The 72,089-nt window shown below is 42.3% G+C and overlaps 1 protein-coding gene across 5 annotated transcripts; it reads right to left on the bottom strand.

Annotated features, from left to right (window-relative positions):
* Nucleotides 1–17,828: 17,828 nt before the first annotated feature.
* On the bottom strand, nucleotides 17,829–57,100 carry fgfr2 (fibroblast growth factor receptor 2). 5 transcript variants are annotated; one of them, XM_010739284.3, is made up of 18 exons: nucleotides 56,401–57,100; nucleotides 53,933–54,188; nucleotides 46,335–46,592; nucleotides 45,902–45,976; nucleotides 41,328–41,497; nucleotides 39,263–39,386; nucleotides 34,654–34,844; nucleotides 34,228–34,366; nucleotides 31,512–31,711; nucleotides 30,608–30,747; nucleotides 28,360–28,481; nucleotides 27,403–27,513; nucleotides 26,640–26,830; nucleotides 25,813–25,935; nucleotides 24,579–24,649; nucleotides 21,765–21,902; nucleotides 21,030–21,135; nucleotides 17,829–19,542 (listed from the first exon to the last, which is right to left on the bottom strand). In XM_010739284.3, exons 2-18 carry the CDS (start codon nucleotides 54,111–54,113, stop codon nucleotides 19,378–19,380), a joined length of 2,505 nt encoding a protein of 834 aa, XP_010737586.1. In that variant the 5' UTR covers nucleotides 54,114–54,188; nucleotides 56,401–57,100; the 3' UTR covers nucleotides 17,829–19,377. The 5 variants fall into 5 exon arrangements, with proteins under 5 accessions (XP_010737586.1, XP_010737577.1, XP_010737569.1 ...); XM_010739275.3 differs by lacking the exon at nucleotides 34,228–34,366 and adding an exon at nucleotides 33,366–33,510 and having other exon boundaries at nucleotides 31,518–31,711; nucleotides 56,401–57,099; XM_010739267.3 differs by lacking the exon at nucleotides 34,228–34,366 and adding an exon at nucleotides 33,366–33,510 and having other exon boundaries at nucleotides 56,401–57,098.
* Nucleotides 57,101–72,089: the final 14,989 nt, after the last annotated feature.

The following is a 72,089-nucleotide window of genomic DNA, read 5'->3' as shown; positions in this document are numbered from 1 at the left end:
AGGAGTATGAGTGATAATCCACACTCATAAACGACACTGTTATCAATTAGTGCTGCTGATTTGGACATCTTGACAACACGGGCGGCCATAAATCACACAAGTCTCATATGTGTGAGAGAGTGCGTGTGTTTTGTGGGATCAGTAAAAGTTTTGTTTGCCAGCATCAGCCTTCATGTGGATAGACTCTCTTCTTGGTATACCAGAGTTCCCGGGGCAGAACTGCTATTTGTCAAATGAGAGACTTCCACTGTGGGTTAACTGGAAACATCAGGACTCTGGTCAGAGCTACAAGAGGCACGGGGGAGGCTGCTTTCTGGGAGACAAAACAAAAACATGTCCTGAGAATGAAAGGGCATTCATTGAAGCTGAACGGGAGGAATACACGCAGGTTTTACAGGGACGTCTAAAGCCGGTGAAATCGTGAAGTGAATAAAGCTTTCGCCCCAATCAGGTCGTTGTTGGTTTGACTTAACTCAATCCAGCCATCACCCCTTTATCAAGATTAAAGATCACGTTTCCGTGTTCACGGGCAGCTTGACCTCTTCATCTTCATCTACCCAACAACGTCTTCCTCTTCTCACTCCTCCCATATGGCTAACAGCCTAGTTTCTGTGATTTTGTTCGCACACGACGGCACAAAATTTCAAGTTCACTTGAAAACACAAGCTGGGACACTCTGAAACATGTTATTGTGCTTTTGTGTGTCACTGAGCGCAGACATGTTTGCCTTAGGCCTGAAAGGACATAATACAAAGGAATGCAAAGTGAGGCCACACCATGACACACACTACTGTCTTCTGGCCAGCCCAAGGCTGTGTGAACACCCTGCCAAGAACTTGCAATGAAACTAGTGACAGAGCTCTTGGCTGATCCATACAAAACAGGAACTTGGCAGGACTCTTTTTAAAACCACAAATTGATTCTCACAAAACAATATTTTAATGCAATCCAACACTCTATTCAATATCTGATTAATGATTGTAGATGCAGCCTTTATATCCTTTATATATCTATATTTACATATCTTTTATTATATGTTTGAGTGTACCTGTACAAGTTACAATAAAACATCTTGAATTTTGTTAAACTGCATAACCAAACTGCTTTTATGTTGTGCTATTGCATTCTCATAGTGATAAATCATCTGATACATCTGAAATGACATATTTAGAAATTTATCACAGAAGCAATAACTCTAACTAGTGTAAAAAATTAAATGCTGTGAATTTTTAATTAAAATGTTTCTGTGGATGTTGACACATTTAAAAAAAATCTTCTTCTATCCTCGTCGCAGATGATAATTCTTAAAGACTTTGGTAATTCCCTGTGTTGCCTCTCCACCATGAGGTTTTCATTTGTGTTTTTTAGTCAAAGGTTTCAATAGATTGGATGGATTGCCATAAGATTTTATACAAGACATCCATGTCCCTCCACTCAGGATGAAATGTTGTGGCTTAGGTTTTTATCAAGTACCAAACATCAGGTAAAAAGTTTTTGTCCAACACTTTGGTTTGTGCAAAACTGACATTCCCATCAGCCTTAGCTGTATTTCTTTGTTTAGTGCTAATAAACAAATATTAGAATTCTAAAATCTTGTTAGCATTGTCATTGGGAGCATGCTGATGCCTTAATCTCAAAGCATTACTGTATCTAAGTACAGCATCGGACCTGCTAGCGTCATGTTTTTCCACGTAATCCACTGTAACCTCTGTAAATCTAGTTCAAGTTCTTGTCATCCACTCAGACAAATATTATTAGATTGGACAATACAGAGGCAGACAGGAAACAAGGAAAGAGAGAGGGGTATGACATGCAACACAGGTCCCCGGCTTGCAGTTATGTGGTATGTGGTACTTAACCATATTGCTATAAGGACGCCCCCAGGAGCAACAAAACCTTTAAGAGCCACCATTCAAGCCAACAGGTGGTGAGTATTTGATAGTGAAAATACATTTTCAGTAGAGTATTTCTTTCACTATGAACCAAAAATGTTAAATTAATTTTATTGCACATTCTTAACTTGCCGTGCAGTCACTCATAACTGAGCTGACAACACGTTCACGTCTTTGATCCATGCCATTTTAATGTGACTTTACATCACTGAGTTTTATTGTTCAACCGCATCCAGCTCAGCAGATGTTTAGTACAACTCTTGTCTTCTCTTTCTGTAGCTACATATCAATATGCCACAGAGAGAGCCAGCTCTGAACAGGTGTTCCTGCTCATGCTTGTGAGATCATGGTTTGAGAGGGAAAGACGTTACAGCGTTAAGAAGGGAAGATGGTGTCTTTCTTCCACACTCCTCCTTCTCATCCTTCATTCTTCACTTTCTCCATCTGGAGTTCTTTTTGTAACCCATCTTCTATCCATTACCACATCATTCATCAATAAAAAAACACCAAACAGTGTCTGTCTTTTTCCTTGTAATGCAAACCTAGCAATACTGCTGCCCTGACATCCTCGTTGCACATACACAGAAACATACACATTGATTTGATCACTGCCACCAAATCCATCAGCCAAGTTATTTTCCTCTTAATCACAGAGCCTTTATTGCCTCTGCCACCCTCCTCACCCCTGACTAACCTGCCCACTCACCTTGCTCCCCGTTCTGAAAAGGTCTGATTGTCCCTTAATTTTCAGGTGCCTATGGGTGACTCTAGGACTGCATTGTTTACCCTCAGTTCCTGAGATGGGATCCATCCAGCCACCCAGTTAGGTGCTTATCTGATGCAATGGACCATTGATCACCTTTTACCCTTTCAATGAATCAACTCTCTGTTAGTTGAGTGGACAATCATCCACTTGGTAACCTAAAACTAACCTAATATATTGCTGCTTCAGGTTCACTGGACCTCCGCTTGTTGGTGTGCTCCTGTTTCAGACAGCATCCGTATGTAATGCAACGTGGATCAGGCTCAATGGTGGATAAAATAGGATGTTGCATTCCATTTGAATTGCGTTGATGCATGTCCGGAGTTCAGAAGTGTAGCAGTATATACTGCATGGCATCACTATGGGTGACATCACCTGAAAATAAACAGACAGAGATTAAACAATGAGAATGTCTCCTAGATAAACATTTCATAAACTATTCTGTTTAAGAAATCCCCCCAACTCTTCTGATGCATCTGTCCTGAGAAGCCATCATAAATCTGATGAACGACTTTTCATCTGAGCTGTAAATATTTATCAGCTGCACAAATCCAAATTCCATTAAGGAAGTAAACATAAATATATTTCTTTCTTAAGCAGGCATATATTAAATTAAACAATGTAATGCTGACAGAGCGTTCAGCTAAGTGCCACCATATGGTCAATGGTGGCTCTGAGAGCTGCATTGTTAGTTGTGTGCGCAGCCTGTTTCTGACAACAGCTTGGCTCTCGTCACCCCTTCATCTCCAAACACGCTGCATGTGGTGCTCCCACCAACGCGACCCGGCTAAACTCCAAACAGAGGAACGGTTTGTAATTTGTCATGACTGTGTCAGAAATGAACTGATGTGTTTGGGGTTGTGGAAAACATCCATTGAAGGGGGGTCATGGTGAAGGAATTGGTTTGTTGTGGGTGTCAGTCATACAACAAATGGCTAAAAACTCACTGACATGACGTTCATATCCCTTTGTAACTAAGTTTATGTTAACACTAGCAACCACAGGCCTGAGGGTGCTGAGGAGGGGAGGATGATGGACTTTTTTCTTTGCATTTGGCAAGCAAATCATTTCTCTTAATGATGTACAACATTATCATATAAATAAATGTCAGCTTTGCAACTCTATGATCAATTTATGTAACACAGCTGGTTCGAACTATACCCTTTTTATGAAGTTTTTAATGTCATCTGGTGAGTAGGACGTGATTTGTTTCTTTCTGCAGCAATAACAAGAAATGAAGAACAAAAATGTCCAAGGAAGAAGTTGTCACATTGTTTAATCGTGGGAAAGATCTACACTTAAATATTTATTATTAGGGTTTTTGCTGCTCATTCACATGGACACAGATGGCAGCAAGTTACCACACAGTGTACTGGTCTGACCATTGGGATTATTGTTCATTGTCTTGCCTGATGCAACTTTTACATGTGGACAGAAGAAGGTAGGGATTTAACCACAGCTGCTCTGGCCTCTTCATGTGCAATGCAAAACTCTCCCAAAATTATCATGTAGCAACAAATACACTAAAAGGGAATTGTGCATCTTGGCAAGTTATAGCACCAATTCTTGCATGAAGTGAAATTGATCCCCAACAGATATTCAGCAGCTGTCCGATCACCCTGTATGTATAAATATACTTTGGTTAGCTCTGCAGATGAAGCAGGGGGATGTGGTGTGGGCCACATCCCCCTGTTTGCGTTGGGGAGCTCATTAGCCACCACTCGGTCCATTACTGGTTCCGGACCTCGTGGCACCAAACTGTCTGCTTCTAAGAGGGTGAGGGGGGGTGCTAAATGTTGGTCCCCTGTGCTCCCCTGTGCCTGAGCAGATAGCATCACGCCAAGAGCAGCAGCAGTTAGACCCTGAAACCTAACCACCAGCACCCCCTTACCCCCCAACTTAATTAGGCCATTATTTTACTGTATGCTGCAGTGTGGAGATATCAGCCGTGTGGAGAGAGAGAGGTGGGGTGAGCAGGGATTTAAAAGTGGTTCCAAAAGTCCCATTAAAGGATTTCAGCAGCTTTCCTGGGCTCATATTGTCATTCATTCACCCACAAATGTTGTGTTTCAGTGCAGGTCAGCATTCTTCAGTATGATCAGCGGTTTTAGATCAATAACTGTTAGAAAGTAGCACCCCAAGAATTGCAGCTCTTAAATTGAAAATATGGTTTTGCCATCAGCTTGGAGAAAGTGCTTTAATGGCTTCCCCCTCAGCAGAACACTAAGGTGAGCCTTACACCGCTTCAAGAATGTGAAAATGGGTAAATAGATTACCATCATGTCCTTCATACTGTTTTCACTGGAGTTCATCCAGTTGGCTTATAACTGAAAGAAACAGTGTGTTCAGTGTGTAAGCATTACCTCGTCAACGTTTGGGCAGCAGGGTGATAAATGTTTGCACACACATATACTTTTCACACTTTCACACATCGGTCAACATTATTTATGTGTTATATCTATTCACACTCAGCTGAACATACACACGGTTTTGTGTACACATTGACAGACCTGACATTTCGTCATATCTTGTCAGTTTACTCAGCAATTTCTTTCTTTAACTGTTCATCAATCTGGCAAAACAAAGAACCCAAAACTGCACACCTAAACTAGGAATGTGTGTGAATGTGTCAGACCAGTAAAAGAAAAGGCTATTCGGCAGTATAATCCTTTCAGACATAGCTAAAAAACCACACTCGAGCACACCAGTCCCAATTTTGGTCAAAATGGTGTATTTTAATGCAGGCAGGCATAATTAACAAGGCAGTAAATTATACCATAGTAAATAGGCTAGGCTGTTGTTGGACAACCTCTACGGTTAATGGCTTTTATACTCTGTGCATTCTTTCATGGAAGGAATGTAACAGGGTGCAAATACAGCGCCAAGAATTACACAGACTCAATTTCCCAATACTGCTTTCTCTCACCACACTGTACTGTACAGTTTCCTCTCTTTTCCTCTCATCACACATCTGAGTCAATCAGTCTTTGTCCCCAACTTTGTGGTTCATGATTGAGACTCGTACGGGCATGCATGCTTGTGTGTGTGTGTGTGTGTGTGTGTGTGTGTGTGTGTGTGTGTCTGTATGCAAACAGTGCGTGCATATTTTACTATTTGTGCTGTTTAAACACAACATGCAGGTCTCTTTTATTGCTAACACATATTTCACAACTTTTCCTGCCCTGGAGCTAGAGGAAGACCAAACATCCTCCATCGTAAATTTTCTCCTGGAGCACAACCTGGAGAGTATGCCACACAGGAAACCATACTCACACATGCACACACATGCAAAAACACACTCATGGTGGGATGGAAAAGGAATGGAGAGCAATATATATATAAATGAACATTTTCATTTCAACAGAAAATATTTACCATTTTAACACCTACTCAAATGAAAGGATTCCAATTACGAAATGGTTGTTTAAAAGTTATTTAAAACAAACTCAATTGATTTCCTGAGCTTATGTTTTTCCAAAACAGATAAAGCATTTTAGCCCAATGCTCCTCATATGAATAAACATCATATCAATCAGAGTGGATGGCATGGTGTTTGTGACTGCCCCTCTTCACTTCATCGGGCTAATGGGAAATCAAATCTGGGGAATGTCTTTAGCTCATTGCTCATCTTCAGGACGCCTGCCCAATTAAATGGATTCAATTTATCAGTCATGATTCATCCCCAACACAAATTCATATTTATTTCAACTGTGATTGATGAGGATCATTATGATGATTAAATTTAGTCTAAATGTGTTCGTATGACAGCCGTCTTAGTCTTCACAAAAGGGTCTCTGTCTCTCCCTCTGTGGCTCTACTGTAAATTACTTTATGTGTCTATATGTGTGGACGAAGACAAAAAAAAAAGGGAGTTATTCGTTTGTATTGTAAGTGTAGTGTGCACATGCGTGCAAGTATCAGTGTTATGTGCGTGTGCCATGAAAGAAATTGACTCCTTTGCTGCATTTTCTGTGGCCTAGCTCATTTTGTGGTTTTGGTTTTGGACCCAAAGCAGTGACCAACGACTGGACACTCTTGGGAATTTGTGGTAAGCTCTTTTGTTCCACATACAAGTTTTCTGAGCGTTCTCACACCAAGCCATTGGTGAGAGGCCAAGTCAGTGTGTGTTTTTGTTGTCCAGTGTTTATTTGGTTTCTGAGTGTGTATGTAGATATTCATAATTGAAATGCAAATGGTAGGGGAAAAAATTACATTTCCTTCCAAAGTTGAGAAACACATTATTTGCTTTTAGGCAGTTTAAGCAGTGGAGTCATTGCTCTGTTCATTATGTTCATTTTAGCTTGTTTATTTGTCCTGGAAAAAGACATAAAAACTGCTCAGACTGACGCCTGAGACGAGAGACATAGAGACAAAAGAAAATCTGAGGGCGCAAAAACACATATAGAGCAATACATAAACTATACTTACAACACATATTCCCTCATTACTGTTGCCTTAAAAAAAACTTTTAAGGATCTTGCAAAAGCAGCCTTGTTTCCATCTTGCCTGCAATTTTGAGATTATCCATTAGTTTTTTGAAAGTCTGGGTAATGTTCTCCTAAGTAAGTCCTCTCAAGTAAAGTCTAAACATAAAATCTGCAAAAAAAAAAATTAAAAATGCAGAAGGACTTTCATCTTGCAACTAAAACTTACATTAAACAACGCATGCCATGTATGCATGCAGATGTATGGACACAAATACAGTTCAATTCTGAGTTATTTGAGTAAGTGCGTGATTGTTTTTATTGTTGCATTCCTTTTATAGGGTCATCTCCCAACGGGTGTATATAAACTGAAGAAGTGCTGTTGCAAGAAAGTATAAATCCCCCAGCTGAGCACTAATTGCATGATTTAAAGCATAGTTGTTGAACACCTCAGAGAGGCCCCACATTAGCTTTGTGTGGACATTATACAGGCAGAACCTGCACAGGGAACAGAGGATACAAAGTGAGGGGAGAAGGGGCGTCCTGATATGATTCCTCGGTGCTAATGGGTAACACCTACTTGATTAGATTAACATACAACCAGAGCCCCTCCTTTCCTTTTCCTCTGTGTCCTGTGGATTTCCTATTAAGTCTCTTGTGCCAATTTCTTTGAACAGTTATATTATATTGCAAGTCATATAAATGACTGCAGTAGCACATGATGTCCTGTGTTACGTGACCCTGCAGAGCAAGTGCAAACCAACATAGAGGCACAGGTGAATTCTCTCTCATATGGTGTAAAACTGATAAGAGTGTTGCCCTCCCTCTGATCTGCCTCAAGGTATAGTCATTCATTTTTTGAAGGTCAGTTTTATTGGGATATTGATTAAAGAGTCATAAGGAATTAAAAATAGTCACAGTGTTTGAGTTTGATTTATATTCTCAATTATTTAAAGGGGCAGAGTCACTTTGAAATTGTATTTATTATGAAATTTAATATCAGTTAAATGCAAATTATTAAATGTATAATATGTCTTTTTGCCCTTTATGCTCCAGTAGTTCTATCTTACATTTTTTGGTAAACTGCCACTGTAGTTCTCTGACTTAGAGAGGAAAAAAGGGAAGAAAAAAAAATCATGACTAGGAGAGGAAGTCAGATTAAATAGTTTCCCAGTTTGCAGGCTAAGGCTTTCTGGAGATGCTCTCTTGTCACTCGCACTAAGTGCTGGTCCTGCTGGAGTTCTAAAGCTCCAACAATCCACCTCACCACACTCATAGCCATGAGGCCTGGGAAGACCATAAAGCCCTTTTACAAGGTGACATGACATAAAAACGCAGGGAGAACAGAGAAAGAAGGGGGTAATATCCAGGAAAAAAAGACGAAAAACCTTTCTCATTTGCTCTCTTTCATTCTCTATTGTTTGCACTAGTGCTTTTTCATTGTATGTATGTGCGTTTGAGAATGACTATGTGTGTTCATGTGTGTTTTTCCCTGAATGTTTGAAGCTGTGTTGGCTGGCTTCAATGGGTGGGCTGGTGAGCCGTTCCTTGTCTGCCATCACCCATGTCCACTTACACACACTCTGGGCCTCAGTGGGAATGAAGAGGGGATTATGGCTCTGACTGATCCTGGAGGGGCACGCACTTAACACTACTGTAAACAACAAGGCCATTTGAGTGGTTCACACCAAGCTGAACTTTAGAGGTGAAGGCTTGGGGGCACAATCTGTCCATATAGAGGCTTGTGTTGGTCTTACTATGATTAGGGATATAATATAAAAATAGTGTTGAAGAGGCTTTTGGAGTGGAGGCTTGAGGTTTTTTTTTTTTTTTTTTTCAAAAATAAAAAAAGACATAAATAAAGAAAAAACAACTCGGAACTTAACTTTCTGTATTTTAAATATTGTACTCACCAAGGTAATTACTGGGATCTGAAAAAACAATCACTTTGCTATCAGGTGTGATGCAGCAAGAAACATTATTGGTCAAAAAATTTGATGGATTATGAACAAGACAATCCTTCTACTTTATTTGGAGGTAAAACCAAAGGTGAGTACTGCCGAAATGTTGGTGAAATACCTCAAAAGCACCACAAAACTATGGAAAGCATAATATGCGAAAGTTGAACTCTGAAGTTGTTCAAAAAAACTGTCTTTGAAGTAATAGTGACTTATAAGTGATGTTGTGTGATGTTGCCATGTTCCTAGTTCTCAGAAATTAACTTGTTGTTACAGTGTATATCATTCACATTTATAGTAATTATGGCCATAACTAGAAAAAAACGAAAAAGTGTAATTGTCTTTTAATAGGGGTTTGTGTGAGCCTCCAAGTGATGAGAAATATAATTTTTAGGTCTTTATGATGGCTCCAGCTGTGATTGCTGGGAGGCATGTGACTCAACTCTAAAGCCTTAGAGAAGAGATGATGATTTTTTTAAAATATTGATCAATCATTGGGCTACATTGTCCTGGCCTATCAATGTGATTTGCTAGTTTTTTGTTTTGCATCAAACTCTCTGAAGTGGTCTCTGCAGAACTTGGACTTTTGCTCTTTTGTTTGTTTTCCCTTTCGATTATGGAGGCCTTAAGGATTCAACATAATGGCTTCGCTTGGAGAAATAGGATAAAACAGGGCCTATTCCAGGAGAAAAGAGAGCTCTCTAAGAGAGAGATGGGGCTTAGTGATGTTCTTGCGTGACAGAGGTTCATATAAAAAGATTTTGGTCCATAATTTGCTTGGGTTGGGCCAGCTCCAAAAAGGCTGAGGAATTTTATTCTGTTGCAGGAGTTGGGGGATGGGGAAGTACAGAAACCTGCTCCACTAAACACCCGACAAAATATGGTTCACATTTTTCTCCCTCATACTAAATGTACCATGAATTATCTCGCTTTCCAGTTGAAAGGGAAAACTTTGATTTCATCTCATGTGTAGCAGCGTGGCTGAGAAGCAGAATTAAGCTTTGTAGTACATGCACTCTACAGACCAGACCTGAGTTTATATGAGTCTGACTGCCAGGCCCCTCACTCCACACTTCTCACTCTTTCTTCAGACCTACTTCCTCTGCACTATATAGGTCTGAACCCGAAAGGTAAACAAACTTCATGAAAGAATGAGTGAGTCAGGAGTCTGCCTGTCTCTGCTTCTTTACTTAATGTAATTGTGTTTGCAGCACCACATAGTATGCTGATCATTACCTCTTGCCTGTGCCGATGACAGCCAGGGCACAGACTTTCATAAACATAATAAATCACTTTTGATGATAGTGACTCATCTCACACCATTTGTTCTTTTTTTCTTTCTTTTCATCAATTGTCAGGGCATTCTGCAAAGGCTGCCAAATGCAACCTGAGCAGGTTTCGGTGTAATTCAAACATCATAATCATCATTATAATTATGCAATACAATCGTCAACAAGCCGGGTCACATTCACGGATTTGTTTTAGGGGTTCTACTCGGTGAGGTTTCTGAAATAATTTTATCCTGCACTCGTTTGCTCAGTGTGAGGCCACTCTGTAACTCTCTCATGGGAATGATCTTCAGAGTTAAAGCTCCAGAGCCAAAGAATTTCAGTGAAGCACCAATGGTTTATTTTTGCAGCCCTCTGTGGTGTGTGTCAGCCTAGCCTAACCAGCTCAGCCCAACCTGGCTCTGTGCAGCTCATGGAGCAGTTCAGGAAGGGCCCGTCACTCCAGATGGTAGTTCAGTGCCTGCCAGCTAGAGGGTCTGAAGGCCTGGCTGCTGGCCTAGAACCACAACCTCTGACAGGCTAAAGCCTCGGGCCCTTCGAAACCAGCACAAAGCACCTTTTCAGGGGCCCTCTCTCCTTTGCCCCCCTCCTCCCTCTCACTGCTCAGCCAGGGGCCAGCCACCTCATGGAGCCCGGGAGGGAGTGTATTCAAGGCAGAAATGGGCTGAGGTTCAATATACAGATTCATATGTTCCCAGCTTGGGCAGATGGAGAAGACCAGACAGACTTTAATCAGTTTATAATGTATTCATAATATAAATAAGTTTAGTGTGCAGATGAGGTAGAAGCGCAGCAGCAGTACATTATTGATCATATTGATCCATGACACAGTGAGTGAGTGAGTGAGTGAGTGAGTGAGTGAGTGAGTGAGTGAGTGAGTGAGTGAGTGAGTGAGTGAGTGAGTGAGTGAGTGAGTGAGTGAGACAGCTTTAACTCACCCAAAAACCCAAAACTCTTTTCTGGAAAATGAGAGAATTGGACAAATGTCAGGCCCAAGAGGAGATGGATGCTAACCTGTGAGTGAACCCAAAACTCATAGTGTGTCTGAGTTTAAGCCTGCAGCACACCTTGAACTGTTTGCCCCTTTCTGTGCATGTATGAACTACCTAAACCGCAAAACACTTTGCCCACACCCATCATTGTCTCTGAATGAAAAAAGTGAACAATCTATAATGTTGCAACACTTCACTATTGGCAGGTGGCGGCAAACCTGAAAAAAGAAAGAGAGTCACATGGGCAAGAACCTGTAGAACCAAAGGGCTTTGAGGTAAGTGATTAAGTCAGGAGCTATAATTATCCTGTCTTGCCTGGGCAGGACAGAGCAGGCTCTTGTTGTTTCTGAGCAGACAGGCAGGTATAGAGGCATGTCAGTCACTGCACACTTTTATTTAATGACCTCCTTACTGTAGAGAATGAAAAAGAGAGAGAGAAGTTTCCCTTATACCTGCCCCCAAACTTTCAACAGCACACAATCACTCTAGCCATTAAAGTCAGAGAGGGGTAAGGGGGGGGAAATGTCACTGACCAGGGAAAAAAAAGAGTGAGGAGGAGAAAAGCAGGGAGACGCAAACACAGGCAGAGAAAGAACCAACAAAACACTGAAAGTATATTTGAAATTGACAAATTGAGTAAAGGGGGGGGGTGAAGGGAAATGAGCTGTGTTGGCATTCAGAGAAACAGTGGACTACTTGTTAGCTGGAAACAGTGATGCAGGTGAAAAGGGGAGGAGGGTCTTGTGGTGATTTATTTCCCATGTGATTTATATCCCCTGTCTGTCACCATGGCATTGTCATGGTGATCATCCGTCATTTAGATTGTGAAAACAGTCCACCTGACAAAGGTAGGCGCCAACATTTGCAGCTGAACTCTGGTGGGAAATTTTATTCAGTACGCATAAGACCTAGAAATGTAGGGAGAACATCGCTTCATGGTATGTAACCAGGAAACTATTCATCTTTTTCAGAATGACTAGAAGTTACATATTAAAATTTTAATGCCTCCTAAGGAAGCAATTTTGGCTCTGAATCATGCATTCGACAATTCTCTCTTCTGCTCTCACTTTTGGAGACCAAAACAATCCTAACCTCCCTTTTCAATCAATCCTAACCTCCCTTCTTCCACTTCCTGCTCTTCCTCCCCCTCCTCTTCTTCCTGTTCCCCTTCCCCCAGCGCCAGCGTGTGTTTGTGTGTGTGGACTCATGGGAGCTATAGCTCTGACAAACTGCCCTCCTGCACAGTTTCAATTAAACATCATTTATGGGCACTGCTTTTTTTTTGTTTTGTTTTTTTATTGGCCTGGGCCTGTGTTTACTCATGACAGTAACAGTGCTGGAGTGGTTAACTGTCCTGCGTGTACATTGCCATATATCTTCATCCAGTCTGTCTCCTGACACAGAGGCCAGAGGAGGCAATAGTCTCTTTACTGTCAACGATGCACTAACAGCCACCTTTCTGTCCTCCTGTCAGTGATATACTGCACTTACAGTTCAGCTGAACTTGCATGAGGCAAAAAAACTACAGTTTGGCACTAAACATGATTTAGTTGTTTGCAATTATCTACAGTTTTTCAGACACATTTAATAAATGATTCCCAAGTACAGTAATTAAAAATGTCAGAGAAGCGTGAGAGAAAAATAGATGGGGAAATAAATTCTATTGTGAAATAAAGCCCACTGTATATGAATATAAATGGTGACATGGAATAAACTACTACTTTTAAGGCATAAAGAAATGAACTTATTTTAGAACCACAAACATTAATGGAATTTAATGGGCACAATTTTACATTTTACAATCAATTGACCAGTTTTCAGCTTGTGAAAACACTTCTATGGTATCTTCTGTAGCTCTGAAGGAGCTCTCTAAAAGACTTAGAAATTTAGTGACATCAAGTGGGTATCTGTCTTGTGGACACCCAGCCATTTTTTTTATGGAAAGTCTTTTTTACAAATTGTGGAAGATTTAACAGGGCCTAAGCACTATTAAGCTGCATCATGGGAAAAGTGGAAACCTGTGTTCTGGAGGTTTAACTCATATTAGAGGTCAGGATATCTTGACCTTTACTGCATTCATTTTTACCACTCTCTCACTTCATGAAAGTGCAAAACTTAATGTGCTCTTTTAAGCCCAGTTACTTATAAAACACAACTTTGCCTTAGTCACACGTTCGGTCATAAGCCCAAATAAATCCTTGCTTAGATGAGGCACAATTTGTTTGTGCAGAGAATAAAAAAGCTTGCCATTGGAAAACCCATGTTTGACACTTTGGCAGGACATCATTAGCATGCGTCAGGGTTTATGGCTTTTGATGTCACCAATGACATCATCACTGCAAGACAAGACATAGGGGAATAGAGCTGACCGATGGGGTGAGTGTTGTGATTGGCATCGCTGGGCAGGGAACATTATGACTAAGCTCACTTATAGAACACACCCAGAACTGTAAAACATGCCAGTGTAAGAAACTTCACCAGCTTACAGTGAAATTGAATTTTGCAATGTGAAATTCTGTGTATAGATCAAGATTAGGAGTATTTCCTAGTGTGTGCAACGTTTAACTTAAATCTAACTAAACACTATTAAATGAGGCACATTATTCCCCTGTCTCCTGCTTAGTCGACAAACAAAAGCAGTCTAAACTCTGCTCAAAGATGTTAGTTCTTGAGTTCTGGCAATTCTACCCCGTTATCCTCCTCCAAACAATTTAGTTTCAGCTCTTCTTTTTTCCACTGATTACACTCCAAGAGCTGTTACCTCAGACCTTTAGACATAGCAAAGTCAGCATATAAACTAAGTGGAAGTGGATTCTGTGAATTGCAATTGCTCAGACACAATTGCGCCATTAGTGAATGTTTAGAAGATCCCACAGGGAAACAAACCACACACATCCTCGCTTGCACATGCACCACAGTCTAACACACAAACACACACTCGACTTGTTTATCCTTCCATGCAGAACCAGACACGGTGCCTTGCAAGCCCTTAATCAAACACAAGTAGACCCCTCCCTCTCATGAGCACTGACCTAGCGATGAACCACTCATTATCTACTCTTCGATTCAAATGGTAGGTTGAGGAGCACAGCCTTGACAGATACTCCGACCCCAATGGTAAATAGCATAAAGATTTTAGTGAAATATCTGCTCTAAATGCAGGAAATAAAATAATAAGATTAACATGGGGGCTTGGTAGCCTACCAGACAGATGTCTTTAACCCGGAATTAGATTTTGGTTCCCTAAAAGTCTCATTTATTAGGCAAAGCTGGAGATGGGTCATGGGAGAGACTTGTGTTCAGGATTAAGCCGTGGTTATAGCGGTCACTTGGCAGCTTTGTTAAACTTTAAGTCGCCCTCGTACTACGCCCACCAGCCACCCACCCTCTGACCCTTCCTCCTCTCCCGGGGTTGGTGGGGTCTTATCTCCAGTGAATGTGGGCTCCTCTGGCTTCGCACAAAGCCTCATGTTGACATTCCAGAGGACCGAGCCTTGTGCAAACACACCAGGCCCCACCAGATGGCTAGACGAGGGAGGACAGGGCTAAGATGAAGGACACAGAGGAGGACTAGGAAGGACAGGAAGAAACAGCACGATCAGAATGAAACTTTTACTAAAATGTCATGCTGCCCTAGTAGTTCGTCAGTCTGTCACGCCAAATGGCTTCAGGTTTGATCCTTTGACAAATCAGCAAAAAGCTGACATTAGCAGCTATTCAGTATACACTACTGACCAAGAAGTGTTTTTCTCGTGTCCTCCAGCTATTGCCTGGTCTACCTAAAGTCATTTAAAGCTAATATTTGAGGGTCACTAGGTTAATCTTGAGGGCATTAGGAAACCATGGAGCAAAAGCCCTCAAAATGAAAAACTCATTTAGAGCTTTGGCTGAGCGTGGTGGGTCATGTTTATCAGTGGAGGTTTAGAAAGTATCCTTGCTCCGTGACTCCTAGGGGCTTTTGTGTATGGAAAAAGACACCACAATGCATTCACACTGCAGTAAATGACAGAAAAGTTTATTTATTTATTTTTTTGGCCAGTGAACGTTATGCAAAACTATGTGAGGACATTAATGGATACGAAACTGTGCAGCATTTGTGGATTGCACAACACAGTGTCATCATCTTTACAGGGCGATTTAAATGTTCATGATGTAAAAGCCTGCTGTAAAACACATTTTATTATTGATGTAATAATATGCTGTGTTGTACTGTGTCAAAAGCACCAAAAAAAATTTGGTTGTCTGTTTTAAATCAGTTGTTAGCTCTCTTCATATCTAACGACTGAGGTCATAGGTACCCATCTATTTATTTACCCATTACATCATTATCAGTATGTAAACAGAACAGATAATATGCCTCTTGAAAGAGCTAGCTTTTAGTTAGGCTCCATTGTGACACATTACTGACAACAGATAAAGTGTATTTGTGTCATACAAATGTACTGGCAGCTCAGAGGGCATCTTGTCATGATGGAACAAACTAATCCTCTATTTGGTCTCCCTGGAGTTTAACCCCTCCCTGCTCCCTGCCTGTCTGTGTGTGTGCCATCAGCCTAAGGCACTATAGACAGCCGTTCTGATAAAAGTGTGCAATAGCCAGTGTGGATATCCGGCTGCCTTTCTCTCCACTCCCCCCTTTAATGAGTGTGTATGGTACTGTGGTTTATCCTGCCACTCTTTCTTTCCAATCCCCCTCCAATCCTCCAGGGCTGAAGCTGCTTTCTTCACCCCTATACTATGGAAAAAGAGGAATGTTTTCTGGCTGACTTTTCCCTCCAATCCCCTTTCAAGTTCCGGAGACATGAGGGGACACGTCTAATAGAGGATGATTTAGAACTGGTGTGTGTATGTTTATTCAGAACATGTTCAAACCTGATAATAGAGGGAATCCAGATTTATGTTAAAGAACTCACCTTGTTATCTTTGCAACAAGGTGAGTAACCCTGCCAAGGGCCAGTACTGCTGCTCTCTTTTTGCAAATTGATTGCATAGACATTCATGGTGCCCAGAGCATGAACCATGCTTTACTAATTCTTTGACTTTTTATTTAGTGCCACCAGCAGGTTTTATTGCTTACCTATCCAGTTAAACAACTTCTACTAGACTGCCACAAACATTTTTCACAGACATTCATGGTTCCCAGATGATGTATGTGACTGATTTTGGTGACCTGACTTTGTCCCTCTACATTTGTTAGACTGAGATATCTTGTTAGTTATTGAACAGTTTGCCATGAAATTTAATATAGAAACATTGCTGTCCCACAAGACGAACTGTAATAACTTTGGTGATACCTTAACCTCTCATCCATAAGGTCAAAATTTTAATTTGTGTTTTATTTATGACCAAATACTTTTAAGATAATGGCATTCCCATCAAACTCTGTGCATGTGCTAATTAACAATGTTAACATGCTAACACATAAGGCCAAGATGGTGATCATTGTAACCTTTACTTATGAAATGTCAGCATGTTTGTCATTGTCACTGACGGCATGTGTGCAGGTGTTGCATGTGGCATTTAGCTTAACCTCCTAAGGCCCAAGCTGTTTTTTGTTGGTAGCATAGCAGTAGACTTGTTAATTATATGCCTTTTATTACATGAACCAGGGAATGTTTATAAATAATAAATACTAATGTGAATTAGGAATGAATTCAGTACAAGTGTTGCTCGTGGAGCTCTCCCAGTGGCATGACTTCTTAGCTGGCTCCATCACTGCGGCACTAATGTTGTGAGAACATTCTTACTACGTGGTTGATAAGAAGCCATCATTAATAAACACGACCACATTCATGGCTGCCAGTATCAATCACATTCGCTACTAGATCAGCTTTGATTAACTTACATCAAATCAGATAAATCAACTACTCACTCTGTTGAATTAAATCTGTTCTGATAAGAGAAAAGGGAAAATCAATCAACTAATCAGAGCACCTATTAGTCTGCCAGGAGGCTAACAAAGACTCTTTGTCTGATCAAATTCAGACAGATCGAGACACAGAGCCACACTGTCATGACAATGATAAGTTCCTTTTTCATTAACAAAATTGCTTTGACTGCTGGCATAAATTCTGTGTCTAACTGGATCACATTTACTGTGTTTGCGCTGACTTTTGCATGAAACCATGACTTATCAGTGCAACTAAAGCAGAAAATACATCATTCTTATCAGAATAAACTAGTCTGAAATACAGTACAGAAAAAAGTCTTCTACACACCTAATTAATGACAGATATGAGGGAAAATCTATTTTCTTGCATAGTAAGTAAAGGGACCAAAGCACACATGCAAAATACGTATTCCTAAAAAGCACTGAGCACTTAGTAAAGACAGCTAAACCATCTCCACCCAGATCAAATTTAGAGCTAAGAGGAATGTGAAATTTAATGATAACACATTCTTCCAACTTGGAAAAATAAAGCAAATTCAGGCAGTTATATCTACAATTCACTGCAAAAATGTAGAACCTCATATTACCTAGCACGACAAAATCAGATTAAGACAAGAGCATATTTTTCCATCATTTATTTTCGCAAATGTGACATGAACACTTGCAAAAGAACATCTTAAAGTTGGTCCAGTAGAAAAAGACAAAAAACACTTGAATGATTTAATACTTTGTTTTTCAGCTTTCAATTCTGTCAAGTAAATTTGGAGTCTATATTTAGTCTAAATGAGGGAGCTGGTTGCTAGTAGGTATTTCCAAAATCTTTTTCTTTCAATCATATATAAATATCCAGAAATAAATCTCGTTTCCTAAAGCAAAGCTAAGAAAGAGTAAAATGACTGGATAGAAATGGCATCAACATCTACATAAGAAAGGGATTAGCTGACTATAAAATGTACAGTTTTTAAAATTTAACTTAATATTCACATTCATATATAAAACTTACAAAACCTGGATCTTTCAAACCCACTAAAATAGCCTTTTTCTGTTACTGCTGAAAGATCATTTTAAATTACCATAAATTTAATGGATTATTTATGTATTATCAGCATCATTAATGTCATCATTTCTGCCATATTGTTTTTGTTCTTTTTTTCCAGACTTTTTTTGATTCATCTAAAAAAAAAAACATAAGTCAATAAATTAACATGCTACCTCAGTCCCTGAAAGCCAATACTCAACTGTGTTACTGAGTGAGAGTAAGACAGGTGTTTGTGTACATTAAAGTGTGTATCCATGTCTGTATGTGTGAGTTTGTGTGTGAAGAGAAATATAGGACACATAACCTGTTAGCATACCTGCCTCAAACTCAAAGGGTAGGGTGGGTTGGGGTTATTTCGGAGTCCATACAAAAAATAATTCATTGTAAATATATAATATATATTTATACATATTTGAATATATTTACAAATATACCCAGCACTATACATTATACTGTGTATTTTTTTTTCTCCAGAATAATTGGGAAGGTTTATCAAGAGAACTGAAAAAGAAATGCATCAATATTACAAAATAAACGGGAGAGTAATTTCTATATGTGCTCTCCTTCTATTCCTCTGTTTTGTTAGTTGAAGCTGTATCTCTCAGTCCTTTTCCTATTTGTCATCCTCTTCTAGTCCCTTGTTTTTTAAGTTCACATCGGTCCATACATTCCTCCAGAAGCAAATAACAGTCTTGGAATGCCAGCCACTGGAATGGGATCACCAAACAAGTAACGTTGTCGATTGTAAAAAAAAAAAAAAAATGAAAACATGAGAACCAAAATTAAACATCTGTGTGTTTATATGATGGGAGAGGAGCAGGAGGAGGGTCCCCAGGGAACGTCAGTTTATTCAGTCAGTAAAAAAAAACAGCCCTGTCCTCTCCTGTAAGACGTCATGTAAGAATGTAGTGTATATAGTGTGTGCGCATGGCAGTATGAGTGTGTGACAGCAGCGCTGCCACCAGCCCAGTCCCATCTGGGTCCATTAGTTCACTGGGAGCCAGAGGGGTGATGGGGGGGCAGGAGGTTGGGAGGATTTCAGAGAGGGCGTCTGTGCTACGTGTGTTTTGGGGATGTTGAGGGGTAAGATGAGGGTAGGTCAAGATGGAGTAGAGAAGTTGGGTGGGGGCTCATGTTTTGACATTTCCATTGATGTGCTGGTACTTGGGGAGGCAGGGCTCGTCCGGTAAAGGGTCGTGGGAAAACACAGAGTCGTCACCGGAGGAGCAGGAGCTGCGAGTGTCGGGGAAGCTGGGGGAATACTGTTCTGCTGGGGCGCACAGGTCCAGATACTCCTGTAGACACAAACAAAAGAAAGAGAGGGTTGGGTGAGATAATTTACACTCAGACACAAGCTCATGTGTTACAAAAGGAAAAGACACTTCAAATTGCAGAGAGGCAAAAGACCTAGAGCAAACAGGACAGCATACTGTACATATGGTGCTGAAATATAGTCAACAAGAACAGGGACTTTCCAGAGGAGGGTGAGGGAGTATCACCTTTATTATGATATTGATCTAAAGCATTCCAAATCACCCTGGAAAGATTTATGACACAGAGAGAAAAAATAATCTTAAACTGGATACTGTATGAAAATATTTGCAGGAATAATAGGTCATAAATTGAATGTTGGATTGCAGGCTGATCCAGCAGAGCTTGATAGCAGGGTTGTGGTTTTGGTCCTCTACAAAATATTTTAATGTGTTTAAGGAAAAGACGAGACATTTAGACCAGAGAGAACAGGGGTAGAGATGTGGCACTACAGCCTTTACAACATCTCTTATCATCACTCTCAAGTTCAGCCCTAACAAATCTAACATCTGACACTGAAAACACCCAACATAAACAAAATTATATGGCTGGAAAAAATAAAGAAGTTGGCAAAACACAAAGCACATCCCCTCCCCAATCAAAATGAAGATGAAGGAAGATGAAAACCCAAAGAAACCCTTCTCATTAATTTTTAACTCAGTCCAGTGTTGTGAAGTTCTTTTGGTCTTTTCATGTCAGCCGAGGAATCTTTTTTTCCCCTCCTGCTTGTCTTTCATGGCTGTTATTGGGACTAGTTGTGAGAAGGAAGAGTTCTTGGGGTTTTCTCGAAAATGAGTGCTGGCTTCCATTTTCCCAGCTCAACACGAGAAGGCTCACATTACTAAAGACCTCCACATCTGCCAGCGGTTTGGGGCAGAGAGAAAGGGGGAGGGAAAAAAAAGGCAAGAAAAAGGCGCTTTATTACATTTCAAAAGTTCAAACTCAAAGTTGGGCTTTTTTGGCATAAATTCATGAAGTTCCAGCTACAGAGCAGACGAGTCTTGACAGCTTTCCATCGACGGCCTCTTTTCAGGTCGGCCCGCGGATATCACATAAGACAGGAAGGGGAATGGAAAGAAATGCAGGCTATTATAGGGAGCGAGGCATGGATGTGATGATTGGGCAACTTCACTGGGCCGTAGCGGCCATGTTGGGCCTGGATCAAATCATTCGGCCATTTTTTTGGTCACTATTTAGTCCTTGTGTCAGCAACGTGGCTGCTAATGCTCCTAAAGCTTTCAGCAACATTCTGCTGAACTCTGGCAAGAGTGTGATTTAGTTTGGATTGAGAAACATGTTACTGTGTGTAGGAATGTATCATATTCTTTTTTATTGTTCTGAAATGCTGGACCGCTATCTGCCAGGAAATTATAGGGTTAGTGTAGCACGAATTCTGACCACCCTGAATCCAGGAACTTTATACAATAACAACGTGTGAAGATGTGTGAAGAATGAAAGGGCTGCAACTCACCTCGTTGGTGCTGAGGGTGAGGATGCGATCCAGATCCTCTACTAGCTGCTTAAAGGTGGGTCTCTGGGATGAGATGGCATGCCAGCAGTCTTTCATCATCATGTACCTGGCAGGAAGAAAATCAAAATCACTTTACTCAAGAGAAGAGTGAATTAATGGAGACAGAACAGAAACATTTAGGGAATTGTTGTTGGCTTTATTTAGTCTGTTCAAGATGTGCCACTCCTCATTAACATTCTAATCAGGTTTCACAATTAACCAGCTGCTGGCTGTGCGTGATGCATCTGGATTCAGGTGTTTGCCTATCAAAATATAAATCGAAACAGCAGGTGTTCTCTGACACCATCTCATTTTGATCTCAATAGATTTTGGTCTACAAATCAGTAACAAAGACGATGGCCTGATTCTGATCGCTAACATGCCCAGTGTTTTGGAGTTTTTGTAAGTGTGTCATGCACTGCCATTGTGTTTGTCTCTACTTTGTTCTCAATCAACCCTCTCAGTGTGGGCACTGTGACAGAGCTGTGCCATTGTCCGCTGACTGCAGAGTGCTCATTGTGAATGAGGACACTGATAGCAACCAGTCACAGCTGCGCAGAGGCCCGACAGAGTGGACACAGAGCCCTGGAGTCATGGATCTAATGGAGACTGGGATGGCTTACTGTAGGACCCAGTGTTTATTTGGGTGACAGTGTGGTTTTGGAGAGAAAAAAAGCTAAACTAAAACTCTCTTACAGCTCGTTGGTGCAGTTGCCAGGCTTGTCCATGCGATGTCCCTCTTTGAGCAACTTGAAGAGCTCCTCAACAGGAATGCCAGGGTAGGGTGAGCCCCCTAGGGTGAAGATCTCCCACATCAGCACCCCAAATGACCAGCTGATAAGACAGGAAAACATAGATATATAATACATACAATCTAAATATAATCAAGAATGACAATGAAACAGCAGTATTCATCTATAAATAGTATTCAAGTGCTCAGACCCAATGAGTGTCACTTTCCTTTAACCTATAGATAATTTACATTTAGTCACTTAGCCAAAGTTTGGAAACAACTTCAGCAGTATGATTGCAGCGGCGTCAATGCCCTCTTTCTGCCGTCCGGTGGCTTGTGGTGCGAACCCGCTCCCAGTGCCACTCTGGCCCTGATCTCAATGATGGCTTTTGTGCCCGGCTGGCTTGTCACAAAGGCTGGCATTGTCCAGTCACACCACACCAAAACAAACAGCCGACCACCCACAGTAGACAAAAGGAGGAGGGAGAGGTCCAGAGACAGCTAGTGACTATTAACTATTAACTACTTCCGTATCCTAGTGTCCAGTCATTAAGTATCAGTGATTCAGTGCCACTGATTTCCATCATGCATGTTTATATTAGAGCCTGTGTCTCAAATAAATCATTCTTGCGCTGACAGCATGCTTAATCCATGTCCACACAAAGGCTGTATTATTACATGCAGACACGCTGACAAACACTAATGTGCATGTATGCATTCAGGCAGCCACAGGCCATGTTAGTGGTCCAATCAGGCGAGTAGGCATGGTCAGGCAGGTTGGGGCGTTTATCAGTTCCTCCATCTGTTTACACAACCAGCCCTGGGTTTGTTCTCTCCTCTATCGCTGTGTTGCATCTCTCCACTTGTTGACATACTCATCTCTCCTTTCTGTGCTACTTTGTAACCGTTGCTCAGTGCTTGTCATCATGTTGCTCTGCACAGGTCCATGTCCACCTGCAACCAACCCTGACCCTCCAAATGAACATACAGACAAACATGCTCCGGGCTCACTTTAGCTGACCTGCCAACTTACAAGAGACAGCCAACTCGATGCAAAAACAAGTCAACCAATCAATTAAAAAATGAATCTGTGTTAAAAAACGTTTATATTCTGCAGTTGTATTCATACCTCATTACATTCATATCTCAAAGCAGTTCAAAGCGGCTGTACGTTTTCTGTTGCTGAAGTTTATATCGACCAAAGGCAACATGAATATGAATGTGGAGTAAAGCCGCTCAATACATGAACATGCATCAGTGGATCTGATCAAAATATTAAGAGTCAAGGCTCTGAAATGTGGCACAGGAGCTAGAGCTAAAGAAATACATGTGTTTTTCTTTGATGATGTAGCTGAGTTAGACCTCCCACAATGCCTCCACCCAGCCTGGCCATGATACTGTGTCTCTGGGCTTTAGCTACAACCCTTTACCCATACCTAAGCCAGCCAAGGCCGAGTCCCCTGAGCCCATTTGTCAAAACAGTGAGAGGCGAGTTTCATTGGAATTCATGTATTCATTTAATCTGATGTCATGTATGGATTGCCTACACTTCTGATGATGTTTGAGTGTGAGTCCACCACCCTCCACCTTCAACTTCCTTTTCCCTCCATACTCTATGTGAAAAAGCCAATTACTAAAAGTGAGTGATGAAACGTAATTAGCAGTGAGCTGACAGAAGGGACTGCAGTAGCCACTTCATGCCTGTACCCTCCCCCTCATTCAGCCCCCTGCACTTCCCCAAGTTATTGACTGGTGTTACACTATGGAACATAAGCATGAAGGATGATGTGTACAAACACATATTATACATGTGCACACACACGTACACACACTAACATGGATAGTTTCAGATAGATAGATTCTCTATCCAAGTACTTAACTGGATGAGCATTATGTTTAGTGTGCTACTGGTGTATGACTCATAGACACACACAAAAAACTCCTTTCCCGGGGGTCAGCATGCAGAGCATTTATCTAATTGCCACATACACTTTCTGCCGCCAGTGTCTGGAGCAGAAACTTCAAACAACGCTGTCAGAACGCATGAGACTCAAACACCAAAAAGAGAGGGACGCTCTTCCTTTGTTCTGTTTTTAGAATAAGTACTCTGGAACTTAAAAAAAGAAAGAGACAGACGGGTCAGCAATTCACATACCAGATGAATGAAAATGAGGTGGGGCAAAAGAAGGAGGGGGGTCAGGCAGGGCTGGATTATATTGATCATAGATCTGCTCTAAAACGATGAGCCACATGTTCAAAGTGTTGCCGAACGAAGAGAGTGAAGAGGGGGTTAGAGAAGGAGGGTGAGGGAGGATGAGGCCCGCACTAAAGGGCCGCAGCATTGTTGCGTTCAGACATGTGTGGAGGCCCAAAAGGAGGGGAGACTTCCGAGCCGAGCCAGAGGGGTGAGTCGGTGGGGGAGGAGGTGCTGGTGGGCTCCCGGCTCCTTCCAGGGCCCTTTGAAGCCGGTCAGATTAGTAACACGGCATTGGCTACAAGTCTAGCGTGAAATCCTCACTTTTACCACAGATCGGCCAGTGCTGGACCCCTATAGGCGGCCTGCCCCCCACCTCACCACAACACTCACCAGCAAGGCACCAAAACACCTCACACACACCCCATCCTTCTGAAAAACAACTCTCTGATTCTCCAAATGAAATCTTAAAAATAGCAGTGAACGGTCTGAGAGATTTATATGCACCACTGATGTGTGTAAATGGATTTTCTGGTATGTATTTGTGGTTGTAGGACAAAGAAACAGTTGGTTATATACTTACACGTCACTCTGGTGTGTGTAGACCCGGTCAAACAGTGCCTCTGGAGCCATCCATTTTACCGGGAGACGACCCTGTGGACAAACACAGGTGAGAGGTCAAACAAAATCTACATACAACCCCCCAATGGATTTCTTCATTTCTGGCCCAAGAAGCATGTTTGTATTCATTCACTGCTGGGGGTATCTGATTACTTGTGGAAGGACGATATGTAAAAGACGCTTGGGGAATAAGGCACAAGAGCAACTGTCTGGGAGGAGGATTTCCCAGAGGAACATTTACATTGTTAAAGCAATAGAGCTGATAAACAAGGTCACAGATAAAGGAGAAAGTTTATCTCTATGTTCCATTAAAACACTGGCTCAGAAGCTAAGCACAGCTGACAAGGCGACCCTGGTCAATATCTGTGTGTAGTAAAGGAATGGCAAAGATAATCTCATCAGACACTGAATTACTAAATGGGGCAATAACACCTAAGAGATTTTTCAGCTTCTGTAAAAACTAATGGGCAATTAGCTAATATATTTAACATACATACCAGTATTGTAAGTTTTGTTCGTTACACCTACAAAACATTTTCACGGGGTAATGAGATTTGTAAATTGTTCTTTTCCTACAAGATTGAGGAAAAAATAGAAATAAAACAAATGCAGCACTACAATGACGGCTCTTATCTAGATTAGTTTAACATTAATAATGATCATTGTCACTGCCATCATTGTCCTAATCATCATTACCAACATCATCACACATTGTTGTTGTTGTTGTTGTTGTTGTTGTTGTCAGCTAGTTCTCAGCATGATTGTGCATGCAATGAAAAGCCAACCATGCATACTAAATGAGGATGTGCCGGCAATGCTGCTCTGCGGTGGGAAGAAAAGACACCACTGGGGCACTATGGAGATGTCAATTATGTTTAAGCCGCTCCTCTCTCCCTCTCACTCTATCTCTCTTTCTGGCTAATTGTATAAGTGTCTATGGAACTAAAGGAAAAGGAGACTGAGGGATAAACAAGGCAGAGTCTCCAGAAGCACTACATTCACAGGCTGCCTGGGAACCTGCAGCTTCTGCCAAGACACCAGCCGAGGGAAAGAGTGCAATAGAAAGATGAGGGAAGGCAGGGAATTAGAGAAAAGTGAGAGATGGGTGGACTAATCTAACACCGCGGCTCTCAAAAACATTCCACTCCCTCAAAGAGCACATGCTTCAATGTGCGATGCGCAGGCTGAGGACTCACATTGGTCGTCTTTTTATAGTAGTCGATGTTATGGACGTCCCTGGCCAGGCCAAAGTCAGCGATCTTCATGACGTTGCTCTCTGTGACCAGGACATTCCTGGCTGCCAGGTCTCTGTGTATACACTGGGATGGACAGAGTGAGAAAAGAGAGGGGAGGGAAAGGAGAGGAGGACAGAGTGGAACAAGTGAGGGGAAGAAAAGAATGAGAGTTAGCTCATTGCATAAATAAATCAACTCTGAAACAGGTGTATACTTAATTTGGAATGGTGTTAAAATGCTTGTGGTGGATGTAATCATCCAGAAATCTCCTGCACAGAGGTACCACTTGACTGCATGACATGACGCCACGATGAATGCACTGACATGAACATGTCTGGATAAGTAAAGATTCCTCACATACTTCACCACATATATGGTCGGAGTTGTTTCTGGGCATCAGCACGCATGTGCAAGCATGTATATGTAGGTGTGTGCGTGCGAGACAGTACTCTCTGTCACATTCCAACAGTGAGAGCGAGCGTGAGGCTGGTTTTGGCCAACCCCTTTGGCTGTACCCCTATTGTGAAAACCTCACTATTCTTCGACACAGAGGGGCTTTTGTTGTGGAAAGGGAGACAATGCAGGGATTGGACAGGGGGTCAGAAAAGTGTTTTTAGGAGACAATATTCCCACAGTGAGACACAAGCAAGCCTCCTACGTAAAACCTTCCCGGATACAGCACATCAAATGTTCTGTGTACTGGCACAAAGATCTGTCTAGGCAGCGAGCAGGCAGGGACTGATGTGAGAACAGGACATTTTGTGTATTTGTGCGTGTCCTCCTCTTACCTTCTGTGATGCTAGGTACTCCATGCCCCGTGCCACCTGATAAGTGCAGGAGACCAGATCTTTGAAAGTAAGCTGTTCGTCTGAGACACGGGCGATATCATAGGAGTACTCCATGCCAGGCGGCCGGCGGGCTCGAAGGTACTCCCTAAGGTTGCCTTTGGAGGCATACTCCACTATCACATAGAGGGGGCCTGCAGCGGAGAAAAGACCCACATTAGCTTTTGAACATCTTAATGATCATCATAATAAATGATTCCCTTTGAAAGAAAGTGACACTGAACAAAACAGAGGGAATTTTTAATGGAATACAGTACGTAAAAAAGGGGTATCTATCGTTTGAATGCAAAAACTTTAAATTCCATGCTTTCTTCAAGAGAAATTCTATTTGAAAACATGAGGAAGTCTGTATGGAAAACACTTTCCAAATGGCCAGACTGTCCACTGCTGCATCAAAGCATTTGTGGAAAAACGATTCATAAAGAGTGTTCAGCTTTAACTACTGTTCACACCCAATTAATATCCAACCTCTTAATAAAGCAACCTCTTGAAGGGTAGAACACTTTGTCCTACACTCCCTGTCTGAAGAGGTTTGATGACACTTTTAATGAAATTGTTTGAAGTGTGCAGCAACTTTTAGTGCAGCATTACAGGACAGATCAAGCTGCCTCAAAGCTGGATGCAACACTAAAGATTTTTTTCTACGTTAATCACTGATTCCCTTTTTAAGGTGCTACTTTATGATGTTATGTCTCGTCCTACTCACCATCTTGTGTGCAGGCCCCCAAAAGATTAATGATGTTCTTATGTTTGCCGATCATCTTCATCATTTCCATCTCTGACACCAGGTCAGACAGGTCTTTCTCAGTGGCGTCATCTAAGAACAGAAGATGTGGATTAATGGTTGCTAGGAAAAACTCTAGGAAAACAAACACACCCTAGTCCTGTCTTACCTTTAACCCTTAACTCAGGACTAAGTAGCTGCCCTGTGAGACAACACCTTGTTTGGAAGGTGCCTCTGATTAAGTGCGGCTGACAGACAATGTGAGCTAAAATTACGGCAGTGAGGGAAGATCCTCACACAGACTACAGAGGCATCCTTTCAGTGCCGAGGGGAGGGAGGAGGAATTAAAGACGTTCAATCTGGATTCATTATCTGTTGCACAGGCTCCTTTTTCATGAGACCGATTGAGCCAGTGGAGCTATCCAGACAGTTAGAATAGCATTGCCTGCATTCCTCCGAACCATTACCTTACCTGGATTCATTCTAAAGAGTAGATTTCCATTGTTAAGGTTGGACCACTAGCCTGCTGCTGTACCTGATCAAACCCCGCACCCCGAACCAACCCTCTGCCCCCTCCTGCTGCTTTCATTAATCATAGCAATGCTGCTAGTGTGAGTTGCGTCTTTGTGTGGGTGCTGACTGAGCTCCAGCCAGCTGCTGCTCTGGGGTCAGGTATGTGACTGCCCTGAACCCTTACCTACCCAACCCACCTCCCCCTAGCCGTCACTCAGCAACCACCAATAACGAATAATAATGACTGCCCCAGGCTCCGCCTTGTACCTTTGCTGAACCCTCACTGGAGTATAAATCACCTATAAAATGTACCCACTAGACATGAAACTGTGTACATCTTATCCCAGTGGTCTGATTTTCAGCACAAGTCAAACGTTTACCATTACAACTTCACTGTGATTGTGCAGCAGCAGGAGACTCACTCACCTTTCAGCATCTTAACAGCGACTGTTACAGCCTCCTTGGGTTTGTCCTTATCGATTCCCAGGGCCTCTGCCATTACAACTTGGCCGAAGCAACCTTCACCTAGGGGCTTGCCCAGGGTCAACCTGCAGCCACCAGACAGCAAACATAGTGGGGAGAAACAAGAAAACAGTCAGGAAGCTGTTAAGCTGCTGAAACACAAACTAAAGCTCATCGACTTGATCTGACTGTGACATCGATTCACTCCTCGTGCAGGAATAAAGAAAGAGTGTGTGTGTGAGAGAGAGAGAGGGAATGAGACCAGGTATCGAGCCAGTTTCTCAACCTCACCCTGTGTTTTTTTTTTACTCTCTCTGTTTCAATCAGATTGTGTCTGTGTGAGTGCTTTATTGGCGCTGTGACTGTAGCCCATGCCAGGGCAGTAGGTAGCAAGGCAGACATGGCAACGATAATCACCTGATAAAGCCAGGGAGAGGCACTCATTTCTAAACTGTTTACCCTGCCTTGGCATGTTCCAATATACACTCTTTACAAGTCATTACACAGGGCTTAGCTTAGCTCTGACACATTAGCCCGTGACAGATGGAATGCTGGCTTTGTGTTGCCATACAGGTGGGCCTGACTACAATACCAGATGGAAATTTAAGTACTATTTTATTGTAAGCCATGTCACAATAGCTGGTGTGTTAAAGTTTCTGTCTAAACTTTACTGCACTGATTGATATAGTGAAGAACCTATACACACACACACATACTCTTTTAAACAATCCATCAGTGGCACAGCAGCTATCTGACCCCTGAACTAGCAGTGTAACTTGGTGCTTTTTCACTTGATTGACAGGTGTAGGCCCCACCCCTAAGGCCCAGCGTCCTGACTATGTAAACACTGACACTACAAGCCGCAAAGCCTATGGCCTGAGGCCGGCGCCCTGCTGTAGTAACACAATCCCCTTTCTGTCCACACACTCGCCACGCTCAATGGCAACCATTCTGTCCATCCAGCCACACATAATCAATGTTATTTTTCCTCCATGCAAACCGCAAACGTTAGCATTCCTCAACGTTCTGCAATCCCAACATGATCCCTCGGGCGCTGGGATGACAGGCGAAGAATAAAGACCCAAACAGAGAGACACAGAGAGATTTATTCATCCTAGACAAAACATCCCATTTGGCGGATCCATCAATTAAAATCAAAACGTTTCACCAAAATGCTTTTCTGCATGCACACAAGAGAGTTTTGCATTACATCAGAAATGTTTTTTTCATTGATGAGTGATGTTAAATTTATGATCCAAGCTCTTTTTACAACCATTTTAACAAAAGACAGGCCATGTTTATGGTTTGGGATTTTCCCTTTTCTTTCAAAACCAGAGGCCTCAAGTGAGTATTAAACTATTGTAACCTTTGCTGTCCTATTAAATCCACCCGTAAGCTTATCACTGGCCGCTGCAACTGTGACTAACTGAAACCTCAGCGGTGCTAATTCCTTTGGTATGAAACTGGGCATGAACACTCCTAGGCCAAACATGCAGATGAAAGCTGCGAGTTCTAACCAGTAATTAGCACAGCTTCATTCCTCACCATCAGTATGTAACTATGTGTGTGAGAGAGTGTGACGTAGCAGCAGTTGTCATGATGAGGCATGGGGCCAAGTTCAGGTCGTTTTACTACAGCACAATGGATGAATCAGTAGCCTTTATCTCAGCCACCACAACCATTATTCTCCAGTTAGTCATTATTGCCTGCTGACTGTGAGTGTTAACTCTTCAACTAGCGCAATACTTATCTGATCATTTATGAGCTGAGATACAATCAGAGAGATGCTCATTTTGTAGTAATCTTAGTGTAGTGTAATGCTTCCTGTTAGCTAAAGATAGTTGCACTGGCATTGAGGACAAGAGCGAAGGGTGTAGCACTGAAAGTTGTTATACAGACTGTCAAACAGGTACTGTGTGCAGGCCTTGAATACTAAGAGTGTTATTATGAACAGTTCTTTGTAATGAAAGTGGCACTGCATAGCAGATCAACATTTCAAAGGGTTTTTTTTATCTGTTATGCAGGAGTTGAATCAGATTTACATAATTGTGTATTTTGCATTTTGCAGTAGACTAACAATTAAAACCAGGTCATGATTTCTATTTTCACTGCAGAATGTCAAATTCCACTAAAACCAGCACTAAACCTGCTATCTAGTTGTTTCTAATACATATAGTTTTGTATAAATACATAAGAAACAGACAGCCCTCACCTGTCTCGGGCAAATTCCCATCGTGGATCTTCAGGAAGGTCATACTCAGGGATTGGCTCATCGTGCGCAGAGCTTCGCCGTGTTGTAATGCGTACCAGTGGCGTGCTGGAATTCATGGAAGAGCTTGAATCCGCAGACACCTACAAGAGTAAAGAAATGGCTGATCACCGGAGTCTGGGTTCATAGGTCAAATAAAGCTCCAAGGCATCACTAGAGGAGTTAAAGTAAATGTGTGGATTGACTGTGGTGCTTTTGTTGAAATTACCAAGAATGTTGGTACGTATGACACATTAACATGAATATTATCCTTAATTTCCATGGTGAATGCTTCAACAGTAGTCTGTCTTAAGGCTAGACATTACATTTCAGTGATCATTAAGAAGTAAGCAACAACAGTAATTTTGACGGATGTGTGTAAATCATTCTGCCTTGCCATTGTCCCCAGGGCTCATCTGTCCTCTCTCCACCCTAACCTTACCTTGACACAGGAATCAGGCTCTCCGCAGAATGTAATCCAACACTTTTTTGTACCTTTTGGAGCGTACCTTTTGGTTTTCCCTTGAGGGAAAAGCATGGCAGGAAAAAACAATCTGGCTGCAGTTTCAGGCAGCAGTGCTAACTTGCTCAAATGCATGCCTTCTAAATGAGGCTGGATGAAGATTGTTTAAAATAACATAAACGTATATACTAAGGTGTTCTTTTTGTATGCAAAACCCAAGTTATAAGTAATAATGATGTATCAACCATGCAACTTTTAACTTTTTAGCATGAGCCTTGTTTAAATTTATTTATGTAAATTATCTAGAGTTTGTGGTCTGTCTTTTTATTTCTTCAGCATGTCTGAAGTGTGTGTTTTCTCTCCTCTAGAGGTGTTAGATGCCATTAGAACTCTTTATCTACTTTCTGTTACCTGGCGGCGCAGAGGGATCTGCTTGCTCAGTTTGTGGACTGCTGGTTGCCCCCCAAAGTCAGGTTTCTTTGCAGTGTTCCTCATGCGGCACACCACCACGATGCCCACCATGCATGCGATGAGGAAGACGCCTGCACAGTATATTGCAATCTCCACATAGTCTGGGGAAAGGGGCCCTGGGGATTTCTCGAGGGCTGGGGAAAATAAAGGGTGAGCATTGAGACAGAGGAAGCCACTTGCTGATCACTCTCTCACACTCACAAACACAGACATATGGGTGATACACACAGGCACTCTCTCCATCTGAATAGATGCACATGGATATCAGACAGGTAAACACAGGGACAGATGTTCTGGATATGACTCATGTGTAAATGTTATCATCATAAACAGAAAGTATTTTGTAGCATCTTCCTCTCTCTCTACTTCCCAGAGTACCAACTATTTTTTTTTCTAATCTAAGGCCTGTAGGAGGCTTAACAGTCTCAAAAGATTTTACATTTTGACTCAGCCAGAACAACCAGGCCTGCATATGTCTGCAGTCTGTGCTAATGCTGGAGACACGCGAGCACAAACACAAACACACACCCACGGACACCGGAACAATACGCGCTTCACTTCAGATTGCAAACAAGAGAGAGCGGTGTCCTTCGTGGTTGTATATGGCCTGAACTTCCTGTCGAGGAAATTGGCTAATTCTGTGTGTGTCTCTGTGTGTGCGCTATATAAATGGACTGTTCCATAATGCATAGCCCTCCAGACCACAAACAAGGCTCTTATGCAGCACAGCCAACCAAGCACAGCCCGTCAGCCAGCTGGAGGTGAAGCTACATGTAGGAACGTTTCTCCTGTCTGCTTTGGATCTGTTGGTCCAAAAACCACAGCGCACACACAGAAGCCACAGTCTCAAAGGCGCCATCTGTGCAGATAGAGCACATCAAGGGCAATAAATATTACATATTACTCCCAGAGGTAATGGCTCGCCTCTGATCATTATGCTGTATTGTTTACAGACAAAAACAAAACGATCCTCTGGTTACGACATTAAGGGAGGGTTAATAATGGCTGCAGAGAGTCAACTACTCTCATCGATCTAATTTAATGCTCATCCTACTTTCGGCTAGAACTTGAGCAGAAACATTCGACTGTTTAGCCTGGAGTGAACTTGTACAGATAGATACTGACACTAAGTTTTATGTATTTGATCCTGCAGTATGCATAATTACAGGACAGACATAGAGCGACAGACAAAAATAGGATAAAACAAGTTGATAAATGAGAACATTCACATGCAAAATTCACTATGTAGAGGTCGGAAAAGTTTGGCTCTTATAATTGAGAAAGTCAAGCCAACTTGAGGCGAGTGTTGAGCGTTACCTTTCGACCTTTACTTTGAGGAGAATTTATTTGACATGCAGACTCAGAACTAAGATGTGGCACTGAAAGGCTTTCCCCAAGGAGCAGGAATGAGATGTAACAGAAGGAAAAGAGATGTGGGCGACAAACCCTCCCCTCCTTTCGGAGTCTGGAGACACTTGAGCTGCTCTGGGAGCTTCACTTCCGTCTCAGAGTTATAATAAGTCATCGGCAAACTACCCCGTTATCTGCTCTGAGCTTTCAACGGCAGGCCAATCCAGATAATATTATAGAATATATGCTCCCTGTTCTTATGTTACATTGTCTTGGATGTTGACCATGCTGATTCATCACAGTAATCTAATATTTGAGCTTCGTGTCTTGGACTCCGGAGGGAGAACTTGCCTACCATAGAGGTCATTCAAATGAGATAACCGTTTCAGAAAAAGCTGAGAGAAAAGGAGAAGAGGGAAAGTATATGAGTGTATATACCTGGAAGCACCGTCAACCAAGCAGTGTGAAAGGAGATCCCAATAGAATTACCCGCCAAGCACGTATACTCCCCAGCATCTTCAAATGTTACATTGGGCAAGTAGAGAACTTCTATCTCCTTATCTGTGGTGTTAACACCTGCGGTCTGGGGAGAAGGAGAAGAGAAGGAAGTGGGGGAGGTGGAGAAGAAAAAAGAGAGGGTAGAAAAAGAGGGCAAGTCACAAAGAAAGAGAGGGGAAAACAGAGAGAGAAGGAGAAAAAAAATCAGACCCACAACACCAAGAAAGAAACAAAGAGGAGCTTAATGGTATCCATCGTTGAAGTCCCATCTAGAGCAAAGGATGTTGGGAGTCCCCATGGGTGAGTAGGAGGAGGCGTCATAAACAAAGATACAGATAGAGCCCAAAACATGAGGAAACAGAACCAATACACCAAAAATAAAAACCCAAAAGGTTCCCGTCACCAACACAACCTGCTAATAGAGGCCAGTCTAATCCATACATTGATCTGGAGACATGCACAAACCCAGAGAGCATGGAGAGCACTGCACTGCAACACCAAACACCATCTTGACACAGCTTGCGAGAGAGATAAAGATGTGAAAAAATGTAAGGGAGGTGAAGTGAGATGCTAGCTGTGACAATATCTGTGTCTAGATATGCAGGTCCAACCAGTCCTTCCATGGCTGCACTAGTCGCAGTGGAGGGAAAAGCTGAAACACAAGGGTCTGACATTAGGGTAGAGAAGGTCTGTGAGAACCAGGACCACCAAGAGACCACCACAGCACAGCAAGTCAGGAACGAAGCCCAGGAAACCACACCAAGGGGAGGGAGAGTAGGTGGGGTCAGGTCTCAATGGTTACCTGGGATGACAGTCAGCCAGCCTGACTCGCTGACCTCGCCTATATAATTGGAGACTTTACAGATATACTCTCCAGCATCGTCCTCCGTCACGTTGGGGAGGGTGAGCACTTCCACGTCTGAACTGTTAATGCCTGAACGCTGCAATCCACACATACACATACTTAGACATGAACATGTGAAACTCAAGACAAATAAGTACAACCAATCAGACAGACATGCAAACATCATGACTACAGCTGATGCATTTGGATTTGCTACCACCACCAGGAGCCAGCATGAAAAGGACCTAATAGCTTGTAAGGGAGGAAATTTAATAATTAGGAATTCATCCGAGACATCTGCAACCACTGGAAAAGTACCAAAAAAAAAGAGGGAAAGATTTGCCTCTAATGATGAGCATAGCAAGAGGAAGTGTAGGAATGTACCTTTAACACTCGGACGTAGGGGTGTCCATCTGGGCCGTAGCGACTGCCATTCTGAGTGATGTGTTTCAGCCACTGGATGTGAGGTTGTGCGTCACTGTAGACCTTGCAGACAAAACGGGCATCCTCCCCAACGTGTACAGTGGTGTTGGCTGGGAGACCAGCCTGGAGAATAGGCCGGTGAGGGGACCGTTCTGTTAAGAGGAAAGGGAATGATCATTTTAGGGGGCTGGTTCATAACTTACACTCCTTAACACAGGAGTCTCTTAAAAAACTTGCAACATTCCCTTTCAAGAATCATATCAAATATGAAATTGTAGGATGTGAAAAGCCTGTGAGAGTTTATCCTTGTAAAAGCAAAACTTCTTGGACTGTGAGTCTGAATGGTTCCCAGCAACCCTGACAGGTAAAATCATGACCACGCTGCCTCTTTCTTATCTCAGAAGCATTTAGAAGCTTCACACAAAACAAAGAGACGTAGGCATTTATCACTGAAAGATAAGGAACTCGGGTGGAGGAGGACTTCCATAAAGCAGAGTGTATATGCTTTATGTGAGTAGGGGGTTAAGCAAAACTATGTGCCAGTCTTGGAAAGTGAAACACCTCCACAGCACCCCCACATCACCAGCTATCTGCATTCTTTTACAAGCAAACATTTGGCTAGCAAATCCAAACAGAGCGAGACCTGTTGAACAATGCCCCCTTTCAAACACTACCCGGCCTTCACAACCACACTGAGGAGCCCACCAACCCCCACACTGACAGCAACCACCCGCTGCCACTACACACACACCCACACAAATGACATCACTCAGCCTGGGGCACTGCACTGCCTTTCCAAAACAAAGCCTTAAGGTAGGTGCAGTGAATTCATTTGGGCGTGTGTGTGTGTGCATGTGTGTGTGTGTGTGTGTGTGCAAGGTCAGGGGTGGCTCGGGGGGAGCCAGAGGGTGAGGCTGGGTTTAAGGAGAAGGATTAAAAAAGGAGAAAGAATTAACAGGGTGAGTGAAGGGGAGAAAGGGATCAACAGATGGAGAGTGCAGAAACTAGGAGGCAGAAACTTCTTCCATATGTCCGTCTGCCTGCCCGTCTTTCTCCTCCATCTTTCTGAAATCTGTCAGATCAGATGATTCCCACCAATCCTTACTCTTTCCCCATCTTGCTCCTCCTTCTTGCACATTCCTAGGGCTCGCCTTGTTTATTGCCCCCCCCTCCTACCCGACACCACCATTTTTTCTCTCCTCCTCCATCTTTCACAGGCCTCCTCACCCTCACTTTCTTTCCCAGACAGAGACGTGTTCGGCTTGAATCTAACCGTCTGTCGCCAAACGCTCTTTTTGTAAAAACCTACCAAACAGAATACTGTCTGGCATTATTTATGTATACTAAAACAGGCAAAGGGGAACAAAAGCAGTCATCCAGCGAGACACGTTGGCAAGACAAAAGACTTTTGGAGCTGACATTTTTTAAAAACCCATTCTAATCTTCATTATGGCTGATTTAAAACTTAGCTGGAGCATTTTTAGAGCTGCAGCTCAGACCAAATGATAGAATGAGTGTGCAGAGCGAGAAAATAGGCCACATCATGATTATGGAGTAACCTCAAAACAATAAAAGTTTATGGAGCAATTCTTGCTTAAATTAGATAAAGGAATATTGTGCCTGTGCCTGTGTGTGTGTGTGTGTGTGTGTGTGTGTGTGTGTGTGTGTGGCCATGGACAAGTGGAGAGAAACTCCTTTATGACCCATCAATTTTCACGTGAGAAACTACACTTGAGGAGAAAAAAACATGAGGAGACAAGAAACAGTAAAAGAAAGATGTGCAAAATGTTGCCATGTTCCATGAAATGAGAAAATGGCGACAGAAAAAGCAGATGGACAATGCTATAGTAGAATGTAACAGATTTTAGGTACTTGTACTTTGCTTGAATATTACAACTTGATGCTACTTCACTTGCTTCTAGATACTTTAACTCTCCTACTTTTCAAATGGAAATATTGTACTTTTTACTCTATTAGATTTATCTGACAGCTGGAGTAAATTTTTAGATTAAGATTTTTCTTGTTTTCCAAGTACAGTGCATTTTTCTATATTAAACCACTGGTTCCTAATCTTTTTAGTTTGTGACCCTTTAAAAAAGAAAACATAAAAAAACATTCCCCTTCTTCCAACTTCTCAGATGGTTTTAATGACTTTAAGGCTCAAAGAGGTTAAAATTATCCAAAAACTGAAAACAGATCTGTCAGAAAACATAGTTTTTTCTTCTTTTGTTTTATTAACATTATTATTATTTATTTGTTTATTTTGTGTCCAAACTTCCAGCTACCACAGACTGCTCTTTACAAACTGACACATCATCATTAACAATGAAATAATGTCATATAGAGTTGTATATCACTCACATGGAACATTTTACTGCAGAATGAGTCTTTTAGGTCAGTTTTTCTGATGCTACATGCACTTTTACTCATGTAAGATTTTGAATGAAATCAAATGTAACAGCAGACCATGCGGTGCCTTTTTATGTTTTTCTGTGACCGGTATTTAGTGACCCATTTCAAACCTGAATCCATTTATCAATTAAGTGATTAGTGAAGAAATTTGATGGCAGCGGTGGTGGGATAGAGGCAGAAAGAAGTGTGGGGAGATGGACCAGAGGCATTCCATGGTGTCCCATGCGAGACCGGTGAACTTTGGGTAACCTGGATGCTTGGCACACAGGGCCCTAAGGGTCAGGGAGGGATAGAAGCACAGGAAGAACGTGGCATGGCACAGGATGGCATGGGGCTACCAACAAAGTGCCACAAGGCCAGTGAATACCACAGCTCTGATTGAGAGAACCGACATCTGTTTTGACTCCTCATTTGTGTCTAGATTTCAAGGGTTTCTGCTTGTGTGTCTCTCACTGCAGCCCTTTCTTCGCCAGCCAGTTTGAACCAGAACAGGCTGGTTCCTCTTGGTTTTAATAGGTGATTCTGCAGGTCATTTGGGCAAAAAAAAAAGACTGATAAGAAGAACCTTTTCTGTCTCTGTTTCCCCTCCTTTTTCTCTTTCTCCCCCTCTCCTCCTTGCGTCCACCCCACCATAATGGAAGAAAATGAAGCAAGAGGTTGCAGGGGGCAGTGGCTGCAGAGCCAGACATGGAAGGGGTTTACTGCTCTGCAATAAAACAGAACAAAAAACAGAAATATGCAGTCTGAAGCAGAGCTTTAGCTAACTCCAGAGGGGAGCAGAGCAGGGGGCCGGAGTTGGGGAACGCGTGTGTGTGTGTACCGTCATGTGTGCATGTTCCTATACGCTCATTGTGCAAAAACCCTCAGGTATTCAATCTCCATCTGATATAATGAAAATAATACTCCTTATTACCATGGAGATGCTAATCAAAACAGAAGTATGTAATTACAGTAGGCCTGCTCAGGACAAAGGAGTAAATAGGAGAATAATTCTACATACAGACTACGGACACATGAAGTGACCAGTGGCCCTTAAATGTTCTTCTGTGTATCAAAGTGCTGCAGTTGCATGTCTCTCCGGGTAATCTGTGGATTATTGACCAGCCTTTAGAAGAAGAACCATGTGAGATAAACTTTGATGTGTACTGATTGCTTGTATAGTGGTTGGAGCTTGGGACGGCATCAAATTAAGGGCAAAGTTGCTGTATGCTCCCACACAAACACAAACGCACACATTGATCTAATGTCTTTATCCCTCTCCTCTTGTTGTCCCTGCTGTCTATTGATTCTGCAAACTGAGCAGAAAAACACTCTTTGCTTTCTGTGCTCCAAAGGTCATAGTGAGGGGTTGACTGAGTTGGGTCTAAACTCAGTGTAATAGTGCTGAGCCCAGCACTCAGAGTGACATGAAACGATCATCCGCTATCATACCTCTGATGACCTAACAGGGTCATATCACCCAAATTACACAACAAGAATAACATCTTTCCACTCACTTCTTGTAGTATTAAGACGTGCAGATAGTTTCTGTTTTATTAGTCAAGGCTGTGGTGCTCAAATCGTGGAAAACTGCATTTGAAAAACTGGACAACAACTTGTTTTTCGTTTCCAGAAACAGTGTCCCTGTTACTCAGGATATTCCACAGACTGCACTGTCAGCAGTTTTTGGAGGAAATATTTCATCGATAAAAAGCAGTTCCAGTGAAAATATTTTTTTGTGATTTGGGTGAACTGACCCTTTAAATCAAGCTCTGCCTGGAGTTATGGAGCATGAAGGGCAAAACAAGCCACCAAGCTGGTGCTTCAAATCAATAAAAACTATAAGTTGCACAGTATAACTGGATATCATAAACACACCATACCATCATAAAAACAGGATTTACCTAATGGAATAAAACATTATATAAATAAATAAAGACTACATTAAACGTGTTGACATGTGCATCTTTAGCTTCCACACACTTGGCAGTACTCTTTGACCTGCACCTGCATCCAGAGTGCACCTGGGTGATCAAACAGCACGCACACACTATTCTCAGTGTGAGAGAACTCTTTCCGCTGGCCTCCACCTCTCCTTCCCTCCATCCCTCCACTCCATATTTGTTGGCCCCACAGGTGTACTCTGTGCCTGAGCGTGTGTTTTATGCATAGTACTGACCCACTACATCCAAGGTGTAGGTGTGGTTGATGGCTCCAAACTCATTCTCCACCAGACAGGTGTAGTTTCCCTTGTCAGACGGCACCACGCTTTCCATGATCAGGGTCCAGTGCTGGCTACGCACCTGGGTACGAGAAGCAGGGGATTCTTGTTATGAGTGGATGGACAGACACACGTAATAAACACACAAATACAGAGAAATGCAGGTGCCACGAACAGACATAAAGAGCTAGCGCTAAATGAGAAAGATGACAGAGGGGATTTTGTTGGAAGAGTGAAAGATGAGAGCTGATGTAGTGTGCTGGAAAACAATATTGAGGCTGATGACAGGCTGATTCCACCAGAATGACTCTACAACATGAGAATATTTGCTTTACTCCTGCAAACTATGTCAGCTTCTGGGAAAAATACCGAAGTTGGATTATTTGTTTTCAGTCGTTTTTTGGAGTTCAAAATGGATCTGGATACCATTTTTACAAAGGTAAAAATAAATTGACAAATACATCTTGTAGACTCCCACATACTTCCCTTCAATTCCTCTGTCAGTTAGCTTGGGAAGTAAATCCCACCCTTCCAGTCTAAATACAGTTATTTATAATTATTTGCAAAAGCAGTTTCACCTTTGAGTGGAATCCACAGGTGTGAGCTAACAATAGTATTTCTGTCTGCACACAGAAGACAAACTGTAGCTAGTGCTTGTACAGGCCTACATTTCACACAATGGAGAGATTATGCCACAGGGCTGGGCTCAGGTACAGCTTTTGTCCAACATTTGTTGACAAAAAGAGAGAAATGAGCTGCTTACAGTGTGTCTGACAGCCTGACTGTATCATTTCCGTCACGTTGCGGCAGTTTTTTTGTCTACACTGTAATGAGCCTGCTGAAAGCCAAAGGGAAGCGACATTAGCAGCTACATCAACACAATTGGCTCCTAAACTTTCCTGGCAGGGATATGTGTTTTCTAATAAATCGTCAATCATTAACCAGGAGCCTCAGACTCGTTCAGCATCACTGGATCTTTTCATAAATTAATTTCACAACTGTCCGTTTAAACTGTTATTCCACTCTATCATCACCGCTCTAGTATATACAGTAAATGCTGCTTGTTTTGAGAAACAAAGGGAGGAATTTAGGAGCAAACATAACTAAATTGCAATCTAAATAGAATCTGTCACAGTGGAGGAATTCTTCATATTAAGACTGGCTGTAGCTGTTTTCAGGCTTTTTATACAAAGAAGAAAAAAACACACAACCACGCAGGCTTGACTTTCCCATGACATACAGAATCAGGTATTTTTCAGCACATATAAATCAACTCAGACTGTTTATTTGCCAAAATGGGACTAAGGCGAGAGACAATTTAGGTTAAGTTAAACAAAGCTCTTTTGTTGTACAGTGCATTGTATAGAAGGTCATAAATGTTCATCAAATTATCATTATTTTGCTTTTACAATTGTTATTGGACAAAAAGACATTTGGAAATGTGCACAGCACATCCAAGTATACGCTCTGTGATACTGTTTGTGAATCACATTTCAAAACAATAGAATCACATGCTAGAATAACATACTAGTTTCCAACCAAAGCCAGTGGGACCTGTTCTCCCTGATTGAGTTACCTCAGCATTCTCAACTCATTTCAACCCTGACGCTACCTACTTTCTCTATACGTTACTGTCTGGGGGCATTTAACCCTTAAGTCCCAGGCTTAAGTTTCTAATTGTTGGGGGTAAAGAACCATTTTGAGTTACAGTGAGAGGCTCTGCAAAGTATCCTGGTGAGAGGAGGCGCACGGATGAGCAATTCCAATTTCACACCAGAAACCCTGCCCTTGTTTCCTCTGTCTACTCTCCTCCCGTCTCTCCAGTGAAGGGTGGAAAAGAGGTGAAAGGACAGTCAGGGAATGATTGGAAGAAGGAGGCTTGACATCCCTTGTAAATACATTCACAAAATGGCAACAAAAAAAAAAAAAGTACTGCAGCACAGAAAGCAGTAAAAAGCAAGAGAAAGCAGTGAGTAAGTTGACAATTGTAATAAAACGTATGATGTATGACTGTTTATCCTACCTTATACCCTCCCATGCGGTCCTCTTGGCGGAAAGGCCTGCTGTTTTTAAGCCAGCGCAGCTTGGGCCGGGGGTTGCCTCCTGCAGCACAGCGGAACTTGACTGTGTTGGCAGCTGGCACCGCATGCAGCTTCTTCTCCATCTTTGCTGACGAGGTCCAATACGGGGCGCCTACAACCAGATAACAGTTGGTGTTCAGTCAGGGTAAGATTTCCTAATCATGTCCTCAGTATTAACAGTTTGGCTTCAGGGACTTGGACTGGCTAAGGTAGATATACATGGAAGCGTGACTGCAGAGGAGCCAAACCTGAACCATTCCTAACACTCCTAGAGACCCCCCCCCCCCCCCTCCCCTTTGGCAACACTGACTGACCCGCCGTCTGCATAACACAACCCAGAGCTCCACACTCACACAGTTAAATAAAAACACACACTTTCCCTGTAGGCTCGGCGGGGGGTTTCAGAGGGGGAAAAAACATCAGCTCTGAGGGGAGAATGTGCCTGGGCGTTGCCAAGAGGGTAACTAGACCATCACATTCAATTTCATCTCATTCCACTTAGCAGCTTTTTTTCTCCCTCCACTTCCTCCAATTACCATAGCTCCCCTGTTTATCTGCCTGTCACTTGGCTAGATATGGACAGCAGGGCCAGGGATGCTTATCACCCTTGGAAAATCATTATGTGCCGTCTTGGGAGAAAATGAATGTCACGTTTAACGAAGGGTTTCTGGAGTTCTCAAAGCACGCTCTTTTCCAGATTTTATCAGCACCGAGCTGTTACCATTTCTCCTACTGAAATCTGTCACCTTCCCTATGTTTTGTCCATTCCCCTGGATCCCTCTTTTCTCCCAATTTCTGTGCCTCAGTCAGCTGGATTTTCCTCAGAGCTCCCCCACCCGCCCTTTTCTCTCTGCACCTGGGAGCATGATTGCCTAAGCAGATGGGACTCTGAGGGAAAGAGAAACTCAAAGTCAAACAACAACCCAAACGGTCTTCCACACCATCACTTCCTCTCCAAATAGCAGAAGTACGAGCAACAGAGGGAATACCCACAGATAAAACCACTACTGACTTTAGTATGACCCTCAAACATACGTTCGTATCCCAGGAGGTGCTAAGCCTGTCCAATCTGCATACTATCAGACACCTCCCATCATTTTCTCTGGCATGAACAGCCGGACAAGTCACACATACTTGGATAGTAAAGTCAGTAAACAGTGCTCTTCCTTCCTGGATGGATGCATACGGTAAGTACTCAAACTATAATTAGTCATTCCCGTTCTTTTTCTTCCTTCTCACTCTCACTATCAGTGCTTCCCTTCCTGCATCTTCACCTCTCAGTCCAGTCCATTTCTCTCTATCAACTCTCCCTGTCATCACTTCGTCCGTTCAGACAGAGACAGATTAGGTAGAGAATGGCCCATTGCGAGGCTGTCTCTCCGAAACGACCCCTGACCCCAAACTGGCAGTCTGGGTCAGAGGATGAGGTTGGGACATGAAAGGTGAGCGATGCTGTTTCCCATGCTCTCCGTCCGGAGGGGCAGCACTTCAAACAAAACGACCCTCGGACCTCTCTCCAGATGAGGCCAAACTCTCACTGGCCCAACTGCTGTGGACTCCAGGAACCCCCGCCTCCCCCAAAGCCCCGTGCATCCGGATCCCCACTCACGGCTGTTTATCCTAAGCTGGCCTGGGGTGAGCTGAGGTTATCTAACTCCTGCGCTATGAGTCAAGATTTTTTTCGTCTCTAATTTCCTCTGGAGAACTGAATCCATCAGTGACCCGAAGTAGTATTTGTAGTATTTCGACTTAAAATGATTTCTCAATTTCTCTTCACCGTGCATCTGTGCAAGCTGAAAAAGACAACTCTGCACACTTGATTATAAAGGCTACCGTTGGGGAAACAATGTGAGATTCCGAGAAACTGCACTGCAACACCCTTGTTTTCAGCTTTGCGATGCTGCATTTTTTTTTTACCTAATCCACACTGACTTTAAATGATTTATTTAATTTTGTTGTGTCCTGATTGGTTTACAGAAATATACAGTGACATCAATCGGAGTCCCACCCATTGCAAACAAGTCAGCTGAGGTCAGACAAAATAAGAATACTGAAATCACTGTTGTGAAAAAGCCAAAACTGATCAAACTCTAGCAGTAAACTGTAGATTAATGTAGAACTCCATTCCCTATTTAAAGAAACTGACTGGGTAAATGGGTTATGACTTTTATTTAATATATTTACTTACTGGACTACTTTATTTACTAATTTTATTTCTATTAAAGTATGACTTCATTCTCATACTACATTTTTGTCATAAGCATACAACTTTATTCTCATAATATATATGAGATATATATAATTCCGAATATGACTTTATTTTATAAATCCCTAATCGTGACCATACTCTTGCATGCTTGAGGTCACAAATAGTTTGTTTTTTAAATGGATGTATTTTTTCACTTCAGTACCCATAATAGTATAAAGCGGGACATCAGTAATGATCTAATGTTTTTCCATTACCAGTAGAAAAACTGTTCTGTGCATGAGTGCTTTATGTCTTCACTTTCCATCATAACTTTAATTATGTGAGATAGATCTATTCTTCCAATAAAAATCCTGACGTGCAGCTTTAACTAAAGTGGAGGCACAGTGACAATGAGTGATATTGATGTAAACAATAATGAATACAGTCGTCAACAGGAGAGCATCGGGACATGCATGCAGAACGCAGAGTTCCACGTGGCTCCCTAACTTCATTATGACATCAGTGCTACTCTTCTCCACCCCTCCACCTTCACCCTTCCCCTAAACACAGCTTTCCTCACAGGTCCCTGTAGAGGCTGTTCCATGTCTCCTCCAATAACACCACCCACTGCTGATGATGGACAAACACTCTGGACTCTCTCCTCTCAATTTTCATCTTTTTTCACCAGCTGATGTTTTTTTCTTTTCTACAAAGTCAAATCAAAATGCTCTGTTTTATGGTGGCTTTATGCCCAACCCATTCTGAGTGCTCCAAAAGAAAAAAAAAGAAGAAGCCACGAATAAAAAGCTACACCCCACACTCTCCGCTCTCATTCCCTCCCACGCCTACATGCACCCTCCTCCCTCGCTCCAGTCCTCGGCCTGAGGCCAAGGCTCCACGCCATGCTCAGAGAAATGCTGGTACTGATCCAACAAACCCCCCCCCTCCTTCCCTGCCTCTTTCCCCTCTCCTCTTCTTCCCCCTTTCTTTTAATAATAATCTCGGTTTTGAATTTTCAGAAACACACACGGCGAGAAAATGCGACTGTACTGCCAGAACAGCTTTCCCTTTGTTTTCAAACAGCTTATTACCACCAGAATGGCTGAATCTTTTCCCTCTCCCCCATTTTTTTCCTCTTGCTGAGTTCCTTTCTCTCCCCCATATTTAATGGATTTCAGGCAATTACAGTCAGTCCAAAAGTGGAGGAGGAGGACTCACGGTGAGACGCAATGCGTGTGGAGAATTTTAACAAGATGTGGAAGCCCTCATCCTCACTTCCATGAGTGTATGTGCACGTGAACACATGCATGCGTGTATATGGCTACATAAACACGTTACTACTACAGATACTGGCAAACACATAGACAAGCTTGGGTAGAAAACTTTCTCTTTCCCACACACACACACACACGCAGGCCCATCAGGTGGGTAACTTGGTCCAGATGGGCATCTTTCATAATGGATGAGCCCAGCTGACTGACTGGCTGGCTCCATGAGGCCTGGCTACCTGAGGGACACTAGGAATTCCAGGAATCTCTGTATTCCCTGGAGACACACACAAACACACACACACTATACACTACACACAAAATCTCACAGTATAGGCCTAGAAAGGAATGCTAAGGTGTAGAATAGCAGAGATATGTGTGCAGGGCAGAGCTGGCATTAGTTTTTTGCTATTGCTAAGAACTGTCTCCTTCTGTTTGCGAAAGAATACAGACCATCCGCTTTCTTTGCTGCCTCAATCATAATCGTCTTGAACTGTGTTAATAAACACTGACACAGCTAAGTAGATTATTTCACTTAGGGATTAAGTCTTTGTAAGTGTTTGGCTATCATAATCGGCATTCTTCAGACTTAAGTTTTGACATGCTGTTAGGGCTGTTCATTATTTTTGTAAAGGACATTGCTTCAAACAAAGGAGGTTTTATATTTTACACAGGGAGATTTAACACGATACTTTAAAAGCTGTTGATTACAGTGAATTCTTGCATCAACTTACATGAAAAAAAAAACAGAACACAATCACAACTTGCTGACCACATCAAGTGAAGGCACACAGGCAAGTTAGCACTCTGCAGGTATACTTTTTTTTTCATTTTTATTTCCCAGTTTTCTTTATATTTTATGAGAAGTTGAGTTTACGATAGAAATAATATTTCTATCATGAACTCACAGTGAAAGTGATTGTGCAGGGAAAACTGCAGATCTGCGCACCCACAGGCATCTACAGTCCATGTATTGTGCCTTGATCAAGGGCACCTAATCTAAGGGAGTTGGTGAGGAAGTGTAGCGCATCATTAACTCTTTCGTTCCTCCCATACTCACTTATCTGCTCTCCGTCCGCCCCAGTGTCCTCCGATCGCTCTGTATCGTCCTCATCATCCCCCGATGAGATGGCATCTGCACAGAGTAACCACGGTTACTGCCACTGCTTTTCGCAAAACCCGCATGCACCCACATACACTGTTGCATGCAGAAATGTTCATGCAGTCACTTTCTCGCAAATGTTTTGCAAATTTGCACACACAAATTTGTAAAGGCAATGTTAGAGTGAGGTCGTTTTCTGATGGATCTAGTTGTATGCTACTGTAGTAGTGTACACACACATACACACTCACACGATGCCAGAGTCACTGGATAAGAACTACACTCAGGTTGTTCATCCCTGACCATATCTGCTCCATGGCCGCTTCCTGGATTCAAACTCTAAATCTCCAGACTCCCTATCCCGTCCTAATCTGTCTCATCCCTGACTCACCTGTGACATTCACTATGAAGCAGACCGTGTCTTTGCCCACGCTGGTGCAGGTGTACAGGCCTGAATCCTTGGGCGTGGCATCACGAATCTGCAGCACCTCCTGCTCTATCAGCGTGCGGTTGTTGGTGCCCAGAGAGCTGCCATCTTTGGTCCAGATGATGGTCCCCGTCGCCGGCAGAGGGCAGCTCAGCTTCAGCACCTCCCCCGGGTGCACTGAGCACACCGTGGGCTTAGAAATTTGGTATTTGTTCGATGCGTCTGCAGAGCGAATGGGGGGGAAGGGAGGGGGGGGGCAAAGAAGGAAGAAGGTGCACAAGAAGTAGGAAGAAGAGGTGGGAGAGGAAGAAACAAGCCATAGTTTAAGAAACAAAAACACCACATAACCCCCAATGGATGCACTTAATTCAACTTACGCAGGAGGGGCAATACAGAAAAGAGGAGGCCCATTTTTTAAACCGTCACACCAACATGTCGTTGCCACAAACTCCCAGTCAGTCATTTGAAATGGAGCCCTTAGAAAATACCACTATTCTGTTATCAAGTGTGTGATGTGATTGGTGTTTACAGGTTCAGAGCATGCAGTTACAGCCATAGCAGCATGTGTAGAGAAAAAAAACAAGCGGGTAAGAATTGGACATCACTGTGTTGAGAGACACCCCCCTTCCTCCAGCCACCCAACCCTTATTAGCATAGATGCCAAGCAGCCAGTGTGTGTGGGTGAGCAGGAGCAGCACGGATAGATCTCTGCAGCCTAAAACAAAGTAATAAAACTCCAGCACGCCTGCCCATCAGAAAGGAAAGCAGCCAGAAAGGTCTAGGATGGAAGCGGTTGTCAGGCAGGAGAAGGGTAAAGAGGGAGATGGGAGGGGGACGCTCTCTTTTTTTGGCTTTCTCTGGTTTTGACTGTAAGCCTAAGCTTCAAAAACCTTGACCTGGCTGTAGCCTGACTCTTCTGTTTTCCATCTCTCAATTCTTGGTTGTCTTTCATAACACAGCCATGGAGGATCTACAACCCCTGCACAGGATCTGCCGGCCAAGGCAGAGAGCAAAAAACTCCACATGACTCCAAAGTGCATAAAACCTTCACTTCTGGGAGAAAATCCAAATCCGCCTGTGAGTGCATGTGTGTACACCATGTCCTCTGACTTGTACGACTGCTTGGAGAAAACAAGGTGACTGTCCAATATACTGTATGAAAGGGAATTCAGAGTGTATGTAGCTGAGACTGCACTTCTACATCATCCATGCAAACTCTAGACTGTAACTGAATGTTGAGCAAAAGGGGGAAAACCTGCCTGAAACACAAGCTGGCTCCTGCCATATATACCAAAGCCAATTCCAGTCACCCTGAGGCTCTCGCAGACGTTAACACACACACACACACTAACACACACATTCATGCACAAATGTGTACATTCACTCAGCTCAAACGCAGATAGACCTTGACACTCTTTGCAGCAATCCACAGTGAGAAAACACTGGAAAGTTCTTTTTATTGCAGTACAAAAATGTCCAAAACTGTGTGTGTGTGTGTGTGTGTGTGTGTGTGTTTTTTTTTCTTTAGAGAGAACTGAAGGAAAGGGGCAAACAAGTGAGGTATTAAAAAGATTTGAGGAGGGGGGAGGCACAATGGAAAAGCATACGAAAAAGCCAGCGATGACGGTATGACTGAGTTTGACTGAAGGCTAATAGTTGTAATTATAGAGGCAGTGGCACTCCCAGTCTTTCCTGTACCTCGATACACCTTTTCAACAACATTCCACCCCCATAATGAGCCCGGTCGGTGTGTTAAACGTAAAGTGTGCACACACACACACACACTCACCTCAGCAGGAAGGGAAAGTCATTCCGCCACAATCTGGCGATCGAGGCATGTGTGCAAGCCTCTAAATGTTGCCCTTGGGCAAGTAGACACACACAGGTACAGTTCCTGTATTGTCTTTTTTTTCTCTCTCTCTTTCTCTTTGCTTCGATCCGGAAATAATTAACCCCTCCTTCACCACCCCCAGGACTGAGTGTGTGGTCTGATAAGAGGTGGAGCTCCTGTGCTGATTGATGGAAGCTGTCTCCGCTACTTTTTATGACATGGTTTTCCACACCGGAGGCCACTGCCTTTGCTTTGACATTATTAATGGCTTCAGCTTTTTTCGTTTTAATGTTTAATTTAGGATTTTTGGTGATTTAGAGATGTCGTAACTACCAGGACACAAAGCAGCTCAGGTAACTACTGGGAAGCAAGCATGTATGGACAACTTCAAGACGGTGGGCCCCTCAGTGAGGTTGACAACACCTGGAACACTCACACACACATACAGTCTGCACTGAGGTGCTTCATAGAAAGATGATCCTCACACAGACACATGGACGTGTGTGAGTGTGTGTTACACTACAGGGAGAAGTCAGACTTGAAGGAGGGGAAATAGAGGAAAGGAAAGCAATCTCTCCAAATGGTGCATCTGATCTGATAAAGGAAGCACACACGTGTTAGTTCTGCCTTCATCATTTTCTTATCTCTGCAGTGTCCATCTGTCCCCCTCCATCAACCCCTCCTTCTCCTGTTGCTGCTCCTTCGTTTCCCCTCTTTCAAACGTCTCTTCAGCTTTGCCCTCACCTTCCCCCATCCCACACATCTCCACCCCTGCTCCCACCCCCCACTGACCCCACTGACCTAATCCTGACCTTTCCCAAACCTGTTGACACCTCCAGCATGCCTGATTGTTCATGGGAACCTGTGTCACATACACGCACATGCAGACTAAGGAAGCTTTTACACACAGAGAAAATAATAGAAAAAAGAGGTGCAACTTACACACACACACACACACACACATTGATCTCATAGAGTTTACAAGGATCCAGGGATGCATGTTGAGTTGAAGACTCACTGCAGATTTTTCATCTCTGCAAAGTTTCATCCCCTCTGCACCACAGGAGGGGGCGGAAGCCTCTCTATCTCACACTAACACACACACACACACACACACACACACACACAGACTCACACTTTTGCTCAATTTCTACCACCTAACAGTTTTCTCCTCTTCCCTCCCTCCATCATCACTATCATTTTGCCTCTCTTCACCTGAAGCACATCTCCATTTCAAAACCCATCTCTCTCTCTCTCTCTCTCTGACAGCTATTACACGTGTCTACCAGGTGTGATAGTTTCGGGCTGTCCACTCGTCACTATCTCTTCGTCCTCGTTCTTGGCTGGCAATAATTACTCTAGCAATTCTCACCAGTGCCCACCCGTCTGCCTTTCTGTCTGTTTGTCAAGCCAGTGAGAGCCAAACAGCGATGTGGGCGGAGTTTACAACATTTTACACAAATGATCTTATGAATTGACTTCTGCAGAGAGGCGCATTGAACTGCAAAGTCTGTTCTCCCATCTCCACCCTGTTGAGTCCTGCACAACGGGATAGGTGGACTAAATGTAATGACTGCCGTCTCGGAAGCACACACACAGCATGCACGCAGACCAACACACACACTGCCAAATCACATTATCTCTGTTGCCCCTCTTATCCCTCCTTTTTTCCTCTCCTCTTTCCTCTGTATCCTCCTCACACAGTCAAATCCCAGGACTTTTCTCCCCTTTTTTTGTCTCTGCCTCTTTTCTGATGTCTGTGTCCTTTCACATTCAAATCCCTCCTTAGCTTTTTTTTCCCTTTTTTTTTTATTATGACAAAGGAGCAGCTCCATGAACTGGCTCCTGCAGGCGTCCATGGCAACAGCCCCTCCAGTTCGCCCAGCCTTTCACCCCTCATCAAGGCATTGCCTGAACCCCACCTGACCCCTTTAACCTACTGGCTACCCCTTATCTTCAAAATCTTCTTTAGATTGAGCATTGGTGACCTCAGAGTAGATCCTCCCTCTAGAGATTAATCTTGTCAACATTAAATCAGCTGAATGTAAAAACTAAGGCTGAAACTAACTTTATTGTAAATGAATCTGCCTAATCTGAAAAAAAAAAACTGTGGAAATGCCTGTCACAACTTCCCAAGAGGACATCTTCAAATGTTTTGTTTTGTTCAATAAACAGTCCAAAACCCAAAGACATTCGGTTTACAATGATATAAAACAGAGTAAAGCAACAAATACTTGCAGCTGAAACCAACAGAAAAAAATGTTTGTTTTTTTTACTCTTTCTTACTTGGAAAAAATGACTAAAATGATTCAAGTTGTTGTTGTTTTTTTCTGCGGATAGATTAATCAATTGAACATTTACATTATACAGCAAGTGGCCCCATAAAAGTGAGTGCTTTGAGGCTTTTATGCAAGAATCAAATCTGTGATTAATCAGATCTATTATCTTAAGCACTACAACTACTCCTGTGTGGATTTCATCATTTTGTTTACTTTTATTAGACATTTACTTCATGCTTTATTTTTGTATCAGTGACTAGTCCCTTGATCAATATATTTCTTGTCTTATTCAGTAGTTTTATCCAGTGTTTCTCCTCCTTTTTCTGCCGTCATTCCACACCCGATCATTGCTGGCTCAGATTCCTCTCTGCCATACAACCGACAGTCCACTGAGAACTGAGGCACAAGCTGGCACAGGTAGCAGCTCTTCCCAGCCTCTTATCAGGCAGGTGTGAGATTGAGCGGTAGAGTGACAAGGTATTTTCTGGCACATCGGCCAAAGCAACTAACAGTACACGTACACACACACACACACACACACACACACACACACACACACAGACACACACTCTCACAACCACCACGACACTCAAACCTTCAAGATTAACACCGGCCAACGGCAGGCTAATAAAAGTCATTGTGTAAAGGCTGTATATCCAGCCCAACTGCCCCCCGGTCACACCACCAGCCAACACACTGCGTTTGTTTAGAGTTCAGTTCCATTGCCATCGCCAAAGTCACACACACACTCCATGTCATTAACCAGCCAGCTGACACGTTTATACTTTTACAACCGTTCTCCTACTGTGTGGACAGCACTGTATTACAGATAGGTAATAAGCCTGCAACATCTTGACATTCCCAGTTTCACACACAGAAACACTGACATACAACTACCAACAGTGGCCACTATGATTGTTAATTAAATAAAGGCTGCTCTGTTTAACATATGTATCTCGTGAAATAAAGTGCAGCATATATTAAGAGTAGAAACCATGCAGCAAATAAATATATAAATATGCCAAGAGAGCAATTATGTTCATACTAAGCCCTGAAACTCTTCAAGTAATAAAACTTTTCTTTTGTTGACAAGCACCCATCCTTTTCTTTTGTCTGTCTGAGCATGAAAGCCTCATCCTTGACAGATAATGTAGCCTTTATTTATTTAACCACTCCAATTTTTTGAAGTGTTTGCCTTCATGCTGATCAGAGCTTTTTTTTTTTTTTTTTTTTTTTTTGAAGAACAGAGTTTGGCAGGGAATACATGAAAGTACAGCCAAACCATGAGCTGACTTTTGTCTGCTCCACATTCAGTCTGCATTCAATGTGCCTGGTGCCACACTTATTCCACATTATATGCAAAGAGGGGCTTGAGCAGACCACAGAGCAGAGAATACCAATGTTAAAGACACACACACACACATAACTTCTATGTTTGGTACCATTGTTATTCAGCTCAGTCAGAGTATCTTAATCACTGTGCAAACAGAGAGTGGCTGGACAAGGTAAACACTCCCATAGATACTGCACCCTATGGCTACAGGGACAACAATAGGTCTGTTGTGGACACCTTAACCAGCGCGCTCGTTCTACTTCTACTGTTACAGCAGCCACAGGTAAACAAACTAGCAGGGCCACCAGGGGTGCAGGCGTAGGCTCTATAGAGACTATATTGATATGCAATCTGATGAATCTACAGCAATTAGTGCTCCCACACACACAGGCAGCAGTGTGACAGAGGCTGCGGGGAAACGTTTGGTGGGGAAAGGTCCTAAACATCTCCATAGGGAGGGTGTTATTAGGACAGAGGAGGCAGAGCCACCCAGTCTGTCTAATATCGATGCCCTACAGGTGACACCAGTGCAGCCCGTCAGGAGCAGCGAACAGAAGGAGACCACAACAAACTGGAGCTGTGGACACACTGATTCAATCACGCACAGCTGCTGCATACAAATCTATCTGTTTGCCATGTGTAGCAAGGAAACTGATTCAGGATCAGATAAGCGGGCCAGCCTCTCTGTGCCCCGTTGATCCTTCATCATGTGACCCCCCCAGGTCTAGCCACTTAATCTCTAGTCACATGACTTCACCACTGCCCAGCGCTCTGTAATCACTTCATCTAAAGGAGAAGTCAAATATGCACAAATCCTCTTAGACTTTTCCTGGAGGATTGTGTAACTCTGGAAAACTCTCCCTCCCTCTGTCCTCTCTGTGGCCATGTAGCGTAGCGTCCGGGGGCCATGTGGGGCTCTGAACCCAGCGGCTTGGAGCCAAACCGTCTGCGACAGAACAACAAAAACACCAACAGGAGAGGAGAGCTCAGGCAGCCTCTCATCAAGGTAGCTAAGGACGAACGATACCTGACCTCTAGGGCAAAGAGCAAGACGTGGTGCAGACTGTGTGTGTGTGTGTGTGTGTGCATGGGGAATTGGCTTAAAAAAAGTGATGCTCTGTTGTTGGCCTAACTTACAATTATCATGCTGATTAAAGCCCGGGAACAAAAGGCTTTGGAATGTGAGTTACCATCCATCAGAACAACTCTAATTAGCTAGTCTCTGACCAGACAGGAGACAGAAAATGGAGAAGCCTCAAAAGAAAAGAAAAAAGCTGTCTGCGTTATAGAAGACTTTCACAAAAAGTTTCTCAAGGGTTTTTATTCTGCCAATAAAAATATGACTTTGAAATATTTTTTACAACACAAACTTACACAGGCAGTTGTAACTCAAAGAAACAAAGCAAAGCCCTGAACTCTCTATCCTAATTTCTCTCGCTTCCCTCCCTCTTTGTGCTTCTTTCCAAGCAAGGGGGGCATGAGAGAAATGCCAGCACAAACACTGTCCCACCCTCCTTCACAGCTCTCTGTTGTCCTCCCACACAGGATCATAAACCTGCCTTTAACACTCAAGTATACGCTGAACTACCACAGACAACAACGGGAGAAATACAACAAAAAAGTGTGAATCACACGCCGACAAGAGGCTCGCCATGCTGAGGTTAGTTGTTTATTTTAATTAATCGGTGCCCAAAATCTTCCTTGAAGTCCATTTGTTCTATTTCATTTAGATATTTAGTGAAGTTTAAATGAATAGAAATAGTGGCTAAAAGTAAAGTTTTCTTAGCAGTAGTTTTCTACTACTAAAAGAAAGAGTAAAACTTCTTTTCCACTTTTTTTTAACTGTATCATCTTCAAATTAATGAATTTGTAGAAATGTAACTATTCCTCATTTTGTTGGAGGCTCATTGTGGATTTTATCTGAAGAAGATAAGGACAAGAATTCCAAGAAAACTATGCAAAAGTTAACCAAAACTCTAAAGTTGTGTTTAAGGGGGAAAGCAAACTTGGCAGACCTACACCTGCTCTCTAAAAACAAACCAAACAAATGGTCCCCCCACCTCCTCATTCCACCTCCCAGGCTCTTTTTTTCTGTCCCTTCCCGTCCCCTGCTGCTTACCTTCAGGTTCCAGAGTGGCCTCCTCCTCCTTGGTGGCAGTGAGGGGCGGCCGGGCCACGCTGACGGTCAGCAGGGACAGCAGGACGGCGGCCAGCAGCCAGGCCCAAGAGGCCATCCCGTTAGTGGGGGCCAGCGCTCCCCATTGCCCCCTTCTCCACCTCCCCCTGGACACTGATCCCATCTGAGGGGGTCCGCCCAACCATCAACTGCTGCCGGGTCGGTCTGTCACTCAGTGGAATTCACCCAATCACCTGGGCTGAGAGGTGAATGAGGGAGAGAGAGTAGGAAGGGAAGGTGGTGGCAGAGTTGTGATTGAAGAGGTAGACAGAAGTGTGAACAGAAAGGCATAAGGAAGAGAAAAAAATAGAACATATGTTAGTGTGGATTTAGTACTCATTACTCATTTTAAGGAGCTTGTTTCTGCACTATTTTCCCTCTCACTTTATATTTGACAGAAAAATGAAGCGAGAGAAAGCAACAGGCACACTGAGTGTTTTAAAATGCTGTCAAACGAGCCATGCCACAGACATACCTAAGCTGTGAGGCACCAACAGTCAACAACCAACCTGAATGTACATTTACTCCTCATCTATAATTATATGCATTGAAATGTGTTTGACAGAATCCAATTAAGAGACCATGTAGCTCTGCCTTAATCTCCACAGTCTAACCAGTTTGTTGCCTCCCTGAGTCACACATCTGCAATAAAGATCAGACTGTTTGTATGTTTATTCAAATGTCATGTCACACACATCTGATGTGGAAAACGGTTTTATCGCCAACATAATCTCCTGTATCATTTTACTAAGCTGCTCCTGTTTTGTATAAATAAATAAAATCTGTTCTTAACTTATGAGTCATGATATGTTTTGATGATATCTCTGGCATATTATTGGAGACATTTCAGCTAATGTGGCACCAATTTCGCTTTGTTGGGCATCGTTGATTCTCGTGCGCAACAGATGCGCCAAACCTGTTGCCCGCGCTGCTGCATCTGTGTAAATTGTATTCCTATGGGACTCTTATTGCATTTTAGTGACTTGATTATGAAAGCAGTAATGCTTTAATTGAAATGCAATACTGCAATATTGGGACACACACATACGCACAGAGCAATCTGTTTAGGCAGACATCTGCAGTTTAACCGTGCTGAAGTGTCTCTGGAGGTTTGGTGAAGTCACGCTTCCCTGCGCACTTTCTGCTCCAGCTGGACGTATCGATTGGTTTTTACCCGCAAAGACACATGTAGTTTGACTTTTAGAGAGACAACCTGAGAATGTGCAAGCTGATTTTTCTTTAATTCGTCTCTCAGGGGGGTCTGCACGGAGATACGCATGGTGGAAGCTCACATGCTGTCGGCGTGAATCCATGAATTCATCCCGGAGTCCTGACTTTGTTAGGCACCAGTTTGCATTTTGCACGAATGATTCTTGCACCATTACAGTTCAGAAGTGTGAATTATTGATGAACTATAAACTAATCATTGCACCAATCAACCGTCGCCTCACCGCTGTATAAGAACTTCAGCAGAGATCAGAATGACCAAGAAACCTCCACTCATTTCACATCATTTAAACTTGTGCAACATTAAAAATAAAACTGGCTTCTGCAGCTATCAAATGCGACAACACCTAAAGAATCAACAGGGTAAAAACAAAACGGATAGAGATTTTTTTTTTTTGAAAAATAAAATATAAATAAATAAATAAACTAAACAGAACAAGGCTTAAACAGTTGATATGATGAAATAAACACTTTCTTCTTTTAGCATGTTGCTGACAACATGACATTTGGACACATTAGGGACTTTGCACGATCGCAGCATTTCATTTAAACCGGCCTTTGAATGAAATTTCTTGGCACTGATTGAATTCCTATTGAAATTCAAATCAGTTGGCTTTTCCACAATGGGGGCTCATTTGGAGTTGCTCAGTGATTTAGGGCTCCGGCACCAAGCAGTGAAAAAACAACTGCGGTCACGGGATAATTGGCACCATAAATGCAATGTAGAAAATTAAGCAAAGTAATAAATAACCAGGACACTTGTTAATGGGCCCTAAAGTGATGATGCAAGGTGCTGTATAGTTCCTCACCTTTAGTATAAACAAGAGGGGATTGGACTGAATTAACTCCAATGAAGGATAGCAGAAAATATTATAAGTAACGGACATTGCATTTGATATTTGTTGGGTGTACGCTTAAGAAAATCTCAAAACTTTGTGGATAACTCGGTATATTTCACAGACTTCTGAAAGTCACAAAAATGAATTCTTGCCTATTAAAATGAACTGTAAGTAATAAAATAGTTGTTATTTCGTCCTTAAGCAATGAGAAAAAAAAGAGTAGTACACGCCAAAAAAAAAAGTGCAAAGCATTTCCACTATTACGCAGCCAGTTTGTCATGACAGCCGGAACCCTGATAGATGAGATTCTTGAAGAAGCTTCGGACGTAAACAGAAAATACTTACCAGGGAGGAAAAATATCGTGGAGATCTCTGTTTTGGCATGCACAGATAAGGGAGGAGAGTGCATGAGCTGAATCCAGAGGGAGGAATGTCTCCAACTCCACAATGCACCAAAAAAAAAAATCTGCGAGGCGCTAACCCTTTTTCAGTTTACTATTCCACAATCAACCGGCATCAACTCAGATCAGAGGATATATTCCGAACCAACTGACAGCGTAGTCCAATGCCATGCAAAGAAATCCGAGTTTACACGCGTTATCCTTTAAAAAAAACAGCTCGGAAAACCATACCGCTGTCCCCCCGAAACTTTCCTCCCCGTCACCAAGTTTCTTCTAGGGCGCAAAACATGCCCAGTGTTCCCGAGCAGCGCACTTGTCAACTAAATAGAAAGTTTGCAGCTACTAAGGAGGTGAAACGGGGTTTAAACTGTACAAGAGGATAGCTGTCCAATGCAAAATGTCATAAAATCCATCAGTGTGCGTTCCCCTGGTGAAAAGAGCGTCTTTCGCGTCTCTTTCTCTTCTTCCGTCCTCGCACTGTTTCTCAGACGCTTTGTCAGGTTTACTAGGTTTTTTCTCCTCCTTACGTCTCCACACACTGCCCTCCTCCTTCACTCCAGTGGGTGTCATTCCCCCCCAAGCACCCCCAGTGTAATTCGAGCCGCTTCCTGGCCGCAGTGCCTTTGGGCCCTGCCTTCCTCCGCCCATCAAATTGCAGCGCTGCCTGCCTGCCTGCCCTGCGCTCAACTTGCTCGGTCCAATGCGAGGGCCCCTGCTCCGCGCCGGAGCTGTCAGACCGCAGTAACAACGCCCCTCAGTGGCCAAGTCACGACATGTGCGGTTTGAGACACACACACACACATACACACACACACACACACACACACATGCACGCTCACGACCGCACAGAGCTCTGTGTTTCAGTACATTTAGATGCTGCAGTGGTGGAAGAAGTATTCAAATCATTTTTGGAAAGTAAGACTAGAAACACCACAATGGAAAATATCATCTGTTTTCAAGAAAATGCCTGCATTTAGTAGTATCACTGAAATACAACCAGCACACACATTTTGGACATGTACAGTATGATCAGCTTGTAAAATGTGACACATTATTGATCAACCTTCCCCATAAAGTAGTTAGTATGCATTATTAGTGATAGAACAAAATAAAAATATGCATTTAAACTAAAATTTCGAATTTTGAACAAGTACTAATAATACTTTATCTGTACTGTATATGTGCTATAATTACTGAGGTGTTTTTGTCCTTCTCCCAGGGAGCACAGGCTGGGGGTTGTTCTTTTTTTCTCCTCCCCTTTCCCCATGTTGTATCCCTTTTTTCTCTTTCCTTGGCTACCAGACCCTGTCCTTGTCATATTACATGTATTATATGTATGGACAGACTGGTTTTGCAATTTTGTTGTACTGTACCTGTACTGTTACAATGACAAATAAAGCCCCTTTCCTATCCTATGTAAGTAGTGTAGTATACATCAACTATACCTTTAAATGCAGGGGACTAAGTACTAGTAATATTTCACTCTGAAATGTGGTGGAGCATGAGAGCAGGAAATAAAAAAAACACTAAAGTGGTGTACAAGTAGTCCTACCTCATAATTGTTCTTAGTACAGCATTTAATTAAATACTTTCCATCACTGAGATGTTGCATGTCAAGTTGTGACGTCAGGAGAGAGCCAGCTTGTGTAGCACCTTTAGTTGTGTGTGTCAAGTGAGTGACATCTGTGTTTCTTAATGCAATACATGCAAGGAAGTGGCTAAAAATGCAACAACGTGGTGTCATATTATATAATAAATATGTCACATCTGTAATAAAACATAATGAACTTTCCATCTGTGACCAGAGCTATTATCGTGGTTTTGGGGTACAATGAAAATAAAACACCAAGAGCTATTATCGTGGTTTTGGGGTACAATGAAAATAAAACACCAAAACAACCTTTATTACCTGTATTTATTGTGGAATAATGCCTTTGTATAATATATATTTATTTTTTTTAAAGAAGAGGTATTTGTGCTTTAATTGAGTGTTTCCATTTGATGCTTCTTGCTTTTACAGGTTACAGGTCGGTGCAGGTAAATTTGACACGCAGCATAATGTGATCACCTTATATGACATGTTAAAATATGTTAAAGTATTGAACAGTAGATTAAATAGTTAAAATGAACTCCACCTTGACTAGTTACACTCTTTAAATGCTCCATGTTAATGCAGTAATAATAATCCAATAATGTAACAATATAGCTCTATATAACACTGAAAGTGGTCCCTCTGTCTGCATAATGAATACTTTTAATTTTTAATTTTTATACTGCTTAATGTAGAACTTTTGCTTGTAATGGAGAATTTTCACAACAGGGTATTAATGCTCTAACTTAAGGATGGATGTGAACGCTTCTTCCACCACTGCAGCCGTAAAGAGCTCAACAGAAGATATTTATTATATCAAATTGCAAACCTTATAGTGTAAGCATCCAGTATTACAAAAGGCAAAGAAGAAAGGAACTAAGGTGGGAGTGAAGGATTTATTCTATGATATGGTGAGAATCAGGAGTAACTGAAGTTCATAACTTTTCTACAAATGAACCGATCTGTCCTTCGCTACCAAGAGAGAGACTGAAGGCTGGCCCCCTGTAGCTCGTCCCCCACTGCTTCAAGCTGTCTCTTGCATTGGTTCAGGCGTTCAAGTGCTCTGAAAGAGACACAGGGGAGGGTGGAAGACTCTAATCTCCACAGACTTTTTATTTTCGTCTCACTTCCACAGCAGAAGCCTGCTTTTTTTTTTTAAACAAGGGAGGGAAAACTCTTCCATTCATTTTTGAAAAGAGCCACTAACAAGGTTTTTTTTTTTTTCTCTCCGAGGTAAAGGTTTGTCCTGTGAATGGAGAGTTCTACGTCTGTTTTTCTCTCCTCTCCCATCTCTGCCTCCACCAGTAAAGCCATCAGATAACAGTGGAGCTGACAGGTTGGCTAGAAATAAAGAGGGAGCAAGAGGTGAGGAAGGAGTTTGACTCATTTTTCAAGAGTGGCACAAAACACCCCCCACTGTTTCTCCCTCTCTGTGTGTCTCTTTCCTCCCACTACATAAGTCTATTTACAATTGCCCAATTTATTTTCTACTGCTCAGGCATCTTACATTTGAAAGAAACCTCATCAAGCAGAGTCTCATGGGCCTTTGACTGAGAACTGGATGGACTCAATGCCCTTGCGCTGTGGTATCCGTCAACCTGTCATTGTCCCTCTTCATCTCCAATCTTTTCTACAGTCCTCTTTCTTCCTTAATCCCTCCTGCGCTAACAGCCATAGTGTTTGGAATAAGGGTGAGGGTTAAAGAAAGTGACAAGCTAATAGCTTGTCATCAGCATCCAAGATGAACATATTGATTCCTTGTCATTGTTGATAGAAATCATCAGGACCCTAGTTTATTGGAGAGGTTCTTCAATAACCATGCATTAATGGTGAGAAAAAACTCTTATTGCTGTGACAATTGAAGCTGTGAGTGATGTTTGAGGCTGAGCCACTCGCCGGTCATTAGGCATGCCTCCTGCTGCTATGCAAATTTAAGATGCTGCTGAAGCGAGCTAATCAACAACTAGCCGTTACTTCCCTTTGTCCATGGAGCAGTTAATTGGTTCAGTCCTCTTACACTCTGAAATGCGTTTTGCTTATTGTTACTCGCTTAGATATTTGACCTTTATTGTGCGGAATGATGTGCAGATGATTTGACACGAGAAAGCTGTTTCACATTCATCTGCAGAAGGGAAAGTTTCCATCTGCTCACCTTTAAGATGTGGACGTACAAAAAAAAAGATTTTGTGACATTACAACTAGTCTGGAAGCCAGTCATGCTGCAGTATGATGCAGAAACTTCATGAAACACCTCCATGACACACTGTACATTGAGAATGGATAATTCAATGAAGAACACAAAAAATGATTCATTATTATTTATGTAAGAGTCATTTATGTGTCTTAAAATATGCCTGGAGGGCTTGGCTCTATGGGTAACAATGTCAGTGTGTTGGTCAGTCAGACAACCACTTCACTTTGATGCGGACTGAAACACCTCAACAACAATTTTAATAATTAATTAAGAAGAGTTTTCCTCTAGTACCAGTTTAGTGACTTCTGTTTACGATAAAATATCTGCAAAACTTATGTAATTCCTATCAGCCACAGCTGTGCTTTGTGTTTATTGCTAATTATCTAATGTTAGTATGCGAACACATTAAGAAAGTGAAGATGGAACAGCTGCTTAGCATCAGCATGCAAGCATTGTCATTTTTAGCATGTTGGCATACGGACACCAGAAGCTTAATACAAGTAAGATTAATCCTGTTTTTTATTCTGGTGTTCTGAAGGTGTTTTTCACTTTTCTTGTTGCAGTTTATGAAGGGTCGTGTCTCACACAAGTCTATTTTAAGCAGCCGCAGTCATCACAACATGTCTTCTCAAATCCCAACAGTGCTATATTAGTGATAACACAGCCAATGGTTGTGGTGTACGCCTCTATTGGAGTCAATCAACCATTATGCACTGCTTTTTTTTTTACAGAGAGACAATCCACTCCCTTACAGTGAACTGGCCTAGAACGGCAAAATCCCTCTTTCTGTCTCGCTGAATACTATAGACAAGAGATATTCACTGAGTACAAAACAGATTTGTACTCCTTTGGAAGATCGTTCTTTTTTTCTTCCTTCAGGGTGCTGCTGTTAATCATGAATGGCAGTGATATGTTATTATAACTTCACTATGCCAAATCCTAGAGAGTCCCCTCCTTTTTCTCCCAATATATCACTGACACTGTATAATTAAAACAACAAACGTGGGTGAGTCATATCCTGTGCAAAATATGAAACAAATGCGTAGAGCTGTGTGTGGTGGGGGGTGGGGGGAGATTGGCAAGAGAAGTAAGAAGTAGACACACGCCTCAGGGTCTAATTTGAACCATATACTGTAGCTTCTCTGCAGCAGCCATGTGCATGTGGCGATGTAAGAGGACCCTGACAGAAAGTGAGAGGAGAGTTTAGGTGTTCAGTTAGAGAGAGAGGGGTAGGAATTGGTTAGCAGGACACCAAATGTGTTTCAAAATGGCAGCAGTATTCTGAGAGAAATCTCTTATTCACATCATGTGGACACTTTGGACATGTCCTCCATCTAGGAGGCCAGCTCTTACTGCTGAACCTTCCAACTCCGCACGACATGAGCCATCTCACACAGCGGAGTCCTCTGGTTTTAGCTCAGGAGACATCACCCCATAAGTCAGTGGGTCTTCCTTCTCACTGTCACTGATACTCCGTAATAACCTCGTCCAAACAGCCAGGTCTCCAGTGTCCCTCTCCTCCCCCTCAGCAGGTAACAGAGAGCAGGGATAGTGGGAGTGGATGGAGGGGGAGTGGAGGGTCAATCATCCAGATTCCTCACATGTTTCCACCTCAGTACTCCAGAGTGTTTGAAATAGCTGGGATGCCTGCAGATTGAGCTTGCAGTGTAGCTCAGCTGAAAGGGGAGCACGGGGAGAAAAGGGGGAACGTTAATGTTTCCAGCTTGAAAATGGGAAGTTTTCTAGTTTTAAATCCCTCAAACAGCAGAACATGAAGCAGAAACATGGTGCACGTTGCAGTGTTGCAGTAAAACTCCTGATCAAAATGTCTGCTTCCCCTCCCACCTGACTGGCACCATCACCCCTAATAAAAAGAACACAGGACTTTTTTTCCAGGGGGAAACACAGAGAAATGCTGAGTGGAATTGACAACTTTATACCTCTATATAAAATGAAGAATGGATAGAGCTTTTTCCAGGCATCTAAACAGTGACAAGGATTTCTCTCTCTCACTCTCTCTTTTTTCAATGGTTCAGTGGTCACACAACACATAAGCATTATTATTACACACACACATACATACAAACACATTACACAGCTCATTTGGTTCAGAGAACAGGTCACTCCAATCATTCTGGGTATGACTCATACTTTGCAAGTTAAGACTTCAGCCTGTGCTGACTCTGTTGAAGTTTGTTTTTCTACTCAAGCTGTCAGTCCTTTAACAGTTAACTCCAACAGTTCAATATTCCTCTTTTGTAATCTTACGCATCCTGACTATGAGTGTGAAGACTTACGTCATTGGAAAGCCAGAGAATCATAAGTTCACAATGACTCAAGGCTCATTGTTACTACCAGTAGTAAAGAGCTTGGACAGAAAACAAGATTAGGTCAGTCTAACATTGCTATTGAAAGTCTTGAGTAGTAAAAAAATGTCAGCAAACTACCTCAGCAATATCCATTATACGGAAACATCTACCTAAAGTCTGCTAAAATTAGCCATAACCATAAGCTATTGGTCATACCAAACCAAGTACAGCAGTACCAACAAAATATTTGCGGGAGGTTTTATTGTATACAAGTCATTATTTCCATTTGTAAGACCAGGAAAGTGTTTTGTTGTTATATATTTAAATATTACTGAATCACTTAAAAGCAAACATTTGTGATGTGGGGAAATACGCTTATTGACTGGCAGTGGACTTAGCTTAGCATAAAGACTGAAAGGTTGAAACACATGTACTTCAAAGTTCCTGAAGTAAAATACTGCGTAAAATATGACAATTCAACATTTTACAGAGCATTGCATGAATGTTTCAAAAACGTTTTTAAAGTCATTTAAAAGTTTAGAAAGAAGCGAGATTTGCTCTTACTAGAAAAAACACATTTTTACGATAAATTTAGTTGGCTTGTTTTAAAGTATGAAAAATAAGACTTGCTCAGTGTTAGATTGGATTATATATTTAAATGCATATAATTCACAACCTGTTCCTGCCTCTCTGTTGTTGGATGGAGTTACAGTGATCCTTGAGGCAGTGACCCTTGCAGTTCCTCTGTCCAGAGCAGCAGGAAGTCAGGTTAAATATTACACAGTGTACAGAACTGAATAGTTCCACAGAACTAGCAGCCGCCCTGACTGATAACACACAGGATGTGTGCTTTGTAGGATCTATAATCTGCTGCTCTTACCTGCAGCACTATCTGTGCTATAAAGAGAAGAGATGCTATCTCTGAGGATGAGGTTGTTCTCATGGACTCTCTTTTAAAGCAGTGGGGGTTTCTGAACGACTTTCACTGCATTTTGAAAGCAGGTGTTTTCTATTGTGAGTCTTTACACCATTTGAAGATGAGCGCTGCCTGTCATCAGGTTGGTCTTTAGAAAACATTCGTTGGCACTGACAGTGATAAAGTAGAGACTAAAGAGGGCTGAAAAAGCAAACCGAAAGTATTTAGGGTCTCTAACAGAGTGCCCACCTCAGAGAGTCATGCATTCCGAGCATACACATAGCTTTCATTGTGATTATAGATTGAGGGAGGCCCAGGGAATAAATCACAAGGTCAGTGAATGGGCTGTCTGACCTTTAACCCCCAGGCCTAGAAAAGACTCTGCTCTATGTCCTGATGTCATCAGCAAGTCATTACTGCTAAGGCTCTCAACACCTCTACCATCCCACCCTAACGTGCACTGCTGAGCTGCTATTGGACAAACCCCCTGGTCACAGCATCTAAATCACTCTGTATCAGCAGTTATAGACTTGACCTTGGCTTGGTGCTGTTTTCCATTCCCCCCGCTCCCACATTTAACTCTATTTATTGTTTCTCTGTGTCCCCACTTACTTTCTCCATCCAGTGGCAGGAGCACAAGAAATAGTAAGTTATGGGAGCAGTAAACAATATTGCTCCAACATGTTTTATTTGGTCCAGTTAGTTACATCTAGCAACTGTTGCCGTAGAAGACTTTCTAATTATTCTGAAAACATGTCTACTGGCATGATTGTTCTACCCTGTGCTAATAAGGGAATTTGAAAGTAACTGTTTATACAGGAGATGTTTAGACATGTGTCAGTGGTCCTTCATGGCAATGCATGTTTGCCCTTGTGAGGCTGACAGAGTTTGTTAAAGCAAGACCGAGGCTTTGAGGTAAAGCATATGTTTTCTTAAGGGAAGATGAGGTGAGCTGAGGTTAACTATTTTGACCGTGAACGCCAATCTGAGGCCTAATTTGAGCTGAGCGGTCTCCTGAGAAGTCACCTCCTCACCAGGGCTCCGACCTTTGACCCCTTCGAGCTGCTCCTGCACTACATCCAGGGAGAAAGATAGAGGTAGAGAAGGAAAGTGACAGAGATATATGTCTTATTAAACATCTCTACACCCTTCAACCTAATCCTCATGCATACATGACTGGTAAATTTCCACTATTTTTTCTCGGTGTGCATACTGTTTTTCCCCTCTGTTTACATTGTTTCCCGCACTCAGTAACAGAGGGGTGGCTATGAGTAAGCTGGCTTGATTTAAGGCTTCAGGTTGCAGCATGCCCACCTCCGGAGCACAGACTGACAGATTTACATTGTTGTCTATAACATTGTTCTGCACTTGCAAGTCCTAATCATGCTGTTGAGCAATGGCATCCCCTGGAAAACCCATCTCTCAGCATCTACCAGTTTCTATTTCTCCCGCCCTCTTGCCCACGGCAATTGCAGAAAACCCTGAGCTGTGCAAAGCAGGGCAGATTAAAAACTCCTACTAGGCCTATAAAACAACCAAGTACAGTAGTTATGGAGGCACCTGGATAGACTCCTCTGCACAACTGAATGCACCTCAATACAAAAGACCTTTGACAAATTCATTTATATGATTATGCCTACACCAACCCTGGAGATACGCCAGGAAAAGTCTTTACAATTCTTTCTTCACGTAAACAGACATGTATGCCTGAACATGTGGCGGCTAATGTACACTTCACTCATTCTTGTTGAAAAACGGCACCGTACAAATAAATTAATCAGGCTGAGCGCTACACTTCCTTTCAAAGCACTTAGCAGTTTGGGTGCCCCGTTAGTGCATATTCCATCAATCATGATCAAATCACTCTGGAAAAATGGGACGAGGCCAGCATGCAGAACTGTTCCAGCAGAGCGGCGTTTTAGAAAAGAATGATGGAATTGTAAATGTGGTTTGTGTTGAAAAGTACAGTACGGGTTAGAGCAGCAAAGAAATACCTCTCTTGAGACGAGTTGAGATGTAATGTTTTTAGTTTAGTTTAGTTTAGTTTAGTTTAGTTTAGTTTAGTTTAGTTAAGTTTAGTTTAGTTTAATTTAGTTAAATAACTTTTGGGTTGCCCGATAGAAAAAAAAACTTAAGCTGTCTTCTTTCATTATTATTTCTTTTTTTCTAGCTTTAATTAATTAGGAGTATTTCTCCAATGGACCATTTAATTTGGCCTCTGGAAAATACTATATTTTCTAACTAAACCTAATTTGTGACTGAAATACTCAATACATTAGAGAGTACAACTGTAGTAGACCTGATGGGCTATAATTTTATAGTGACTACTTCACTAAATAATGAGACATCAGCTCTGCATTTATAAATCTAAGTAAGTCACTTAAGAGTCACACATTCTAATATTTTAAAATAATAAATAAAGTGTGCAGTTAAGTTGTTAATAAATTAAAGTGCAGATGTTTTTCAGAAAATCAGTGTTTAAAAGCACCTTAAGTGTGCAGGAAGAGGACATACACCAACCAAATAGATTTTTGGAACCACTCAGGACAACACAAAAGTCCTTATCATTAGCCTGCAAACCATTATCAAACTATTTATTAATCATTAATGGACTTATAAACCTTTTATATAGTAAATAAAGTCTTATAAGAAAGTGCTAATTTAGTTTGGTTTAGTTTAGTCACTTTAATAATAGCACACACACATATACATATACACAGCTATGCCTTAAGTCTGGATGTTGTTCCCAGTGCATCCAATTGACAATGTAAACTGTCAATATAAACAATGTGTAACAGAAATAATGTATTCTTGTAACAGGATGATATGCCTTGGAAAAGCCACAAATAATCCATCATCCTGCGGAATCAGAGTGTTTTCTGTAATTAAATGTACAACCAAATCAGTGCAGCAGTGTGGGAAAACCTCAGCTTGTAATTACTGTAACAGTGAAAGTCAAGGAGGCACACCTTGTAAACCGATCCCTGAGAAATCCTGATGTTCACACTGAAGGCCACTCCCCTGTCTCTTCCCCCGGCTGCACAGCTAAGCTTGGGTAAAGTTGCAGGAGAAAACTCCCCCACTCTAAACACACACAACCCATCTCAACCCCAGCCCGGGCCTCTCTCTCTCTCCCCTTGCCTCTGCTGCCCAGCACGAGCTGTCACTCCTTTAGTATGTCACCGTAATTCACAGTGACAACAAACAACTGGCCATGCTACACACTACCCATGATCCCTCACAGAAAACTGAAGGGGGGTGTGGAGAGTTGGAAGAAGAGAAGGGGCAGACAGGGCATTTAGGAGGGGACAGAGAGAAGAGAAAGGGGAGGAGAAGCTATTGTCATGTATATGAACACACTATCTGTCATATTTGCTCAAAAGCCATTTTAATATTTCCTTCCACATCATGACATCCTGCTGTGTTGCTGCAACAGAGAAAACATAATTAATATGACTATACCATACTATCACTGTATGGCTCTTGTTATTTCAAAAGGCCACAATGTGGCTGACAATCAATATGGTCCTGTCAGAGGGGTTGATAGGTTGAGAAATAGTAGGGTGGTAACCTCTGACCCCGAAGCATAGAAAAAAAGACAGAGGTGGAGTGAGGGGAGGTAGTTTCTGTTTCACACCCCTTCTCAAATGCAGTGCTTAGTTTGAGGTTTTGTACAAGTGTGAGGAGCATTTTCTTTCCCTGAGAGACCTTGAGCACTTAAAAAGACAAAAAAGCCAGGGAGGCAAATGGAGGGAAATAGGAGCAAAGGGAAGAATACAAATAAGTGGAGAAATAAGAATGAAATGGAAATAGGAGGGAGGAGGAAAAGGCTGGGAGAAAACAGAGAGAGAAAGAGAAGAAGGAACATGACCCAAGGTTCAGCCGAAGACAAGGCATAAATCAAAGATGGCGTGAAAACATTGCACCTTTGGGCTCTCTGTTTTGCTTTCCAACCGAGGAGCCAAATTGTTCTCTAGCAGAGCGCGGCCGCTTCTGAGGCTTGATGTGCTAATAGTACTGATCAGTTGTTGTTTATCCTGCATTACTCAGAAGAGCCAAATCAATCACTGTGTAAACATTAACTAGAGTGCAGAGAGCTGGAGGGCGGGAAACTCTTTCAGGGAAAAAGAAGGAATTCACTCACACACGGCATGACAAATAGGGCAGCTGGAGAAAGTCCTTAACCTTTCGATCAGTTTAAAAGGAAGTTCCCACAGAATATGAGGAACTGACCAAATATTTACAAGGTGTGTAACGTGTTTTTAGTCATGCAATGCATATCTGTACGGTTTCTCAAGCATATTCAGTAGATATGATGGCATGATATCACTGCAAAACATATCTGCTTGAGAGAATTTTGTCTGACTGATTTTTCCAAAACAAATATAATAAATAGTCAGTATTTTGTAAACATTTTAATGGGATCAAATGTGGGCTTTTTTTCATTTATATTATTCTGTCTAATGTCATCAATTAAAATTCAGTTTCAAAAAACTTTTAGATAGATGCATTTTGTTTTTGAAGTTATGCAGATTTTTTCACTTGAACAAGAAACAAGTCTGTAACACTGGAAATTTGAAGCTCTATGATTTGTGAAGACTGGATGTCTTATGAATTACATTTTTAAGCCCCCAAAAATGAAATGACGTTTTGTAGTGCTAACTCATTCACTGGTAAACATCCTCCTCACTATGCCCTTAACAACAGTTGTGTATGTGATGGTGGCATGTGCACCATATGTATTTGATTGGATGTCCTCTGTATTGGACCATCACAGCCCCCGGACAGTCTAGACAGGGGACTTGTTTACTCAATAGTAATAGCACAGAGATGCATGCAAGCAAATTCTCCCATCTGTAACATTTTTCCTGTGGTCAGCAGTGATTGTCAGCCGCCCACATTAACATTGAACAAAGAGGATGTTTAGCTTAGTGGTTATTGTTATTATGTGGTACATTAAATATGTACTTTCATTGAGTGTGTGTGCCAGTTTGCCACAGTGTGTAGGTTCACAGCTGACAGTGTAGATCATGCATGCTGCGCAGTCAAGTTCTGCTGAAACTGAGATTACATGGTGGGGCGGTAACAAAAAGAAACAGTAAGATAAGAATAAGTATGGGAGGGTGGGTGTGAGTGAAGAGGGCAGTAAAGTAGAACAGAATGAGACATATTATTGTTTCCAGAGGTCAGTGGATCGCTCAGTGCAAAAACACACTGATGACAGATGAGTTGATTTAATTTCTTCTGCCTCACGCTAGATGATGGACACTGAGCGAGCAGCCACCATCTGGGTGTCAGGCTGCTTGGCTGGTGGGTGAACTGTCTGCCTATGGTGCAGGGGTCTGTCGGGGGGTGTCGGGCCATGTGTCCCCTATGAAGGGGGCAAAGGGGTCCTGGTGGGCCTTATAGCCTGTGACCATGATGCCTGTTCCCCCCCTGACCCAGAGCACCACCCCTCACCCCAAACAAGACACACGCATCCAAACACACATATGCACAATACCAGGTCAATGGCCACTTTGCTTAATCCATTAACACTCTGATAGCTTTTATATGAGCTTACAATGTTATGAAAAACACATGTCCAAAGGTTGTACTACAATGGAAAAGCTGGCAAGCAGTTTCACACTCAGGGTCTGGTGAAAGTAAGTAATGTCAATGTCCAATTTAACCATTGAACTGGATAAAATTAGCAATCTTCCATCTGTTAATCAACACCCACTTTCTTAATTTACGACCTTCGTTAGAGGTTTTCATCTTTTCAGTCTATGTTACAACATAATGTTCCCTACCTGCCCATGGGTGGAAGTGTTTGAAGGTGGTTGTGGTAAAGAATTGCCACTTCATATTGCAACCAATGAGGCTCTACTAAAGACAGACAAAACACACCACAGACATCCCATTGCAAAAACACGCACACAGTGCACATAGCTGTAAATGAAGAAAATATGATGCAGAATGGGACAGTTTATTGAATTTCAGCGTAAAGATTCACTTCAGATCCAAAGTCATGAAATTGATCACAAACAGATCACAGTCAATGTAGTATTGACCTGATTTCAACGACTTACCCTGCCATTTTGTGCTTTGACTATGAAATAAAATAAATAAATAATCACAAAGTATTTGAAGGTGCTAAAGAAAGAAAATCTTAAAATTCAGTATTAATGCCAACAGTACGCTGCATCACCCCAAGGCATATATGGAACCAACAACAACCTAACTAAGTGAATACATTAAGTACATACACAGAGTTGTAATTGGGCTTTGAGAGTATAGAACGGGTGTGGGCCCATCTGTCCCTGGTATCCGGGCTCTGTGTTTGGGGGGCCATGCATGGGCAGACTGCTGCTGGTGTGGAGTCTGAATAGGCCGGCGGCCGAGCTAAGAGAGCTGTGCGCACATGGCCTCCATGGCTAATCTGCTAATGTATTCCAGAGGTCAGGAGGGTTTCGCACCAAATCAATGGAGGGATTTACACAGCTTTTCCCTGGAATGTGCTCCATCCGCACTCTGCTTCGACGAAAACATCCACCTCTGCTTTGCCAGGCCGCCCAATTTTCCGCAGCATTTAACCACAAAAAAGGAAGAGCGAATTTGAAAAAAAAAAAAAAACGAAAAACAAACAGACAGAGGGGTGCAGTGAAGCATTCTATTGCCTGTCCCTTCTCTTTTACATGTCCACCACAGAAAGTCAGTGACAGCCTCAGTTTTGCTGCTGAGATGTCTATGTTCATCCATATACAGCCTGTTTGGTATTGAAGAGTTCACTGACACAGAGATGACTGAGCAGTGATGTAAGGTAGGGCTGAGCTTTTACATATGGGGGGAAAGGGTGAAAATACAGCAGGGAGGAAAGAAATAAAGAATCCACAGGGAGGGCCTTCATGTAGATCCGCAGCTTTTGAACTGTACCCTCTCTAATCTAGATGGACTAAAGAGAGGCCTCAGTACCTTAAAGGTAAGAGAAGAAGCACAACATTGATATCTCAGCTTGAAACCCCAGATCAGTGGATAAAATCTATGTACCATCAGCATCTACACCCTGTTTGCTCCCTAAGGCATCTGAATATCTCAAAGGTCAACTAAAATAGGGTGAAAAAAGGCCGTTTTTATGGATGGAAGTTTTTGGAGAAGGGATGGTATCCTTGAATGATATTTGAGTTGCAGAATAAAATATCTGGAAGAAAAATAATTTAAACGATGGCATTCAGTTTTAGTCAGTTATTTAAAGTCTGTAAAAGAGAGCTGTGACCCTGAAACAGATGCCTACAGTGATCACAGGAAGGGGAGAAAGAAAGAAAGAGAGAGGGGGGAGTGAGAACAAATAGTAGGGAGGGAAAGTGTCTCTCTGCAGCCTAGCACTCACAGTTTCTGATATGAGATCATGGGAGATATTTCCATCTCCTTATCTGTAGCCTGTCTGTGTTTTTATGCGAATGTGTGTCAGTCAGGTCTCGTGTGCATAGGAATGCATCAGGGTTATGTGGCGCTCTATCCCTCCTCTCCTCTCTGTCTCTGGCCCGGCTCAGGTCATAAATAAGCCAGCCTGGATAGAGGAGGACGCCCGAACCCAGACACACAGACGCAGACTACAGGGGCCCTGGCCTTAAATCCAGACAGCCCCGCTTGGACCAAACCAAACCCAGACACACACACATAGAACCAGGGCGGCTCACTTTCACTGCCCTTAAACTCAGTTATAGAGGTCACAGGTCAGCTTCATATAAATGTGCTCAGCTCCATATGCTTTGAAAGAGAGATTGATGTTCAGCTCTGCGGGGACGTTTTATGTTATTCTTTCACATATCTGTCTCAGGATGAGATATGTTTTGTATAACTCCCACATGGAAGGTTGATAAAAAGACGAGTTTCACGTAAATAGTGAATCTACAGTATATAGATCTTTAGAGGAATGGCTCATAAAGGCAGATAAGATCTTTGCCCAATATTGCAGATGTTTTAATCTGACAAGTATAGGCCCCACATTTACATTACATGTAACGTCATCATTTCTCTTAAATCATATAGCATGTATCACATACTGTACTTTTAAAAAAAGTCTTTAAAGCGCTCTTATTCTCCCCCCTTCTCTTGTCAGTACTCCCCCTCCACCTTACTAACTTTTGCCTCCCTCACCATCATAGAGCTGATGTCTCTGCAACTGCTGCAATGCTACATGATCTGTTTACCAATGCTGTACCAGGTGCCGGTCAGAGGGAGAGAATCAGCTCACACAGTTAAACTCAAGATCAGTATCTAACGGCCACACAATGGTCCTTCTCATGAAGGAACATTTGAACATGTGCTATATATATTTGAGCTATTAACAATTTAAACAGTATATGGTTCATTTTGTACTGAACATTGTGTCTTGAAAACGTACCAGGCTGAACTGAAGATGAATGGCGATGTGTTCACCTATTAATGTGCATACTTAATGGCTGAATCTTTAAACCGAACTGAACAAAATGATTTGAATCAGGAAAGTGATTCGTAATTTCCACTTCAGCAATAAAATCTGCCTCCGAGCCTCACTAAAAAAAACACATTCTAACTTTGTTGTTTGTTCAATCTGTTCAAAGACTGACGTGTAAAAGTGTCACATTGTGGTTTTACAGGG

This window comes from Larimichthys crocea, chromosome III (genome assembly GCF_000972845.2).
Source record: "Larimichthys crocea isolate SSNF chromosome III, L_crocea_2.0, whole genome shotgun sequence".
Lineage (NCBI taxonomy): Eukaryota > Metazoa > Chordata > Actinopteri > Sciaenidae > Larimichthys > Larimichthys crocea.
This window is presented reverse-complemented; position numbering and strand designations above follow the sequence as displayed.

Excerpts from the sequence above, each read along its gene's own strand:
- fgfr2 (XM_010739267.3), bottom strand. The coding sequence starts at position 54,113 with ATGGGATCAGTGTCCAGGGGGAGGTGGAGAAGGGGGCAATGGGGAGCG. Across the intron at positions 46,593-53,932 it reads GGCCACTCTGGAACCTGAAG|ACGCATCGAACAAATACCAA; the intron begins GTAAGCAGCAGG and ends TTCGCTCTGCAG. Across the intron at positions 21,903-24,578 it reads TACACACACCAGAGTGACGT|CTGGTCATTTGGGGTGCTGA; the intron begins GTAAGTATATAA and ends CTGTCTTATCAG.